The sequence below is a fragment of the Ipomoea triloba genome, chromosome 7 (genome assembly GCF_003576645.1).
Source record: "Ipomoea triloba cultivar NCNSP0323 chromosome 7, ASM357664v1".
Lineage (NCBI taxonomy): Eukaryota > Viridiplantae > Streptophyta > Magnoliopsida > Solanales > Convolvulaceae > Ipomoea > Ipomoea triloba.
In genome coordinates, this window is record NC_044922.1 from 8,866,269 (window position 1) to 8,938,357 (window position 72,089).

At 34.8% G+C, this 72,089-nt stretch overlaps 5 protein-coding genes across 7 annotated transcripts; 3 read left to right on the forward strand and 2 right to left on the reverse strand.

Annotated features, from left to right (window-relative positions):
• The first annotated feature begins 3,279 nt into the window (after window positions 1–3,279).
• On the forward strand, window positions 3,280–4,830 carry LOC116024072. The gene has a single exon (XM_031264975.1). It carries the CDS (start codon window positions 3,280–3,282, stop codon window positions 4,828–4,830), a length of 1,551 nt encoding a protein of 516 aa, XP_031120835.1.
• Window positions 4,831–24,808: 19,978 nt separating this feature from the next.
• Window positions 24,809–29,056, forward strand: LOC116025385 (ubiquitin-conjugating enzyme E2-17 kDa). Of its 3 annotated transcripts, none has more exons than XM_031266605.1 (5): window positions 24,809–24,831; window positions 26,774–26,890; window positions 27,442–27,569; window positions 28,112–28,216; window positions 28,647–29,056. In XM_031266605.1, the coding sequence occupies exons 2-5, from the start codon at window positions 26,821–26,823 to the stop codon at window positions 28,788–28,790; spliced, it is 447 nt and encodes a 148-aa protein (XP_031122465.1). In that variant the 5' UTR covers window positions 24,809–24,831; window positions 26,774–26,820; the 3' UTR covers window positions 28,791–29,056. The 3 variants fall into 3 exon arrangements, with proteins under 3 accessions (XP_031122465.1, XP_031122464.1, XP_031122463.1); XM_031266604.1 differs by lacking the exon at window positions 24,809–24,831 and adding an exon at window positions 26,211–26,441 and having other exon boundaries at window positions 26,724–26,890; XM_031266603.1 differs by lacking the exon at window positions 24,809–24,831 and adding an exon at window positions 26,213–26,441.
• A 112-nt stretch (window positions 29,057–29,168) lies between these two features.
• Window positions 29,169–30,802, reverse strand: LOC116025386. Its single transcript, XM_031266606.1, has 4 exons — window positions 30,606–30,802; window positions 30,169–30,245; window positions 29,843–30,068; window positions 29,169–29,340 (listed from the first exon to the last, which is right to left on the reverse strand). The coding sequence occupies exons 1-4, from the start codon at window positions 30,673–30,675 to the stop codon at window positions 29,300–29,302; spliced, it is 414 nt and encodes a 137-aa protein (XP_031122466.1). The 5' UTR covers window positions 30,676–30,802; the 3' UTR covers window positions 29,169–29,299.
• A 7,596-nt stretch (window positions 30,803–38,398) lies between these two features.
• On the forward strand, window positions 38,399–39,805 carry LOC116025384 (uncharacterized mitochondrial protein AtMg00810-like; the record flags this gene model as incomplete). Its single annotated transcript, XM_031266602.1, has 2 exons — window positions 38,399–38,603; window positions 38,874–39,805. Coding segments are annotated over exons 1-2 (1,137 nt in total), but the record flags the coding sequence as incomplete, so codon positions are not given.
• A 21,894-nt stretch (window positions 39,806–61,699) lies between these two features.
• Window positions 61,700–64,050, reverse strand: LOC116024073 (protein FAR1-RELATED SEQUENCE 5-like). The gene is made up of 4 exons (XM_031264977.1): window positions 64,047–64,050; window positions 63,424–63,958; window positions 63,141–63,332; window positions 61,700–62,723 (listed from the first exon to the last, which is right to left on the reverse strand). The coding sequence occupies exons 1-4, from the start codon at window positions 64,048–64,050 to the stop codon at window positions 61,700–61,702; spliced, it is 1,755 nt and encodes a 584-aa protein (XP_031120837.1).
• Between the last annotated feature and the right edge of the window lie 8,039 nt (window positions 64,051–72,089).

Genomic DNA, 72,089 nt, shown 5'->3' on the forward strand with positions numbered 1-72,089 from the left:
AAGCATAGGAGGAAAACGGTATGTTCATGTAACCGTTGATGATTTTTCACGATATACATGGGTAAACTTCCTCAGAGACAAATCAGAAACATTCAACGCATTCAAAATCCTCATCAATAAAATACAAAACAAAAAGGATCAAAAGGTAAGAAGAATCATCCGGTTAAGAAGTCATCATGGAAGAGAATTTGAAAACTCACAGTTCAAAACATATTGCAACGAGAATGGAATTCATCACGAATTCTCGGCTCCCAAAACACCGCAACAAAACGGGGTAGTTGAACGGAAAAATCGGACCATACAAGAAATGGCAAGGGTCCTACTGAATCACAAAAGAATATCACCAAAGTTCTGGGCAGAAGCTGTAAATACCGCATGTTACTTGATAAATCGAGTGTACATACGAAAGGAAACAAACATGACACCCTACCAAATTTGGAAAGGTAAGACACCAAATCTAAAACACACACATGTGTTTGGTAGCAACTGCTACATACTAAGAGATAGAGAATCCTTAGGAAAGTTCGACATCAAGAGTGACAAAGGAATCTTCATAGGATACTCATCAAACAGTCGGGCCTTTCGTGTGTTTAATCTCAGAACAAACAGTGTGATGGAATCCATAAATGTAACCATCAGTGATGAAAATTCAGAAGAAAAAACTGATAATGAAGAAGACTCATAAGTTGTTGAAACAACAGTTCTACCACCAATGAATGGCTCTGCAGAAAAAACAGAAACAGAGACCAAATCAGAAGACGAGGGTGAAGAAACAGAGACCAAATCAGAAGATGAGGGTGAAGAAACCAAAAAACAGCCTGTCATACCAAGATCAAGAACCCAGAAAAATCACCCCCTCGAAAATGTCCTTGGAGATCTAGAAGATGGAATAAGGACTAGAGGGAAAAAGAGAGACTACCTCAAGATGTCTGAAGGAGATTTTTGCTACACATCAAAAATCGAACCAAAGAACACAACCGAAGCATTGTTAGATGAATTTTGGATAGAAGCCATGCAGGAAGAATTGGAACAATTCAAAAGAAATGAGGTATGGGAATTAGTCTCCAAACCACAAGATGTAAATGTCATCGGAACAAAATGGATCTATAAAAACAAAACAGATGAACAAGGAAACATAATAAGGAACAAAGCCAGACTAGTAGCCCAAGGCTACACACAAGTCGAAGGAACAGACTTTGAAGAAACTTTTGCACCAGTAGCTAGAATTGAGTCTATACGGCTTCTAATAGCCGTAACATGCATCCTAAAAATGAAACTGTATCAAATGGATGTAAAAACCGCATTTCTGAATGGGTACCTAAAAGAAGAAGTCTATGTAGCCCAACCAAAAGGCTTTGAAGATCCATATCATCCTGAACATGTCTACAAGCTCAAAAAGGCACTATATGGTTTAAAGCAAGCTCCACGAGCTTGGTACGAGCGATTAACCCAATTCCTGCTGAATAAAGGTTACCAAAGGGGGAGTGTAGACAAGACACTATTTGTAAGAACTCATAAGAAAGATATCATGATTGCTCAGATCTATGTTGACGACATAGTTTTTGGATCAACACAAAACTGCTACAAGAACCAATTCATTACAGATATGGAAGGAGAATTTGAGATGAGTATGGTTGGTGAACTCAGCTACTTTCTGGGGCTACAGGTCAAGCAATTAGAAAATGGAATCTTTGTCTCACAAAGCAAATATGCAAGAAATCTTGTCAAAAGATTCGGGATGAATGAAAGCAAAGTTGTTAGAACACCTGTTCCAACAACAGAGAGGATCTCTAAAGATTCAGAAGGGAAAGAAGTGGAACAAACCCTGTATCGAAGCATGATAGGAGGCCTACTCTATTTAACAGCCAGCAGACCAGATTTAAGTTTTGGGGTAGGAATATGTGCCAGATATCAAGCCAATCCCATGGAAACACATCTAAACGCTGTAAAAAGAATTATCAAATATGTAAAGGGGACCATTGACCTAGGTATATGGTACTCTTTTGACACAAACCAACACCTATCTGCCTACTGCGATGCAGACTGGGCGGGAAATATGGATGATAGAAAAAGCACATCAGGAGGATGTTTTCTACTAGGAACAAATTTTGTGTCTTGGTTAAGTAAAAAACAGAGCTCTATATCCCTATCAACAGCAGAGGTCGAATATATCGCTGCTGGGAGTTGCTGTCCACAACTATTATGGATGAAACAGATGTTAGAAGACTATGGGATTCACCAATCAACAATGACCATATACTGTGACAACAAAAGTGCAATAGACATCTCCAAAAATCCTGTTCAGCATTCGCGAACCAAACACATCGACATCAGACACCACTTCATAAGGGAACTAGTTGAGGATGAAATTGTAACTCTCACACATATCAGTACCGATAAACAATTGGCAGATATCTTTACAAAAGCACTAGATGGAAACAGATTCACAAGTTGAGATCTGAAATTGGACTATGCCAAATATAGTCAAATAAAATTAAAAAAAAAAAAAAGGATGTCCGCATCACTCAAATTGGGCCACCTACGGCCCAAATATCCATCACTCCAATCGGGCCACCTACGGCCCAAACACCCATCTAAGCCCAGACAACAAAACCCTTGTGTCTTCTCTCCCACGACACCACTCCACCCACGACATCACAATCCTACCACCTCCATTGCACAAACTCCACATCTCTCAGAATGGTGAGAACCCGCTCAAACATCTCAGGAAAAACACAAGAAACACCAACCAAAGATATGAAAAGATCAAAGAAAGCTAAACCTCAAGCACCTCGGAGGGGAACTTCGCAAACCGAAAGGGTCGACAGTTCCTCTGTTCCAGAATACACCGGCGACCCAGCCACCATCGTCATGGACCCCGTCCCTATCTCCCAAGTGCCATTCCAAGAAATCCAAGAAAGCAGAGCATCACCGGACGAAGACCCGCCATCTCCAGGTAATTCGATTCCACCCTCAGTCGAAATTGAAGAAGTAACTAACCCTATGCCAATGGCGGATAATCTGGGGGAGAATGTGATTGCTAATCCGATTGATAAACCCTATCAATCTCCGTTGGCCCTCAATCGGGCGTGACAACTGTTAGATGAAGAATCGAAAGAAGAACGGGTGAATACCCAAAAGGGGATTTTCACACCCAAACCTAGGGTTCCAAATTCGTCCCCCTCGGACACTCTTGAGAAGGATCTATATGTTTTTCCGGAAGAAGAGAGAGGAACAGAGCCTCAGAATGAGGACACCGAGATAAATATCTACCCTAGTATGTTAAATACAGAACACCTCACGATTCACAGCGTTGAAACCCCTGTTCCAACACGTACAGAACACCTCCCGACTCAAAATGTTGAAACCCCTGTTCCAACACCATCAACAGACAAATCACAAAGAAAGAGGAAGAGAGTAGATCCATTTGAAGGGGCAGATCCGCGAGCTAAAAGACCTGAAGATTTCCCAATTTCAGCCAGACCCCCTAGAGGACGACCTAACATACCACCTCCAAGAAAACCAAAAACAAACAAGAAAAAGCAAAAGGAAACAGAAGAGGAGACCAGCTGGAATAGTGAGAAAGAAGCAAGTGAAACTGAAGAGATATCAGAAAATGTGGGGACAAGAACACGTGCAAGAAAGTCACTAAGGAAACACACTGCCAAAGAAAAGGGAAAAGGGGTGGCTGAAGAGGAAAGTGGTACACAAGCCAACACATCAAATCTGCCACAACCCTATAGTAAAAAAATTTTAACCAAACAGAATGCCACAAAATGGGAAAAAGTCACAACCAGAAAGATCATCAGTCAGAAACTCCTTGTGCTTGATAAAATGAAGGACAGTGAACAGATCTCAGAAATTCTCATTCACAGTCAAATGCTTGAAACAGTAACAAACATTGAACCATATGAAGAAAGTGTCATTCATGAATTTTACAACAATCTGGGAGCAGGAACACCAACCCCAAGTGATCCAATGTACGGAAAGATCTACCTAAGAGGTAAATTCTATGACTTTACACCCTCTCTGATTAATGACTACATGGGCACCTCAACCACAGAAAACTCTGCAAGCATCAATAGTGAACAAGTTGCCCAAGAACTGACAGCTGGTAATGTAAGCTTTGAGAAGAACAAAATCAAAGCAGCCTCTCTGACAAGCAAGTATGCCATACTCCAAAAGATTGCTCTAGTCAACTGGATGTCCTCACTCCATGAAAACACTATTAAGTGGAGTCTAGCAGAACTACTATACAAGATTGGTAAAAGAATCAAGATCAACTTTGGAGAGATTGTGCACAGCCAGATCATGAACTTAGTAGGAAATGGAACCCCCAAAGCTTCTCTAATATTCCCCAACCTGATTTACACACTGCTGGTCCAACAAGCACTCAAGCAACAGAAACCCACAATTCCAGTCAAAACACTCTCAATAACCATCAAACTAAGGAAGGGAACACACCAAAATGACTTGACAACTACCACTCCAAAGGAAGATCCAACAGATAAAACCATCCTCCTAAAATACTTCCAGAAAAGACTAAAAGAAATAGTGAAAGAAGAGAAAAGGATCACAAAGAGACATCTAGAACTCAAAGAGGAAAAAACAGAGGTACTACAGTGGCTGCAAGCACTAAAGAAAGACACAGAAGAAGAAATCAGTCAAGAAGAAAGACAAGAAGAAGAAGAAGAAGAAGAGACTCAAGGAGAAAACTCAGAAGAAGAATGTGATCAAGAAGAGAGTCAAGAAGAAAGTCAAGAAGAAGAAGAAGAAGAAGAGACTCAAGATGTTGAAAACTCTGTTTCAACACCTTCAGAAAATTTTTGAGCAAAAAAGGGGGAGAAGTTTTTGGTATTCTGGTATTCTGGGTATTCTGGCCTTACTGGCAAGTTTTTGGTATTCTGCCCTTACTGGCTTTTGGAGAAGTATTCTGGCTTTACTGTCTTTTTTTGCTGAACATGGTTTTTGTGATAATTATGTTGGTAGGTTAGACTATGCTGATATTAGTTACAGCATCTTTTGTTGCTGATGTACTGTCCCAAAAAGGAACAGTATGCTGCTGCTAGTTAATGCATTGTCCTTGATGTAGTGAAAATCAAGAAGGAGGAACAGTATGCTGCTGCTAGTTTTTTGCATTGTCTTTGGGTAGTATGACAACACTAATGTGTAGACTGCTAATGATGAAACTTCATTTTGACTATCAAATGATCCAGATCTTTTACAAATATTGACAAACAATTCCATGTTGCTATAATCAGCTCCTTTATACTCCCAAGACCACTATGAACTCAAGTCACAAACAGAAGATTCATAATTCAACAAGTCCTAAAAGAGAGGATCGACTAAGGGGGAGAAATCAAGGTTTTTGCCAAAAATTTGACAAAGGGGGAGAATGTTGAATTAAAAAGTTTGTCTTAATTGTTGGCAAAAAAGAATCCCAATTCAAGTCGAAAAGAAGATCACAAAGACTGAAGATCAAATCCCAAACAAACCAGGAATAATACTAGTACTGTTTTTGTTGGTCCCGATAGGGTGGGAAAAGTCTAGAGGGGGGGTGAATAGACTTTTCAACAAATTAAAAAATTATAACACTTTGGTAATTTCAACTCTAGGTAGCAAGCATAAAGCAAATAAACAACTTAGAGTTCGCAGCGGAATATCAGTACGTAAAGTGCTATAAAAGACTTGATCAGATATGAAGAAATATATCGCATGCAAAAGCAAACCCAGATGATAAATGAAGAATGAATAGTAAATGGGTTTGTATGAATTAGGAGGAATCCCTTACAAAGAAATGTGAATAGTGAGTGAATAGTAAGGAATAGTGTGTGAATAGTGCATGAATAGTAAATAAGCTCTAGGAAATTGAAATGCTCAATACATGCACTTTGAATATGAAGACTTACAATAAAATATGCAATGCATGCACACGTATGACTTTGCAAGACCCAGATAGATATATCAGTTAGTGGGTTAGTACGGGATATGCATGCAGGAATAAATATGATGCAAGTAAAGTAAAGAGACAGAGAGATTTATAGTGGTTCGGAGATGGTGTAATTCTCCTACTCCACTTCTTCCTTCACTCCAAGGAAGATTTCCACTATCTTCAATCGCCCAGATACAAATAGTGGATCAGTGCCCTTCTAGCATCTGCTACTCCGAATGCTCTTTGCCTACAGCAACACTCAAACCCGAACGTCTTGCACCCAGCTACGTTCACGAGCATCTTGCACCCAGCTACGCTCCACAACCAAGCGTTTTGCACCCAGCTACACTTAGTCTTCACGAGTGTTCTGCACAAAGCCGCACTCCTCCGAGTATCCCGCACAATGCTATACTCCCGAGCTTTTCTCCCGAGCGTCTCCCTACGCTCCCGAGCGTCTCGCACAAAGCCACGCTCCTTCCGAGTGCCTCGCACTCAACTCGGATTTCACAAGCCGCACCTGCTACTCTCCTTTCCTCTACTCACAGTAGATATGGTTTTACAAAGAAATATTTTTCTTTTTCTCTCTCAGACTTGAATTTTTCTATTCAGCTCAATACTTGCACTCTTCAATTTTTATTCTCTCTTTTTCGAAATAATAGCTCACTTTTAGCACACACTCAATTTTTCTTCTTTCAAATGATATCTCAGATACGTAAGCAGATGAGTGATTTAGAGAGGTGAGAGAGGTGCCTGTCTTCAAGTCTTGCATGGGTATTTATAGCTTGAAGAAGCTATCTACCCGTTGTAGATCTTTAAATCTTGATCGTCCATTTTGAATCTTGAAATAATTTGCCAACTTGTTCTGAAGCTCTCCATGGCCTTTGTCAGATGAATTTGAAATTTGGCCTATGTCATTACTCCTCTTGTAAGAAGCCCATTCGTCCAATTGCACTCTTCAGATCTTGGATTGAATTTCCTTATCAAGATGGTCTCCAATTTTGACTTTTCAAGTGTGAATCCTTGACTTTGCAATTTCTTCTTTTGATTGTCAAGTTGATCTCTCCAAAATATTTTCTCCGGTGACTCTTGCTTGAGCATAAATTATATCACCGAAAATTCACCGACACCTCCAAGTTGGTCTTCATCAGATTAATTCGAAATATGCCTCCAAAAATTAATTTTGGATTTCTGAATTATTATCCCAAAGTTAAATTTAATTTTGGCTCCAATCTCAGTCCAAAAATTTACTTTTGCATAGAATTTTTGTTACCAAAAATTAAATTTTCACTTAAGAATTTTATCTCCAAGATTCATTTGCATTTTCGCTCCCAGGGACGTGATCTTCACATTAGCTATTCCACTCTGACCATTGCTCCATATTAACTCACCATTGCTCCATATTAACTCATTGGTTAATATTCTTCTCAAATAATCTTTATTCTCAGAATGGCCTTAGTAGCATTTTCTCCTTCTTGCATAAATAAATTCTGGCCTTAGTAGCATTTTCTCCTTCTTGCATAAATAAATTCGAACCAGCTTCACTGTTCAATTTGTCATCCTGTCCTTCTTGCATAAATAAATTCGAACCAGCTTCACTGTTCAATTTGTCATCCTGAAAGTTGTCCTCCTTCTTCCCTTGTTGAGCCATCCTGAAAGTTGTCCTCCTTCCCTTGTTGAGCCATCCTCATATCCTCCTAATAAAATGTTGATCCTGGGTTTTGAACCAGAAACATTTGGCTTGTGCTATGCGCTCTTTGTCCAATCTTCCATTTCATCTTTTAATGACTTTCATAGCATATAATTAATAAATAACAATATGCTGATTAAGTCTAATTCTCCTCAATTTCGTATGACTTTGACTTTAGACTTGGACCTTTGGAGATTGTACACTAGACTCAAAATAAAATAAGGGGACTAATAAAAATTACAATTTGTATCATCAAAACTATTACATTTTATTCCTAACAGTTTTTATTCTGATTAGTTGGCTATTTAAAGAACTTCTCAACTAAACCCAAGACACGAATTCCCTAGCTAACATTGTGAGGTATAAGAGGTTTTCGAGAGGATTCTAAATTCCCCTAGAAAGTAGTACATGTGTTTAGGTTACAATAGATTAGATAGGAGAATATCAATCTATTGTGTGATCTCTGGTCCCAAAACTATGTACTTTGAATATTAAGCTTTTAGTGGATTTAGGCAAATTCTCAAGACTGAGAAGTGCCTCGCAGAATAGGGTTTTTCCCAAACTGCGTTATCAAGTCTCTTGTGTTACAACTATTGTTTTAACATCTCTGTGTGTTGCGCGTTACATTTTTCAGGCCAAAAGTATTTTGAGTAGACAAAAGATGCATAATCAGTAACAAAAGCACACCAAATGGTTGAAAATCTGAGTGGACATTTTGTTTGAAATTTTGACAGAAGAAGTTTGAAATTTTGTTTCCCTCCAACGTACAAATTTCAAAGACATTGAAGTGAGAGTGCAAAGAGCTTCAACGAATTATCAAGCTCAAGACATAGGCAACAAAACAAGAAGATTTAATGCTGAGTCATTTGTTGGAGAAACCTGAACAACCTTTCTGTTCAAACCAACATCTCTACTATGTTTAGTAGAAAGAGGCAGAGTAACAAATTATGTGAAAACCTAAACAGTTAATCGGCTTTGTGTTCAAGGTGTAAGTAGTTATTTATTGTACTAGTGGTGATAGTGCAATCCTCCTTGGAGTTTAAGGAGAAGAGTTGACGTAGGCTAGGTTTGGCTGAACCACTTCAAAAATCTCTCTCTCTCTCAATCTCTCTTATTTCCAGCATTTACATACTGCTTTTAATCAAACCAAACATAAAGTTTTAACAAGAACAAATACGTGCAAATGACTTTAAAAGGGGTAACAATTCATGTCTGTTGCGTTACTTTGAAAAGTTTTTGAAAAAGTATACAAGTCTATTCACCCCCCTAGACTTGTACCCCTACCATACAAGGACCAACATGATTTGCGAGGATTCTAGTTCCTTCCTTACCTGGAACATTACTAGATTCCTCATATTCAAAATGAGTCAGATTTTGTACAGGAGGGGTAGTATTACCTTTACCATAGACATATGAACATGTAGGAGGAGTTGACATCACTAGAGATGAAGGGATGTTGAGACGGATAACATCAAGTAGCTCAATTTTAAGGTTAGTTATTTGAGCTCAAAGTCTTTCAACTTCATCCCAAGTCTCTTATTTGTTGCTATCAATCTTACTTTTCAGGTCCAAAAACCAGTCCTAAAGCCGATTCACATGTTCCTCTAAGCTCAAGGGATTCACCAGGGAAGCTCTAGGCCCTTAGAGCTTTGATGCCAATTTGTAACAACTAACAACCTGAGAAAACAAATGAATAAGCTATGGAAAAGGGGAGGTGAGGAAATAACAAAAGAAGGGTATAGAGTTTCCAGAGTAAGAAAAGGGAGAACAAAAAAGAAAAAATAAAGGTGAAGAAAAGGGATGAATTTTCATTTCTTTTTTAGTGAAGAGGACACCACATCCACAACGATTATTTGATTTTTATAAATCTGGTTCCTCCCGCGTCAGCCTGAAGAAGTCGAATTATCTTGTCTAGAAAGTCCTCAAAGATTCTAGTCCCCCAATTCTCCATCTGCCCAAGATTAGCCAAGAAGTCCGCGCACTTGTTCCCTTCTCTCAGAACATGTGAGAAGACCACACAATGAAAACCCCTTCTAAGAAACTTATAATCCATGACGAGTGAGGGAAGATTGTCCCCCTGTGGAAAACTTTCATTCATCACCTCAACAATAGCTCCCGAATCCAACTCAACGAGAACCTTTTGAAAACCCCTCTCTCTACCGAGCCATAGATCCTCCTTTAAGCCCCACGTACAGTTCGGTAGAGTCACTATCGTTCCCTCCCACATTGACCGTGAAACCCATGATCCACCTCTCTAATTGATCCCGAAAAAGACCACTAGCACTAGCAAGCCCAATGGAAGTCTTTCTAGCCCCGTCAGTATTGAGTTTGATCCATCCCTCCAAAGGTGGCGACCAATCGACCCACAAAGACTTAACGCCTTTAATACCAAAAAACATTAATAGTTTATGATGATTCCAAAAAAAAATTCCACAATCCTTAAATACCCAATTGTAGAAAAAGACAAAATTTCATAACAAACTCCTCAGTACAAACTAACAGCTCACACAAGCAGACAAACAAAATGAAATTTCAAAATTTATTTAACAGCTAAGTTTTCTTCATTCCTAGGCATAGTTTCATCCTTCCCAGCATCAGTTGCCAACTTCTTGCTATTTGTATTTAAGTCATTCTTCTTACCAGCAATTGCAAGATCAGCCTAAATCGTAACACACAGCAGACCATTAATGAGGCATTTATATATGCATTAGTTTATAGGCTCTAGAATGAGTAATCGGTAGTTGTTGCAATCATTTTTTGCTTGATTATGGTATTTCAAGGGCAGGGTCGTTCCAATAAAAAATGGGATCCTGTGCAATATCTTAAATTGGGCCCCTTTTTCGATTAATTTATATATATATATAAATAATAGTTGTTTAAAAAGTTGTGTCAAAATTCAAAATATAAATATTCTATAAAAAAATACATCTAAAATTTCATTAAAAAAGTGTAATGTGTCGTGCACATTTAGACGCAAAATCATCTACCAAACTTTTGATATCAACTTCTTCCAAAATCTCATTTGCAATAGAGGCTAAAACTAATCTATTGAGTCTCTCTTTGCAACATACTTGATCGTAAGTAAGATTTCAACAAATTCAACTTTGAAAAACTCCTTTATGCAGAGGCAACAGTAATTGGGATAGTCAATAATATTCGATATATAATAGTAGCATTTAACAATTTTTCCTTCACAATAGTCAATAATAAAAATAGCAGTTAACAATTTTTCAAACCCAGATGAATATTTTCTAGAAAACATAATTATAAAACCCTAAACAAAAAATAAAAATTTATTTAAAAACTCTATGAACAAATAATTAATCAAGAAACAAATTCTTGAATATATTATTCTGAATCAGAATTATTAAGTCATGTAAATAAAATAATAAACAAGAATTGTGAAATATTTAGTAATTTTAATTACCTGTTAAGAGAATTGAAGAACTTAAAAATTTGTGACTTTGTACGATCAAGAAGAGTTCTTTGATCCTATCGAACTACGTCTGTCGTCTCATCTGTCTATCATCTGTCTGTAGTTTATTTGTGAGATTTGTGTAAATATATAAGAATTAAGCAACAATTTCGGTAATAACTAATTAATGCTTAATGTTAATGACTCAAGCTAATAACCTAATATTTATATATTGTACACATAAATAATGGCGTAGAAGGAAACTGGAAAAGGGTTGCCTAATACAAATTATATAAACTTTGCCTAATACAAATTATCTAAAAACATAATAAGTCCCAATCAAGGTTATATCCTTGATTTATGTCCCTCTTTTTGTATGCTAATAAATATATACATTTTGCTTTAAATGTTGTACACTTCAATGTTATTAGACAAAAATGTCCTTACTACATTATTGTTATACAAAACTACCCTTACACCGTTATAACACCGTTAATTTTAACCCCATCATTATTACCATACACCTATATCTATCATATCTTTTTCCTATTCTTTAATTATCATTTTATTAAAATCATTATATAATTAATTTAATGGTTGATTATATTTTAATTAAAATTCTATTAATGGTAAATCATATATGTGTGTATAAAATACATATATTATCTGTGTATATATAATTCGAATTATAAATTTTGATTATTTGTATTTATTAATGTTTTAATATTGGGCATTAATTTTCGCGCATCGCGCGTACAAAATACTAGTATACTTTATATATAAATACATAGAGTTGCGTGCACAGAAGGGAAAAAAAAGTTGCCTAATATTTGTGGGATAAGAAAAATAAGTTGCCTAATATAAATGGGATTTTGCTGCTTAGCTTGGCGAGGCGTCTTCGCACATAAATACTATACATATATATAATTGTTTTTTTTTGGAAAAAGTGTCAAATAGGCCATTGAACTTGTCGCTTTTGTGCAATTGGGCCATTGAACTTAAAAAGTGTGCAATTCAACCATCAAACAAACAAAATTTGTGCAATTAGACCATTTTTACAAAAATTTTCTAGTAAAATCCAATTATATTACTAACATATACGTACTAAGAGTGACATTTTCTTCTACCATACTAGTTGGAAGTCAATATTGAAATGTTTTTAACTCAAATTGAATTAAAAAATTTTGTAAAAATGGTCCAATTGCACAAATTTTGCTTGTTTGATGGTTGAATTACACACTTTTTAAGTTCAATGACCCAATTGCACAAAAGCTACAAATTTAGTGGCCTATTTGACACTTTTTCCTTTTTTTTTTTAAAGTAGGGGGCCCCGAATATTGTGCAAAGGCCTTGGGCAGACTTGCCCAGTGCCGGCCCTGTTCAAGGGCTTACGCGTTCCTACCAATTTTTAGTTTTTTTTTTTAATTTTAATAATAATTAAAATAAAATTTTGATATATAATTTGACACATCACTACCTCACCCATAATATCTATATAAGCATCAACATTTTAAAATCAATTATATTAAATGTTATCTCATTAATTTGATTTGTTTTACCAAAAACATGTAAAAAAATGCTAATTGCTCAATTTTTTGTGTTATTTCAATTGTACATTTTTTTTTAATCTATACTATATATAAAAACATTTTCCTCCTCCCAAATTTTCCCCCCAAAACTTAGGGGTATTTTGGTAAAACCATTTATTTTATTTATTTATTATTTTATTATTTTATTAATTATCCATCCTATAATATTATTATGGTAATATATGATAATGATAATATGGTANTGCAACATACTTGATCGTAAGTAAGATTTCAACAAATTCAACTTTGAAAAACTCCTTTATGCAGAGGCAACAGTAATTGGGATAGTCAATAATATTCGATATATAATAGTAGCATTTAACAATTTTTCCTTCACAATAGTCAATAATAAAAATAGCAGTTAACAATTTTTCAAACCCAGATGAATATTTTCTAGAAAACATAATTATAAAACCCTAAACAAAAAATAAAAATTTATTTAAAAACTCTATGAACAAATAATTAATCAAGAAACAAATTCTTGAATATATTATTCTGAATCAGAATTATTAAGTCATGTAAATAAAATAATAAACAAGAATTGTGAAATATTTAGTAATTTTAATTACCTGTTAAGAGAATTGAAGAACTTAAAAATTTGTGACTTTGTACGATCAAGAAGAGTTCTTTGATCCTATCGAACTACGTCTGTCGTCTCATCTGTCTATCATCTGTCTGTAGTTTATTTGTGAGATTTGTGTAAATATATAAGAATTAAGCAACAATTTCGGTAATAACTAATTAATGCTTAATGTTAATGACTCAAGCTAATAACCTAATATTTATATATTGTACACATAAATAATGGCGTAGAAGGAAACTGGAAAAGGGTTGCCTAATACAAATTATATAAACTTTGCCTAATACAAATTATCTAAAAACATAATAAGTCCCAATCAAGGTTATATCCTTGATTTATGTCCCTCTTTTTGTATGCTAATAAATATATACATTTTGCTTTAAATGTTGTACACTTCAATGTTATTAGACAAAAATGTCCTTACTACATTATTGTTATACAAAACTACCCTTACACCGTTATAACACCGTTAATTTTAACCCCATCATTATTACCATACACCTATATCTATCATATCTTTTTCCTATTCTTTAATTATCATTTTATTAAAATCATTATATAATTAATTTAATGGTTGATTATATTTTAATTAAAATTCTATTAATGGTAAATCATATATGTGTGTATAAAATACATATATTATCTGTGTATATATAATTCGAATTATAAATTTTGATTATTTGTATTTATTAATGTTTTAATATTGGGCATTAATTTTCGCGCATCGCGCGTACAAAATACTAGTATACTTTATATATAAATACATAGAGTTGCGTGCACAGAAGGGAAAAAAAAGTTGCCTAATATTTGTGGGATAAGAAAAATAAGTTGCCTAATATAAATGGGATTTTGCTGCTTAGCTTGGCGAGGCGTCGGAAAAAGTGTCAAATAGGCCATTGAACTTGTCGCTTTTGTGCAATTGGGCCATTGAACTTAAAAAGTGTGCAATTCAACCATCAAACAAACAAAATTTGTGCAATTAGACCATTTTTACAAAAATTTTCTAGTAAAATCCAATTATATTACTAACATATACGTACTAAGAGTGACATTTTCTTCTACCATACTAGTTGGAAGTCAATATTGAAATGTTTTTAACTCAAATTGAATTAAAAAATTTTGTAAAAATGGTCCAATTGCACAAATTTTGCTTGTTTGATGGTTGAATTACACACTTTTTAAGTTCAATGACCCAATTGCACAAAAGCTACAAATTTAGTGGCCTATTTGACACTTTTTCCTTTTTTTTTTTAAAGTAGGGGGCCCCGAATATTGTGCAAAGGCCTTGGGCAGACTTGCCCAGTGCCGGCCCTGTTCAAGGGCTTACGCGTTCCTACCAATTTTTAGTTTTTTTTTTTAATTTTAATAATAATTAAAATAAAATTTTGATATATAATTTGACACATCACTACCTCACCCATAATATCTATATAAGCATCAACATTTTAAAATCAATTATATTAAATGTTATCTCATTAATTTGATTTGTTTTACCAAAAACATGTAAAAAAATGCTAATTGCTCAATTTTTTGTGTTATTTCAATTGTACATTTTTTTTTAATCTATACTATATATAAAAACATTTTCCTCCTCCCAAATTTTCCCCCCAAAACTTAGGGGTATTTTGGTAAAACCATTTATTTTATTTATTTATTATTTTATTATTTTATTAATTATCCATCCTATAATATTATTATGGTAATATATGATAATGATAATATGGTAATATTGTTAATATTAATGGGTGATGGGTGATTGGTGATATATAATTGATAATTGATAATATGGTATATGGTATTATTCTTAATATTAATATATTAATATATAATATATTAATATATACTAATATTAATTAATTAATTGGTGATTATTTTAAAAAAAATAATTAATTGGTGATTGGTGATTAGTGATATGGTAATATTGTTATATATTAATATTAATATTAATTAATTAATATATATATATATATATATATATATATNCCAATCAAGGTTATATCCTTGATTTATGTCCCTCTTTTTGTATGCTAATAAATATATACATTTTGCTTTAAATGTTGTACACTTCAATGTTATTAGACAAAAATGTCCTTACTACATTATTGTTATACAAAACTACCCTTACACCGTTATAACACCGTTAATTTTAACCCCATCATTATTACCATACACCTATATCTATCATATCTTTTTCCTATTCTTTAATTATCATTTTATTAAAATCATTATATAATTAATTTAATGGTTGATTATATTTTAATTAAAATTCTATTAATGGTAAATCATATATGTGTGTATAAAATACATATATTATCTGTGTATATATAATTCGAATTATAAATTTTGATTATTTGTATTTATTAATGTTTTAATATTGGGCATTAATTTTCGCGCATCGCGCGTACAAAATACTAGTATACTTTATATATAAATACATAGAGTTGCGTGCACAGAAGGGAAAAAAAAGTTGCCTAATATTTGTGGGATAAGAAAAATAAGTTGCCTAATATAAATGGGATTTTGCTGCTTAGCTTGGCGAGGCGTCTTCGCACATAAATACTATACATATATATAATTGTTTTTTTTTGGAAAAAGTGTCAAATAGGCCATTGAACTTGTCGCTTTTGTGCAATTGGGCCATTGAACTTAAAAAGTGTGCAATTCAACCATCAAACAAACAAAATTTGTGCAATTAGACCATTTTTACAAAAATTTTCTAGTAAAATCCAATTATATTACTAACATATACGTACTAAGAGTGACATTTTCTTCTACCATACTAGTTGGAAGTCAATATTGAAATGTTTTTAACTCAAATTGAATTAAAAAATTTTGTAAAAATGGTCCAATTGCACAAATTTTGCTTGTTTGATGGTTGAATTACACACTTTTTAAGTTCAATGACCCAATTGCACAAAAGCTACAAATTTAGTGGCCTATTTGACACTTTTTCCTTTTTTTTTTTAAAGTAGGGGGCCCCGAATATTGTGCAAAGGCCTTGGGCAGACTTGCCCAGTGCCGGCCCTGTTCAAGGGCTTACGCGTTCCTACCAATTTTTAGTTTTTTTTTTTAATTTTAATAATAATTAAAATAAAATTTTGATATATAATTTGACACATCACTACCTCACCCATAATATCTATATAAGCATCAACATTTTAAAATCAATTATATTAAATGTTATCTCATTAATTTGATTTGTTTTACCAAAAACATGTAAAAAAATGCTAATTGCTCAATTTTTTGTGTTATTTCAATTGTACATTTTTTTTTAATCTATACTATATATAAAAACATTTTCCTCCTCCCAAATTTTCCCCCCAAAACTTAGGGGTATTTTGGTAAAACCATTTATTTTATTTATTTATTATTTTATTATTTTATTAATTATCCATCCTATAATATTATTATGGTAATATATGATAATGATAATATGGTAATATTGTTAATATTAATGGGTGATGGGTGATTGGTGATATATAATTGATAATTGATAATATGGTATATGGTATTATTCTTAATATTAATATATTAATATATAATATATTAATATATACTAATATTAATTAATTAATTGGTGATTATTTTAAAAAAAATAATTAATTGGTGATTGGTGATTAGTGATATGGTAATATTGTTATATATTAATATTAATATTAATTAATTAATATATATATATATATATATATATATATTAATATATAACAATATTACCATATCACTAATCACCAATCACCAATTAATTAATTAATTAATATATATATATATATATATATATATATTAATATATAACAATATTACCATATCACTAATCACCAATCACCAATTAATTAATTAATTAATATATATATATATATATATATATATATTAATATATAACAATATTACCATATCACTAATCACCAATCACCAATTAATTAATTAATTAATATATATATATATATATATATATATATATTAATATTAATTAATTAATTGGTGATTGGTGATTAGTGATATGGTAATATTGTTATATATTACTATTTATATTTATATAGATTGATATTGATATTAATTAATTAATTGGTGATTAGTGATATGATAATCTATATCTATATCTATATATCTATATATATTTATATAATTGACATGTAATTAACTATATTAGAATGAAAAAATTATATAATATTGTAGTAAAATTTTTACATGTCAATCATCTATATTTACATAAAATTAAAATTAATTATACTTTCCTTTTGAAAAATCTTCCATATTATGTTCCACTATATAATGATGAGAAATGACTCTTCTCTCACAACGTACCAATATCTGTGTTCTCACTATTAGTTAGAGATCTATAATCTGTAATTCTACGAAGTCGAAAATCGAACTTTAACACGCGTAGAATTGTTATGGTATGCGGTATGATTTAATTTTTAGTTGATTCATTCTGCATGTTGGAGATCCTTATGGTGTAGTCTGCATTCCATAGAGTATTTTGTAGTACTGTGATTTAGTNTATTAGTTAGAGATCTATAATCTGTAATTCTACGAAGTCGAAAATCGAACTTTAACACGCGTAGAATTGTTATGGTATGCGGTATGATTTAATTTTTAGTTGATTCATTCTGCATGTTGGAGATCCTTATGGTGTAGTCTGCATTCCATAGAGTATTTTGTAGTACTGTGATTTAGTTTGATTTTAATAGCTCAATATGCTTTAATTTTTGCTGATAAGGTTTCAAGTAGCTAGGCCAATTTTGCCATGGGCGTATCACGTATGTAAAATTACAATTTTCAGAGTGATTGTAGTGAACAATCAAATGTTTTCTATAATTATATATTTTAATCACATTACTTTGATTGGTAATTTCTAATGGAAAAACATTGTATTGTAACTTTGTATTACAAGATTTTGAATGATAATACCTTATTTAACTATCCATCTTTTTAGTTGTACTGTGCAAAATAACTAGCAATCNTTTAGTTTGATTTTAATAGCTCAATATGCTTTAATTTTTGCTAATAAGGTTTCAAGTAGCTAGGCCAATTTTGTCATGGGCGTATCACGTATGTAAAATTATAATTTTCAAAGTGATTGTAGTGAACAATCAAATGTTTTCTATAATTATATATTTTAATCACATTACTTTGATTGGTAATTTCTAATGGAAAAACATTGTATTGTAACTTTGTATTACAAGATTTTGAATGATAATACCTTATTTAACTATCCATCTTTTTAGTTGTACTGTGCAAAATAACTAGCAATCTACGGATGCTCATCTATATATTGTAGAATTTGCAATCTTGATCTTCCCCATTTATGGATGCTTATATAATTTGGTAAAAATGGTGGTTACTATACTTGAATAAATCCTCAATTATTCATTCCAATTGTTTGTTTTACCATTCCAATTCTTCATTTTATAAAAAATGGTGCATTGGAAGCTAAACATGGGTCATTGTATCATTGATTGTTGATTCCAATTATTAGTAATCTTTATCATTAATTGCACAATACTAATTCACACTTATTAGTTAAAAATGGTGATTACTATACTTGAATAAATGAAATAATAATATTAAATTTTGTAGCCTCGATTTAAAATCTATTATGTTAATATAATAATAATAATAATAATAATAATAACCGTAGTAATAATAATCTAAAATTCTTAATATAATTTTCCTAATAATAATAATAATATAATAATAATAATAATCCATAACTCTTAATATAAGTTTGTAGCTAAATTTTCCTATTAAATATGTTTATAAAGGTAATTATAAATATAGAATTGAGAAATTCCTATGATATTTTATTTAATTGATATTATTCCTAATATATTTTATCTAAAAGGCTTCCTTCCTTTTTTTATAACATTGTTCCATATGTTAATCCGTTTAATATGTTAATCTATATAGGTAATTACCATATACTATTTACCATCTAAATAATCCGTGGTACTTACACTATATTTAACATCTAAATTTATTATGGTCATTAAACATAGATATTTCATTCTTACGATAATTTTATATATTTTTACTTCAGATAATGTCAATTACCCGTGCATTTCATTTGATTACTTTTGAATAAAATCTTAAAAATTATGACAACTAATGAATTAATATTGTTGTTCGTAATTAATATAAATTTTATCAAATCAGTTAACGAAATTGATAATACACATATTACATCCATAATTAGAGGAGATTAACAAAATTATGATAATTATTTCAATTCACGTATTATTATGCTAATTCACATATTATTACGTCCATACAATTATGTAAATTATTTCAATTCACAGATTATTACACATATAAAATTATGCTAATGGTTACTTTGGAATAAAATCTTAATAATTATGGTCATTGAGAAATTAGTTCAAACATTATACTTTTATTAAACGGTTTTTTATACTTGCCGTAATTTTATCTAATCAATTAAAGAAATTAATGGTACACATATTACGGACATAATTAAAGAAAATTAAACATACACATATATATACGGATACAATTAAAGAAAATTAAACATACACATATTACGTCCATAATTAAACGAAATTAAAATATACACTATTTTTTAATTATAATATATACTCCTTAATTACCATACTTATTCATAATACATGGACGTCATAATTAGCATAATATTAATCTATACTATATATAAAAACATAAGAATAGTAAAGGCATATTTTAAATTTTAAACAATAGTAAAGGTAAATTAAAAATAGAATGAAAATATTTCAATAATAATATTCTACATCATTAATTAAAAATAGAACAGAAATTAGGTAAAAATACCAGTGAATCTATTATTCTAATTGACTAATTAACTGAAAATAAAAAAAAAATCGACTAAAAATGAATCTGATGTTACTAATTGATTGAATATATAAAAGGAAATGAATATTAATAATTGACTGTAAATAAAAAAAATATCCATAATTAACTAAAATGAAAAAGGAAATGGTCATATCATTGCAATTTAATTAAAAAAGGAAAACATTCTACATCATAAATAATAAAGGCATATTATAAACAATATTAAAGATAAATTAAAAAAGGAACGGAAATTAAAAATGAAACGGAAATATTTCAATAATAATATTCTACATCATCAATTAAAAATGGAACGAAAATTAGGTAAATATTACTACGTAATTCTTTTCATTTTTCCTAGATAAGGTTGCCTGATATTAATTTACACATAATAATCGGCACTAATAATTAAAAAAAAATTAAAAAAATAGAAGAACTGCCGGAGGCATCTGTTTTTTTTTAAATTTTATTATTATTATTATTATTTAATTGTCATAATTAAAATTATTTAAAAAGTTTATTTTAAAATTAGTAACCACCATGTCATCACAATTGTAGGTAAACAGGTCAATTTGGATTTTTTTTTTTTGAAAACATGTCAATTTGTACTTAATTGCATGAGTTTATATAGTTCAGGAATCCAATTGCATTCTTTTTGAGTTCAATGGCCTAATTGCAGTTTTGTGTGTAGTTCAGTGGTTTATTTGACCATTATTCCGAGAAAAATGATATTACTAATTGATTTAAAATATAAAAAGATCGTANATTATGTTAATATAATAATAATAATAATAATATAATACTCCGTAGTAATAATAATCTAAAATTCTTAATATAATTTTCCTAATAATAATAATAATATAATAATAATAATAATCCATAACTCTTAATATAAGTTTGTAGCTAAATTTTCCTATTAAATATGTTTATAAAGGTAATTATAAATATAGAATTGAGAAATTCCTATGATATTTTATTTAATTGATATTATTCCTAATATATTTTATCTAAAAGGCTTCCTTCCTTTTTTTATAACATTGTTCCATATGTTAATCCGTTTAATATGTTAATCTATATAGGTAATTACCATATACTATTTACCATCTAAATAATCCGTGGTACTTACACTATATTTAACATCTAAATTTATTATGGTCATTAAACATAGATATTTCATTCTTACGATAATTTTATATATTTTTACTTCAGATAATGTCAATTACCCGTGCATTTCATTTGATTACTTTTGAATAAAATCTTAAAAATTATGACAACTAATGAATTAATATTGTTGTTCGTAATTAATATAAATTTTATCAAATCAGTTAACGAAATTGATAATACACATATTACATCCATAATTAGAGGAGATTAACAAAATTATGATAATTATTTCAATTCACGTATTATTATGCTAATTCACATATTATTACGTCCATACAATTATGTAAATTATTTCAATTCACAGATTATTACACATATAAAATTATGCTAATGGTTACTTTGGAATAAAATCTTAATAATTATGGTCATTGAGAAATTAGTTCAAACATTATACTTTTATTAAACGGTTTTTTATACTTGCCGTAATTTTATCTAATCAATTAAAGAAATTAATGGTACACATATTACGGACATAATTAAAGAAAATTAAACATACACATATATATACGGATACAATTAAAGAAAATTAAACATACACATATTACGTCCATAATTAAACGAAATTAAAATATACACTATTTTTTAATTATAATATATACTCCTTAATTACCATACTTATTCATAATACATGGACGTCATAATTAGCATAATATTAATCTATACTATATATAAAAACATAAGAATAGTAAAGGCATATTTTAAATTTTAAACAATAGTAAAGGTAAATTAAAAATAGAATGAAAATATTTCAATAATAATATTCTACATCATTAATTAAAAATAGAACAGAAATTAGGTAAAAATACCAGTGAATCTATTATTCTAATTGACTAATTAACTGAAAATAAAAAAAAAATCGACTAAAAATGAATCTGATGTTACTAATTGATTGAATATATAAAAGGAAATGAATATTAATAATTGACTGTAAATAAAAAAAATATCCATAATTAACTAAAATGAAAAAGGAAATGGTCATATCATTGCAATTTAATTAAAAAAGGAAAACATTCTACATCATAAATAATAAAGGCATATTATAAACAATATTAAAGATAAATTAAAAAAGGAACGGAAATTAAAAATGAAACGGAAATATTTCAATAATAATATTCTACATCATCAATTAAAAATGGAACGAAAATTAGGTAAATATTACTACGTAATTCTTTTCATTTTTCCTAGATAAGGTTGCCTGATATTAATTTACACATAATAATCGGCACTAATAATTAAAAAAAAATTAAAAAAATAGAAGAACTGCCGGAGGCATCTGTTTTTTTTTAAATTTTATTATTATTATTATTATTTAATTGTCATAATTAAAATTATTTAAAAAGTTTATTTTAAAATTAGTAACCACCATGTCATCACAATTGTAGGTAAACAGGTCAATTTGGATTTTTTTTTTTTGAAAACATGTCAATTTGTACTTAATTGCATGAGTTTATATAGTTCAGGAATCCAATTGCATTCTTTTTGAGTTCAATGGCCTAATTGCAGTTTTGTGTGTAGTTCAGTGGTTTATTTGACCATTATTCCGAGAAAAATGATATTACTAATTGATTTAAAATATAAAAAGATCGTAATCTATATTCTATACTATATATAAAAGTAAAATCCTCCTATTTCATTCCCCGCCTAAACTTTTGTAGTCAATTAATGAAATATTTTATTGGTCAAATAATTAATAAAGCTTATTTGTTAAGAAAATGTAAAATAGAAATTAACTAATATCTATAAATTGATAATATGTATACTCACGTATCAACACTATTAATAAAAGTAAAATCATTTATCGGGAAAAGAAAATGATATTACTAATTGACTGAAAATTATTTAAAAACTTTAATAGTTAATTATACTTTCCTTTTGAAAACTCCAAGTTATTTAAACTTTAAAAAAATTAATTGAACATGGGTTGTTAGATTTTTATAATAATCAAAATTAATTCATTCAAATATGGAGGAGGAAGATAAAACTAAATGCAATATGGGGAAAATGAATATACTTAAAGTATAAAAGTATAATTACACATATATTAGTGTAATTGACTAATAATAATTGCCTAATAATTATTATGATAATTAAGTTAAGCATTGGTCGTTGAATTTATTTTTATGATAATTACAATTAATTTATTTCTCATTTTCTCATATTTATTTTAGTAATAATATAATTATATAAGTCATATTATAATTATATAAGTCATATTACTTATAGATCTTTTTAAGATAATTTTAGACAAACAAGTCATATATTATTCAATTAATTGAGTAATATTTTTGTACTAATCTTATAATCAAATAAATGTACACGTTCAATATTAGAATTTTTTATAATTTCATCTTTATTTTTATTATTTCAATATATAATAAAAAAAATTTATCCACGCCCGGGTAATTGGACAATTATTTGTTCTAACTCAAAGGAAAACATCAGAAAACATAATCGATCCAATCAATTTCATCAATTGCGCTATATAATATTCGATGTTATAATATATATAATTGTATATTGATCCAAATATTGTTTAAATATTATAACAAATCCATTCCGTGCAACGCGCGGGCGAAAATACTAGTGTAAATATATAAGAATTAAGCAACAATTTCGGTAATAACTAATTAATGCTTAATGTTAATGACTCAAGCTAATAACCTAATATTTATATATTGTACACATAAATAATGGCGTAGAAGGAAACTGGAAAAGGGTTGCCTAATACAAATTATATAAACTTTGCCTAATACAAATTATATACTTTATATATAAATACATAGAGTTGCGTGCACAGAAGGGAAAAAAAAGTTGCCTAATATTTGTGGGATAAGAAAAATAAGTTGCCTAATATAAATGGGATTTTGCTGCTTAGCTTGGCGAGGCGTCTTCGCACATAAATACTATACATATATATAATTGTTTTTTTTTAAAGTAGGGGGCCCCGAATATTGTGCAAAGGCCCTGGGCAGACTTGCCCAGTACCGGCCCTGTTCAAGGGCTTACGCGTTCCTACCAATTTTTAGTTTTTTTTTTTAATTTTAATAATAATTAAAATAAAATTTTGATATATAATTTGACACATCACTACCTCACCCATAATATCTATATAAGCATCAACATTTTAAAATCAATTATATTAAATGTTATCTCATTAATTTGATTTGTTTTACCAAAAACATGTAAAAAAATGCTAATTGCTCAATTTTTTGTGTTATTTCAATTGTACATTTTTTTTAATTTAATAATGTAATTACACAATGTATAAAAATTTAGTGCACTATTTAACATTTTTTCCCTAAAAAAAAACACATGAATTGTGTTGAGGAAAGAACGTTGCGCAATGGTTTTGGTATCGTATTCCACCCCAACGGCAGAAATGGGATTGGGAATGGAGTAACGGGTCCACGCGGGTGGGCAAGTGTGGAATCCTGAATCCGAACCCATGGGAATTTGCCGTTGATTGGACGCCAATTATGACCTCACACGATGATTCCAGAACACGTTTGTGGGTCCCATCCCCGGTTTAAAAACCAAATATCCTTTCGAATTTACCCCAATTTTCCCCCCTTCTTTCAGAGGATTGACCCGAAATCTATTTCCGGCCACCGCCCCAATTTCAATAGCTCCTCCCTATTCCGCCGTCAGGTATTCAACCATCCTACGTATTACGTATATCTGTTTATGCGCGAGTATTTTTTTTTTTTTTTCCATATGTGGTTGAATCTAGAAGTCAACGAGATTTTTTTAAAAAAAAAAAAAAAAAAATTNATTTTAGTAATAATATAATTATATAAGTCATAATATAATTATATAAGTCATATTACTTATAGATCTTTTTAAGATAATTTTAGACAAACAAGTCATATATTATTCAATTAATTGAGTAATATTTTTGTACTAATCTTATAATCAAATAAATGTACACGTTCAATATTAGAATTTTTTATAATTTCATCTTTATTTTTATTATTTCAATATATAATAAAAAAAATTTATCCACGCCCGGGTAATTGGACAATTATTTGTTCTAACTCAAAGGAAAACATCAGAAAACATAATCGATCCAATCAATTTCATCAATTGCGCTATATAATATTCGATGTTATAATATATATAATTGTATATTGATCCAAATATTGTTTAAATATTATAACAAATCCATTCCGTGCAACGCGCGGGCGAAAATACTAGTGTAAATATATAAGAATTAAGCAACAATTTCGGTAATAACTAATTAATGCTTAATGTTAATGACTCAAGCTAATAACCTAATATTTATATATTGTACACATAAATAATGGCGTAGAAGGAAACTGGAAAAGGGTTGCCTAATACAAATTATATAAACTTTGCCTAATACAAATTATATACTTTATATATAAATACATAGAGTTGCGTGCACAGAAGGGAAAAAAAAGTTGCCTAATATTTGTGGGATAAGAAAAATAAGTTGCCTAATATAAATGGGATTTTGCTGCTTAGCTTGGCGAGGCGTCTTCGCACATAAATACTATACATATATATAATTGTTTTTTTTTAAAGTAGGGGGCCCCGAATATTGTGCAAAGGCCCTGGGCAGACTTGCCCAGTACCGGCCCTGTTCAAGGGCTTACGCGTTCCTACCAATTTTTAGTTTTTTTTTTTAATTTTAATAATAATTAAAATAAAATTTTGATATATAATTTGACACATCACTACCTCACCCATAATATCTATATAAGCATCAACATTTTAAAATCAATTATATTAAATGTTATCTCATTAATTTGATTTGTTTTACCAAAAACATGTAAAAAAATGCTAATTGCTCAATTTTTTGTGTTATTTCAATTGTACATTTTTTTTAATTTAATAATGTAATTACACAATGTATAAAAATTTAGTGCACTATTTAACATTTTTTCCCTAAAAAAAAACACATGAATTGTGTTGAGGAAAGAACGTTGCGCAATGGTTTTGGTATCGTATTCCACCCCAACGGCAGAAATGGGATTGGGAATGGAGTAACGGGTCCACGCGGGTGGGCAAGTGTGGAATCCTGAATCCGAACCCATGGGAATTTGCCGTTGATTGGACGCCAATTATGACCTCACACGATGATTCCAGAACACGTTTGTGGGTCCCATCCCCGGTTTAAAAACCAAATATCCTTTCGAATTTACCCCAATTTTCCCCCCTTCTTTCAGAGGATTGACCCGAAATCTATTTCCGGCCACCGCCCCAATTTCAATAGCTCCTCCCTATTCCGCCGTCAGGTATTCAACCATCCTACGTATTACGTATATCTGTTTATGCGCGAGTATTTTTTTTTTTTTTTCCATATGTGGTTGAATCTAGAAGTCAACGAGATTTTTTTAAAAAAAAAAAAAAAAAAATTATTTTGTCGTTGCTCTGTGAATCTGCTGTGTTGGATAGATTTAGATCTTTAAATTCGTTTGGTTTTTTATGTTAGGGTTTGTATTTTGAGTATTGTTGACCAATAGGTTGGTCTATCTTTTTTTTAGATATTTATTTGTATTTTATTTTTATTTTAATAGTGTGGGTTGGAGATCTGCTGGTACTGAGCAAGGGTATTAACTCTGATTAGGTTATAGTTACCACAAAAGAGCTTTGAAGTTGTTCTCTGATTAACTTATGGCGTCGAAACGCATATTGAAGGAGCTCAAGGATCTGCAGAAAGATCCTCCAACATCATGCAGCGCTGGTATGGTTTTAATGCATTTAAAAAATAAAATCTTTTTAAATTTTGTTTTTTTGCATTATAGAATCTTGTATTTTGATATCTGTTTATGTTGTAGGAATTCTTAAGTTTGGTTTTTAATTAATGTTATATAGGGTCCTCCAAGTGTGGTGATTTTACACATTTAGTCTAAACTTTCAAATTGACCACTCATTGTTCTTTGACTTTTAAATTGTTATCGATCCCTAGTCCAAGTTAACCACTCATGCTCCCTCAACTTTCAAATGTGAAGGACCACGATGGGTTAAAATATGATAGTTGAAGGACTATTGATGGTTACCTTGGACCACTAATGGTAACAATTTGAAAGTCGAAGGACCGTGTGTTCAATTTAAATGTTTAGAACTAAACGTGTCAAAACCACTGTATTCAGAGAACCCCAGATTATATTAACTCTCTTGTCTTAATTTAACTTACTGTAGTTTTAGGCTTTCTGATTGTGCTTTGTAATATGTATCAATTGATTGGAATTGAGTGTTTACATTGAAATTTATTGCACATGCTATTTGTTGCAGGTCCTGTTGCAGAAGACATGTTCCATTGGCAAGCAACGATCATGGGGCCAACAGATAGCCCTTATGCGGGTGGTGTGTTCCTGGTTTCAATTCATTTCCCTCCCGATTACCCTTTTAAGCCCCCTAAGGTATGCCTGTGGTCTGGATTTCATTTTCTTTTCTCAGAGATCGTATTTAGGTTATTGAATGTGGAGCATATTGTCGCCCACCAATGGTGGATAACTGGATAAGTGTACTTTCAGTTAGAGATATCAGATATGATAATATTTTTATCCTCAAAGATGTGGCAATATAATTTTATGTAATTTCTGGGTGCATTCACTCTCTCATCTTGACATCCCAATAGTACAAAATTAAGCTTGGAGTTTGAGAATGTGTAAATATCGTTTGTGCCACTTGCATATTCAGAACTACTCTCCACCTATGCATATTACTCCAAATAAACGTTAATAGAAACAACTTTTGTCAGTTTGTGTATCCTTCACAATATTCCCTATGGTGTTCTAGAATATATTTGAAGTTTAACAAATCTCACTGTATACTGTTTATGGTATTCCTTATTCTAGAATGCTCTCTGTGTTTTAAAGTTACACACCAGACACCACAGAATTTACGATTTCATATGAGGTTAGTGGATTTAGATAATTAAATTGTCTTTTACCTTTTTCAGGTTGCCTTTAGAACCAAGGTCTTTCACCCAAACATCAACAGCAATGGAAGTATCTGCCTTGATATTCTTAAAGAGCAGTGGAGTCCGGCATTGACCATATCTAAGGTGTGCTCTACTTCCTCTTTTTTTATTTGGAATTTTTATTCTTCTTTAGTCCTATGCAGATAAGCTAGTGTCATCATTACTCTTGGACAAAAAGAAGACACCTTGGACAATTTTAAAAATTAAAACCAAATGATTTGGGGATTAGACTTGTTCCATGCACATCCCACTTCATGTGCTTGCAGAAACATGTTGACCCTAGAATAGTAGTATTTATTTATTGATATTTCTATGATGTTGCATAGCATTCCTCCCTCTTGTAGTTTTTTGTCTTGAAAAAGTATAAACATCTCAAAGGGTAAGGTGGGGTGTTTCTGATAAAAGTTACTCTGTATAACACGACTTTGGAAATCCATTCATTTTGGATTTTTATTGGAGTTTTCCTCTCATTTGAATGTGTAGCGTGATTGTGCTTTCATATTTATTTGATCAGGTCCTCTTGTCCATCTGTTCTCTATTGACTGATCCAAACCCGGATGATCCACTCGTACCAGAAATTGCTCACATGTATAAGACTGACAGGGCCAAATATGAGGCCACTGCTCGGAGCTGGACGCAAAAGTACGCAATGGGATAAAGGCGAAATGCTACCGGGGATGTCCTCCAAATATGTGTAACTTAAGTGTTTTAAATTTTTCATTATTCTTGATTCAATAAGTTGTTGTTCGCAAGGAACGTAGTATTGTAGTAGTTTGTGCTTGTCCAGTGGTTAACTGGTTATGAATCTTTTAATTTGTAAATATATTAATATTAATTAGTAATTAGACAGATTGATGTAAGGGGAAACTGTATTGTAATGTCTACTTTGGTTTCAAGCTGTTTTTCTGTTAAGTTTACAGAGCATCATTTCTATGTTTTTTGCATGTTATGTTCTGTTTGTCAGTTATCATGAATTTGAGAAGGTATGGTGATCTCCTCTCTCTCTCTCTGTATTCATGTGGGAAGTACAGATCAGTTACAGAGAAACATTATGTATGCATTTATGGTTTTTGTATAAACATGTTACTAATGTCCTCATTTACGTACAATAGTGAAAGACTATCTGTCATCTTGTGTCGGAGCAAACCAAAGAAGCGTCCGTCAAGTTTAATTCATGGATGATGGGTACAAACTCACTCCTGTAAAGCCTGCAGTTGATGAGCACAAATACAAACAAGAATCCATTAACAACCTAGAAATTGAAAAAAATTATGGTTTACTAACACAAATTTATCTCCCTTTTATGTGTCTGGTTCGGTTAACAAGACTTGATTGAAGTTATTTTTAATTCAATTTTTCATAATATTAAGTTTAATATTAATATAAAAATTTTATATATTAAGAAACTACACTAAAAGTACTATTAAACACAAAAATTAAATTTAAAAATAAATAAATAATACTAAAGAAAATAAATAAATAAGAAAGAATCTGTTTGACGAATGTATGGTAAGTAAGACATATAAAATAGGACGTAATTTATATATATATATATATATATATATATATATATATATATTGTGTACGTTGAGTCGACTTTAAAATTTTAGAGCTTAATCAAGTTTGATTTTTAATTTTTTAAATCGACCTAAACTTTGAACAATTGTTATACTATGGACCAGTGTTTTGAGTTAACAATTTGTGTCTTACCCTGATTTGTGTGGCAGCCTTGGTGGATGGTTTGGCGGAGGTGTTGGACGGTGGCCTTATTGGCGAACCAAAAGTCGCGTTCGGTGTCGCGGATGCAGTCCAACACGGAGCTGGTTTGGTTGGCGCAGGGGCTACAACAGAACTCTCTTCCGTCTTCTTTGGTTACGTTCAGCCACCCGGACAAGTCCAGCTCGTACTTTTTGGGGCAAGAATTTGTGTTCTTGAACTGAAATTTTTTTTTTTTTTTTACACAATTAAGTAAATTGAAATCGCGTATAAAATATTCCAGAGATTAGAAAACAAAAGAATTGGATAACATAGATTACATGAATCAAGCAGAAGAAAGCACTTCTCCACTCCTCGAATGGGCCCAAATTTGGTTTCTCGGTGGGATTCTTAAAATCTGCACAAATTTATTTTTTTTAATTAATTAGCTTTTCAATCAATTTTAATTTATTTGACTACTATTAATTGATAATTTGGTTAAAAGTTAAATAAGTATTTAATTAATTAGCTTTTTATAACTTCACAATGCTAAAATTTAAAAAGTTATTCAAAACAACTTCTTCAATCAGTTTTGTTTAAAAAAAAACATTATACCAAAGACTTATCAACTAACAATTAGTTACCAAATACATTTCTACAATCAACTAATATTATTAATTAGTTATATCCTCTTACCAAATCAACTAACAACTATAAATAAACGGCAATTTACCAAATAGAGCCATAATGTTTATATATCCAAATTCAAATACCTTACCTTGTGCAGTGGCACCACAGCTGCAAAGCAAAAGCAAGAAGCCGAAGAAGCAAAGCAGGGTGTTCATCATTACAATACCCTGAGAGTCTAATTCTCAGGATGTGAAGTATGTTGTTAGGTATATCACTATGAAATGAAATCCATTATATACTGTGAAAAGATCAGAGCATCAGAAGAAGCAGAAGGGACAGGGCTGGCTGGCTGCCAGCATCTCCAAAAACTAGGTAACGCTTTGTCGCCACATCATTTTTTTTTTTTTTTTTTTTGCTTAGGAATTCACTCACAACTCACAAACACCAACAACCCTAACCATGTCATGCATGATCCAATGTAGTTTGGCTCTGTTATGTCGGGTGTGATGGACAAAATTTTCAGTTTAGTTTGTATAAATCCAGCCCAAACCAGGGTTTCAACTTGATCTTTTTTTTTTGGGTGTAATTTAGAGTTTAGCCGTCGTAGCTAATCTTTTTGTTGAACTGTAGGGCTCTCTAAGGGAGGGATAGTAGACTTAGAGATTTAAAGTTGCTCCATACCTAAAGTCAAAGATTGATCCCTTGATATTTAGTTATGGATGACAGTGTAATTAATTTTCTTGCTGAATTTTAAGCATGCATTTCTAAGGGTGGGATTGTTGGCTTAGAGATTTAAGGTTGCTCCATATCTGAAGCTGAAGATTGATCTCTTGATGTTTAGTTAAAGAATGATAGTGTAACTAATCTTCTTGCTGAATTAAAGGCATGTCTAAGGGTGGAACAACTAGCTTAGAGATTTAGAGTTGCTTCATAGCCAAAAATCAATCTAGTGATGTTTAGTTAAGGACGAATGAGCCATTTCCACTCAAGCACACCCCAAGGTTAAGATTTTAACTTAATTGATGTAATTTAATTTTTTGGATAGTGGTTGCGCAATTTACCGTAAATCAAATGATCTTATTCATGCAAGCATAAGTAGTATATGGCCCAACTCTTTTTTTTTTTTTTTATTAAAACTTACACGATATTCTTATCATTATGAAAATAATCCAAATTCTGTTTACCCTACGCTCATAAACTAACTATTACTTAGAGGGGTACTCAAAAAAAAAAAAAAAAACTATTACTTAGAGGGGTACTCAAAAAAAAAAAAAAAAACTATTACTTAGAGGGAAAGACTATTAACACAATCATTATGACAAATTAGGCTATGGACACGGGTCTGACCCAGGTCCATGTTTACAATATAAAAACTCTATGTTTACAATTTTAAAACTCTATGTTCACAATTTTAAAATTCAATTTACAAAATTTTATTACTCAATATTCACAATTTTTAAAGTCTATATTCACAAATTTGTTATATAGATTCAAAAATTGTGTTATACTATATATTGAATATAAAGTTATGAAATTGTGAACGTAGAGTTCAAAAATTGTGAACATAGAGTACTAAAATTATGAGCATGGACCTGAGTCTACCTTGCAAGGTGGACCCGGGTCCATGGCATAACAACCGAATCATTATACCATGGGTCATGGTCTACATTGCAAGGTGGACTACTAATATACATTTCCACATTTAATATATTGAATGCTCATTTTAGTGAACTAAATATTCATTTTTTTAAAGATTCAATTTTTTTTGTATATTGCAAGTGCCTTTGTAATATATTACCTAAAAATATACATTCAATACATTAAAAATTAACATTTAATATATTAAAAATGAATATTTATCAGTAGTTCACTTTACAGCAGTGACGGATCCAGAAAATTTTCTCAGTGGGGGCGAAAGATAAACTAACGAGATATTCTTTTTAAAAAAATGAAACACTTAGAGATCGAGTCATAAATATTGTTAACTAGAGATGAAAAGTCGAAATACATCAAGATAAAAATATTTAAAATAAAATATAAAACATACTCCGTAATTAATTAGATAAAATAGTTTGACTGGATAACACATTATAAATCACTCATCTCACTATTAATATTAAAAAAGAAAAAAAAAGTCACAATGTTACAAATAAAAAATTCAATTAAAATTCTCACTATTAATATTAAAAAAAATGCTAAAAACAAAATTTCACTCATCTCACTATTAATATTAAGAAATGAAAAAAACCACAATATTACAAATAAAAAATTCAATTAAAATTCTCACTATTGATATTAAGAAATGGAAAAAAAGCCATTAAAAAGTTTGAAAGAAATTCTTCAGAGCCTACGGGGTGGTTTGAACTCTAAATCATTCCATTAATGCAGACTTACCATTTAATCCATGCTAACATTTGATTACATATTGGTATATTTTATATATCTACTATACTAATAAGAGCCAAAGAGAGTTAGGCCTAAAATGGATAGAAAAAATGGCGGTCAAATTATTTAATCAAATGGATGGTTTAGATGAATTATTTAATCAAATAGATGGTTAAGATAATTCAGATTAATATTATTAATAGAGATTACCTAATTTAACCTTACTTTTATGATTATCCGTTAAGTTTTCCGTTAAATATTCTCTTCTCCGTTAATATTCCGTTAACTTTTAACTTACCCATTAATTTCTATAAGAAAGGTTTTAGGTTCGAACCTCATCTCAATCAAATTTGACATTATGTATTTCTTTAATACTATGAAAAAAATAAAAAAGAATAATTTGAAACCAATCATATTAATTATTTGGGCGATTTGTTGACAATGAAAGTACTCAAATAACCCATTACCCAGCAAATTGAAGCGATAAACTACCTTTTAATATCTTTGGAATACATAATATTTTAAAATTTCAAATTTTTATTAATTTATTTAATCTTTTTTCTTAAACTAGGGATTTCTTTATCCACAATAACTCATTCAACAATAATGGTTGAACCAAATGAACCCCAAGCAGAACACATAAAGGAAAGTCCATAGCTCCTATATCATAATCTCATTGCATGACGTTGTCATCTATGCTACCAACAATATCCGAATTTCAAATAACACACTACCAACAAAATGGAAGAGAACAAATAGTAAAGATTAAAACAATGACAATGTTACTGAAAAGAGAATTAAGAACCACTTAGAAAAATTCAAATTAAAAATAGTACTTATTTAGACTATCATTTTTAGACAAAATATTTTGACTATCGATTTTACAAGGTTGCAAACATTTATTTTAGTAATAATTATAATGAATTTTCTATATTATCTTGGATTCATATACTTTGAGTTAGATATTTAAATGAGCAAATTGCCATTTTGGTCTACTGGCTATAGGGGTCCTATTAATTTTCATCCACGACTTTCAAACGTGTTAATTGCATACCACGACTTTTCAATTTGTATCAATTTTGGTCACTCCGGCCAAATTACCGGCGAAATTTCGCCGGAAAATCATAAACCCTAAAATAATGAGGGTATTTTAGACATTTCACATCTACTTTCTTCTTCTCCGGCGAACCCTTCTTCTCCGGTGAATTCGAAGCAGAGTCGAACGAGGCCGCGAATTCCGGCATAGCCAGCAGAGACTCCAGGATCATAAAATCAAAGAATTAAGCCTAATAATGTGATTATCACTACCTCCAGTTACCAGCATTGATCAGTTTCCCAATTTCGGTGACTGTTAACACTAGAAAATTCGGCCGGCGACCTGCTCTGACCTGGACGGAACAAAGTCCGGTTGTAATTTGCTCGCTTTTGTGGATCGGTGAGAGTGGCGTACGCGGCATGCACTCTGATGAAGTATTCGTCTGACGATTCCCGACGAAAGCTAGACGCGATATCCGGATGCAAAACCCTAGCCAGTCTCCTGTACGCAGCCATGATTTCCTAACCAGTTGCATCCGTATGAATCCTGAGAACTTCGTAGAGCAAAGTGTGCGTGGCGGCGACGGTGAGTAAATGGATAGAATATGATTGGCCTCGCTCGCAGCTCACGCCGTAGTGATAACATCGTCGCCGGAAACGCCATTTTTGATCGCCGGAGAAGAAAAAGAACAGATGAATTCGCCGGAGAAAAAAATAGATGTGAAATGTCTAAAATACCCTAATTATTTTAGGGTTTATGATTTTCGGCGAAATTTCGCAAGTAATTTGGCCGGAGTAACCAAAATTGATACAAATCAAAAAGTCGTGGTATGCAATTAACACTTTTGAAAGTCGTGGATGGAAATTAATAGGACCCCTATAGTCAGTAGACCAAATTGGCAATTTGCTCTATTTAAATAAAAAAATTCGACATTCAATTGCCATGTATAAACTTCTCCTATATAATATTGCATTGATATACTTTCAAATATTTATTTAAATTAAACATTGGGCATTAACCCATTCGCGAAATGCGCGTATAAAACTAGTATACTATATATATGTGGTGGGGCAGTGGGGGCGCTATGCTAGATCCGCCACTGTTTACAGTGTAGTACATTATAATTTGTTTGTTTCACATGGGCACCCATTTCATTAGCAGTCAATTTACCAACCATCTCAAATTAATTTGTTAATAACTTAGTTCTTTTGGGTATTACATTTGGTTGGCATTACCATCTTTGATGGATTAAAGAAAAAAAAACATAATACCAATTTTGTTTTCCTAATAGAATAACAATGTCAACATGTGTGGACATTTTTATTGGTATACATATCATTTTCCTTTTTACTCATCATCTAAAAATGGAATGTTGTTTAATTACTTTGCATTGGTTGAAGCAGTGTAGTTTAAATTCATCCATATATATCACCAAACATGTCCTCACTCAATGCATGTTCCTTGCATATTGTACTGATTTTAGCTTTAAATAGTGAAAAAGAATAGCCTAACAATGATAAGTCAATCCATGTTAAACAGTTTTTGTCAAATCCTTTTTTAGTTGAATCCAGATCAGTCTCATAGAAATACACAAAAAGTAATTTTAAAAAAAAAAGTGGTAAAGCTTTCAAAAGAAATTAATGGTAAAACTTTTATTACGTACGTGTATTAGTTTTATTTATATAAGAAATAAAAATTATGATTCACCTTTTTTTAGATCATTCATACTATTAGGACTCTACATAATAGAGTCATACTATAAGTCTCAGTCCTAGTTTACTTATGATTCTCAGTCCTAGTTTACTTATGATTCTCTTGTATATATACTCTTGTATTCCTACAGTCATATTTAGTGAACTCTAATACAAACATAATTGTTCTCATCTGGTATCAGTCGCTAGGGTTTCGTTCTTGTTCCCATGGCTACGAATGACGGCTCTGCCTCTGAGCGGACCGTTTCAGATGTTGCTGTGAGTTCTGCGGCGCCGGCTCCCGTGTCGTCGCTCTCTTCTGCTCATCACTACATTAGCATCAAACTCAACCACCGCAATTTTTTGTTTTGGCGTACTCAGGTTCTCCCGTTTCTACGTGGCCATGATCTCATTGATCTTGTTGATGGATCGTGTCCTTGCCCGGAGGAGTTCCTCCCTGCCGTGTCTGCTGCTACCTCGTCCGCTGCTGCTGCCCGCGTTCGGAATCCGGCGTTTGTTGCGTGGTCTCGCCGTGATCAAGGGTTGCTGTCTCTCCTTGTTTCTTCGCTGTCCGAGGAGGTGCTCTCCATCGCCGTCGGCTGTCGGACATCGAAGGAGTTGTGGGATGCCATTGAGCAGTCCCTCGCTTCCGCCTCTCAATCCCGCCAACTTCACTTGCTTAGCCAACTCCATGGTCTCCGGCAAGGAGATTCGTCGACGGCAGAGTATCTCGGGCGAGCTCGGCTTATTGTTGAAGATTTAGCTCTCGCCGGCCGAAAGGTAACGCTGGAAGAACAGAACCTGTACGTGTTCCGCGGCCTTCGACCGGAGTTCAAGGGTGTCACCTCTTCGCTGGCGGTTCGAGGACATCCGGTGACGCTCCTTGAGCTTGCTGACTTGCTGGGCGCGCAAGACTTCATCGCCGGTGATGATTACGCATTGCCTGGAGGTGCTGCACCGGCGGCTTTCGCTGCTCAGGGAGGTCGCCAGTCGCGTGGTCGTGGAGGAGGCCGTTCGGCTGGCGGAGCACCGTTCGGTCGTGCTGGTTCTAGTTCTGCTCGCGGTCGCGGAGGTTCTGCATGGCGCGGCGGCGGCGGTTCTGGTCGGCAGTTACGTGGCGGTGGGAGAGGCCGTGGCAGAGGCTCTTCCATCCAGTGTCAAATTTGCGGTTCATTTGGTCACTCGGCTTTGTCTTGTTACAAGTTGCCTTATGTTGTTTCTCCGCAAGCGAATTTTATTCATCAGGGTGATTCGGCGAATAACGTGACTGCTCATACCTGGTTGCCTGACACTGGTGCAACTCATCATGCCACACCTGATATAGCTGCCCTCTCTACTTCTGAAGACTATGGTGGTAACGACACTTTACGTGTTGGTGACGGTACGCCTTTACTTATTAGCAACGTGGGTCATGCTTCTATTTCTACGCCTTCTAGGTCTCTTAAGTTGTCTCATATTTTACATGTTCCCCGTCTTTCTGCCTCTTTATTATCCGTTCAGCGCTTTGCGTCGGATAATCAGGTATTTTTTGAGTTTCACCCTTCCTTCTTTGTTGTGAAGGATATTCGGACCAAGGAAATTCTTTTACGGGGCAATAGTTCCGGTGGGCTCTATACCTTGCCGGTTCCTTCTGGTTCACCTTCCGCGTTTATTTCTGCTCGTGCTTCGGCGTCTACGTGGCATGATCGTTTGGGTCATCCACATCAGCGTGTTTTACATCGAGTCTTAGAGTCTTGTTCTGTTAGTGAGTCGAATAAAACTTCTCATCCTGTGTGTTCTGCGTGTCAAATGGGTAAATCTGCACGTTTCCCACTGCCACGTGTTGTCTCTGTTAGTTCGAATGTGCTAGATTTAGTTTATACGGACATTTGGGGCCCTGCTCCTGTACTCTCTTCTGAGGGTTATCGTTATTTTGTTTTATTTGTGGATGACTTTTCTCGTTATACTTGGTATTTTCCTAGGAAAGGAAAGTCAGATATATATTCTGTTTTGGAGCGTGGGCGAGGTTTAGTTGAACGTGCCTTCAATCGTAAAATCAAAGCTGTTCAATCGGATTTAGGGGCTGAGTATAAAAAGTTACATTCTGTTTTTGTTCAGCTTGGTATTAGTCACAGGCAATCTTGTGCGTACACACACGAATAGAATGGTCGTGTGGAACGGAAGCACAGGCATGTGGTTGAAACCGGGCTAGCACTTATGGCTCGTGCCTCTGTGCCGTCTCGGTTCTGACATTTTGCTTTTGAGGCTGCTGTTTTCCTTATTAACAAAATGCCCTCGCATCCTCTCCATAACTCTAGTCCTCATGTCTTGGTGCACAGATCTCAGCCATCATATTCCTTTCTTCGTGTCTTTGGCTGTCTGTGCTATCCGCACTTACGGCCATATAATCGTCATAAACTGTCTTACAGGTCTTCTCCATGTGTCTTTCTGGGCTATCCTGATTCGTTTCGGGGTTATAGGTGCATGGACCTGCGTACTAATAAAGTTTTTGTGTGCCGTCATGTGCGGTTTGATGAAGCTGTGTTTCCTTTTGGTGCTAAGTTTGTTTTGCAGGCTCCATCAGAATCTATTGCACGACCTTGGGCTGAATCTGTTTTTCATCCTGTGGCTGATCCATCTGTGGTAGCTCCCTCGCCTCCTGCTGATGTGGCTCAGAAGAAGCCTCGTGGTCGGCCACGTGGTCGTACTGTGCGTCCCACGGAGAGGTCTCACTCCATGGCCACTAGGAGTCGGTCTGTGGCTCCGGTTGCGGGTTTGACTGTGCAGGTTTCCTCTGTTGATCCTACTTGTTATACTCAGGCAGTCAAACACTCTGAATGGAGGGAGGCAATGGATCAGGAGTTCAATGCCTTGTTGCAGAATCAGACATGGTGCTTGGTTCCTCCCACTGCGTCTATGAATATTATTGGCTGCAAGTGGGTGTTTCGCACGAAAAGGAAGGCTGATGGATCTGTTGAGCGCTACAAGGCCAGGCTCGTGGCTAAAGGGTTTAAACAGGTCCCAGGTCAAGATTTCTTTGACACTTTCAGCCCGGTGGTTAAACCTACTACAGTCAGGTTGTTGCTCTCTCTTGCTCTTTCTTCTGGTTGGCTAGTCAGGCAATTGGATGTGCATAATGCATTCCTTAATGGTAATCTTACAGAAACTGTTTACATGCGTCAGCCTCCGGGGTATGTTGATTCTCAGCACCCTGATCATGTTTGCTTGTTGAAACGCTCCCTGTATGGTTTGAAGCAGGCTCCCCGGGCTTGGTTCACTCGTTTGCACACTTTTCTGTTATCTGCTGGTTTTAATGCCTCTAAAACTGATGTTTCGTTATTTTATTATTCTCGTGGATCGGCTACTGTTTACCTGCTTGTTTATGTGGATGATATTCTTGTTATGAGCAATGAGCATGGTGCATTGGAGGCTTTGCTCTCCAAGCTCTCTAGTACTTTCAAGATTAGAGATCTTGGTGAGCCTGGGTTTTTCCTTGGGATTGAAACAGTCAAGTGTGCAGATGGAGTGTTGCTTTCTCAGCGCAGGTATATGACTGACATACTTAAACGAGCTGGTATGACAGACTGCAAACCTGTGTCTACACCTACTACGACTTCAAAGACAATATCTACCTGTATAGATCCATATGATGATCCCACACAATACCGGAGCATTGCAGGTGCACTACAGTACCTAACTATCACGAGACCAGATTTATCCTTTGCAGTTAATCTGCTTTGTCAGCACATGCATGCTCCAACCACTGCACACTGGGAACAACTGAAACGTGTGTTAAGGTATGTTAAAGGTACTATGTCTTTGGGTCTGCGATTGCGAAAGTCAAGTTCAGGTGAGCTTCATGCATTCTCGGATTCTGACTGGGCTGGTTGTCCTACGGATAGAAAGTCTACTAGTGGGCATGCTGTGTTTCTTGGAACCAATCTAGTGTCCTGGGTATGCAAGAAACAAAGGACTGTTGCTCGATCTTCTACTGAAGCAGAGTACAAGGCTCTTGCAGATGTATGTGCTGAAGTTCTGTGGATCCTCTCTTTGCTGCGAGAAATAGGAATTTCACCTCTTCCAGTGCCCAAACTTTGGTGTGACAATCTTGGAGCTACTTATATGTGTGCTAATCCTATTTTTCATGCTCGCACAAAGCATGTCGAAATTGATTATCACTTTGTGAGAGACAGAGTGGCTGCAGGAGACATTCAGGTGCACTTTATTTCTACTAAGGATCAGCTAGCTGATATTTTCACCAAGTTACTCGCAGGTCCCCGGTTCTGCTTCTTACGTGACAAGCTACAGGTTACTTCCGTACCATCCGCTTGAGGGGGAGTATTAGGACTCTACATAATAGAGTCATACTATAAGTCTCAGTCCTAGTTTACTTATGATTCTCAGTCCTAGTTTACTTATGATTCTCTTGTATATATACTCTTGTATTCCTACAGTCATATTTAGTGAACTCTAATACAAACATAATTGTTCTCATCCATACCATATTACTTTAATTTATTTTTTTAAAAAAAAAAGAATAAGAAGTGCTTGAATTTAAATTCCTTTAAAAGGAATTGACGTATATTTTTAAAGGGTAAATCAACGTTTTAGCCCCTCAAATGTGGCCAAACTGTCAATGTTGCCCTTTAACTCGGTATTCATCGATTTAGTCCCTGAAAATAACTGTTTTTGGTCACATAACTCCATCCGGCCAATTTCCGGCGAAGGCTCCGATTTGGCAGGGGTAAGTTAGTCTTTTCCTCTCTTCAGTTCTCCCTCCCTCTTCATTTTGCTCCGAAATAGAGCTCCTATTGGCAAGAGCTCCTCCATTGGAGCTACCCAGCTTGTGATAAGAGAACTCAACGACCGAGCAATTCGCTTCTCTAATAAACAGAAGGGACACTCGCTTTTCTTCTCCGGGGTTGCATCACCTAGAGGCATAAAATTATACAAAAATCAAACTCCCGACGCAAAATTTAGGGCAAAAAATAGGAAACAAACAAAACAGACGGAGAACTTACAGGAGGAGGAATGAAGGGATTTGAGACAAAAATTTGCGAGAGGAGGGGTGTAGGTGAGGCACTGGAGGACGGAATTGAGATAGCAGGTGTTGCCGAGGTTTCTGAGCCCTACAGAATTGAGATAGCAGGTGTTGCCGAGGTTTCTGAGCCCTACAAGAGGACTGGATTTGCGTTTGTGGCTGAGGAGACTCGGCTGCCAAGTCATTTGCAGAACGGCCATCAACGACGTGATTTCGCCGCCGCCGCCTCATTGGATGGAGCGCCCCGCCGTGGCCGCTGCAGCCCCCACCAGCAGAGTCTCATAGCCTACCCTCCGCTTCCTATACAACACAAACCTTATACGTATAAACTTCTATTCCTCTTTCAACCGCAGATTCGGAGGTTTAATTGTGGTTTATAATCACAGTATATTTTGGATATATCTGTATTTTTTGAGGTTTTTGTTTGTGTGCGCGAGAGAGCGAGCGAGGGAGCGAGATTTGTAAAGGGAAGAAAAGAAAAGAGGGAAAACGAGGGAGTGAACTGAAGAAGAGAAGTAGAGGAGGAAAGCGAAAGCCCCCACCCAACCCCCAAAGAGGCGTGTCGTTATTTTTGTCCAAATCACTTTTCGGAAATCACCATCCTCTGCTCGTTGCAGCCCCTGTACTCGCCGGAAATCGCCATCCACCGCCGCCCATACGCGTCATCGCCGGAGTAAAACTCAACCACTACCATCGAGCTCTGTCGATCTGCTGCTGTTCGCCGTCGCTAATCTGTCTCTCGTGCTGCCGCCGACGCCATCAGCTCGCCGAAGGAGATGAAGACACCACTGGAGCTGCCACCTCCTGTTCGCCGCCGCCGGACTGCCTCGCCATTGCCGCCTGGTTCGTCGTCCGCCAGCCAACAAAACGCGAAGAGAGAGGGAGAGAGCCGCTGGAACAGAATTAATGAACTGATTTCTTGATGAGTTTTCCCTTCTTTGCAATGCTGCACGAAACCCTTGAGTTGACCACAAAATGAAGAGGAGGGAGGACTGAAGAAAGGAAAAGACCAACTTACCCCTGCTAAATCGGAGCATTCGCCGGAAATTGGCCCGATGGAGTTATGTGACCAAAAACAGTTATTTTCAGGGACTAAATTGATGAATACCGAGTTAAAGGGCAACATTGACAGTTTGGCCACATTTGAGGGACTAAAACGTTGATTTACCCATTTTTAAATTTTGTTGTTTAGTTAGAGAAAAAGTATTATTAGAAATAATTAGTATATATAAATATTCAAACACCCCTACATAATAAATGTATCTAATTGTAATATTGTTCATCCATTAAGATCACTTTTTTCTTCCCAAATGATGATGGATATAGAGTACCAAGGATACCAATGAAATTCTAATTCTATATACATATATATATATATATATATATATATATATATATATATATATATAGGATCCCGTTCAAATGCGTGCTGGCCGCCCAGGAGAGAAATGCGGACGAATCACAGCGCGCCACGTGTCCGGAATGTAGTTGCACGTCATGTTATAACTAGGTGCACGTCATGTTATAACTAGGTGCACGTCATGTTATAACTAGGTGCACATAGGTGCACCCAGGTGCATAAATGTTAACAAGGTAAATTACTTGCACCTACAAGTGAAAATAGGTGCACACGTGCAAGTAAAATGTGTTACAAGTGCAAGTAAATTGTACAATGAGCATCAATACTAAGTGCACCTAATGTTATAACTAGGTGCACCTAATGCTATAACTAGGTGCACATAGGTTGCAACTAGGTGCATAAATGTTAACAAAGTAAATTACTTGCACAAGTGCAAGTAAAATGTATTGCAGATGCAAGTAAAATGTATTACAGGTGCAAGTGAATTGTACAATGAGCATCAATACTAAGTGCACCTAATGTTATAACTAGGTGCACCTAATGTTATAACTAGGTGCAACCTATGTTATAACTAGGTGCAACTAGGTTGCACCCAGGTGCATGAATATTAACAAGGTAAATTACTTGCATTTGTAAGTAAAAGTATTTGCGAAAATATGTACATGAATATTAATAAGGTAAATTACTTGCACTTGTCAGTAAAATAGGTGCGAAAATAGGTGCACTTGTAAGTGAAACTAGGTGCACCAAAGTTACAGGTATTTACGAAAATGCCACCGTGTCATTTTTTTTTAAAATTGCATCTGATTCGTTGATCTGTACACGTGGACGGCTGTGGAGCGTTCTCATTTCTTACCTGGGCGGCAGTTCGCATGGGAATGCATCCCTATATATATAGTTGCACTCTCGTGCGAACTCTCGCCCAGGTAGAAAATGAGAACGCTCCACAGCCGTCCACGTGTCCGGATCAAAAAATCAGATGCAATTTAAAAAAAATGACGCGGTGGCATTTTCATAAATAACTAGAACTTTGGTGCACCTAGTTTCACTTAAAAGTGCACCTAGTTTCACTTACAAGTGCACCTATTTTCGCACCTATTTTCACTTACAAATGCGAGTAATTTACCTTGTTAATATTCATGCATCTATTTTCGCAAATACTTTCACTTACAAATGCAAGTAATTTACCTTGTTAATATTCATGCACCTGGTGCAACCTAGGTGCACCTAGTTATAACATTAGGTGCACCTAGTTATAACATTAGGTGCACTTAGTATTGATGCTTAGTGTACAATTCACTTGCATCTGTAATACATTTATTTGCATCTGCAATACATTTTATTTGCACTTGTGCAAGTAATTCACTTTGTTAACATTCATACACCTAGGTGCAACCTATGTGCACCTAGTTATAACATTAAGTGCACCTAGTTATAACATTAGGTGCACTTAGTATTGATGCTTATTGTACAATTTACTTGCACCTGTAATATATTTTACTTGCACGTGTGCACCTATTTTCACTTACAGGTGCAAGTAATTTACCTTGTTAACATTTATGCACCTGGGTGCACCTATGTGCACCTAGTTATAACATTACGTGCACTTAGTTATAACGTTATGTGCAACTACATTCCGGACACGTGACGCGCTGTGATTCGTCCGCATTTCTCTCATGGGCGGCCAGTACGCACCTGAACGCGATCCTATATATATATATATATATATATATATATATATATATATATATATATATATAAGTTACATTAACTATGTAAAATCAAATCATATTATACAAATTTTGGTAAAAAATTTAGTTTATATAGGAATATTTTCAAGATTTTTGTTGGTTTTATAACTCTCGATTGGTTGCCAGCTGGTCAACACAATCATTCGATTGAATATGTTTGTGACTAAGAACAAGTAATAAGAATGCAAAGTGAGATTAGACTAATAAATTTTGTGTAATTGCTTTAAGCTTTTGGAATTTTTAGGTCCTTTTTACACCCTCGAAAGAGTATTTATACATAAATACTCCACCTGCAATATAAAAGAAGATTCCTTACAAATTCAGCCCATCCCACCTTTCTAAATTATAGAATAACATGTCTAAAATACAATAAGAAAGTAGCATAGATTAAGTAACACATCTCTAAAAACAATTTAGGTAAGGACTTCAAACTCTCACCAAATCAATTTCCTTTTATGCCCAATCCTTGAGGCACTCCAACAATGACAACCTCAAGTCCAAGTGGGGGGCTAGTGGTCTAAGCAGTCTCTTATAGCCCGACTTGATCGACCACCTTAGGGGTGACTGCCCGAGTGCTAATACCCCCTCCCCTCGCCCACCAAACATCTAGTTTCTCACTTTCTTGTGGCTCGAAGAGCCCACGACACAAGAATGTAGTGAGAAAAATGATGTTCAACCACTTCCTCGCGCCTTAGAGGTAACCCCATGCTCAGCGCTCTGCCACTTTGGCTGACCAAGTAAGTCCCCTTCCTTTTTAAGTAGTCAATCTGTTTTGCCAGGTTACTGAGTGGTTAGCCTATCTAGTCTGGCCACAAACTCCTTGACGGTTTCTTGTTCTGACTGTCCAGCTACACACCTCTTCAATTTATGTTGCATTAAATGAACCATTAATGCGCCAACATGACTTTTTGTAACGTCAAATCGCGCCCACTTGTGCTACCAGCCGTTAGATGTTCCCTCATGTCATCATCTAATGTCTGGTCCTCGCCTATAAATACCAACATGCTTATTCCATTTCAACTTTTTAGCATTCAAGCATTTCAAAGCACTCCTAAGTAAGTACATGGTCAGACCATCCAAAAATCAACTGCTCTCTCCACCTTAGCACTCCACCCCATCTTTGTACTCCTAAGTGAGCCTTAATGTTTTCTTCTTTCACCGCCACTGGTTTAGCCGACTCCTCTTACACTTCTTCCTCCTCCAACTCTANCTCCTCCAACTCTAATGGCTCTCCTCGCACATCTCAAACCGATCAGCTTGGTATTACTAACCACCAGTGGCTTCTTGATCATACCTATTTTTTACTATATTTTCCCCATACTTTTGCTTATTTTGTGCATAAAATGCTGTGTTTAATAGGGAAATTGAACTAACTAATGTGCCTTTATATATAGTTTCTCTGAATTTCACAATAATGGGAAGAAGAAGCAACTTGGAGAAAAAGTGACCAATTTAGAGGTAAAAAGTGCATGGAAAGGAAGCTAAGGTCACTTGGAGGTCATACGGGAAGAGAACAAACGAAAATGATCAGAATAATATCGTGGCACGGTTTTGCTCTTTTGGTCAAGAAATTGCTTTACCTTTTTTCAAAAGGGATAAATTCTCTTATTTTTGCATATTTGATTCATAATGTGATTGTGGATTTCTTCTATTTTGCATAGGTAAGTGTATATTGTCTTGTTTTATATTATTGCTTTATGATGTCTTTCTTTAATGCTATTGCTTTATTGTCTGAGATGATGCGTGAGTAATCCTATTTAGGACTTGGGATTAAAGTTAACATGAGATTCTAATGCCTATTTGGTGTTTATTGCATAAAAAGGGTAAAACCCAATCTAGGGTTCTAAATATTGTGGGAGATCCTTTATATTCTTGTGTTAAGGTGTGGTGTAGAGCAACTTTGACTCTAATCTTGTTGGGTTGACATTTCCAAAGCCCCATCTCACAACCTATCTTTTTCCTCTACAAAAACTAGGGAATTTTAGTGACTAAATTGCCCCCAGGCCGCCTAAACGCTCTGTTACTAAATAACTTTTGGTCGATGTTTTTTTAGACTTTTCTTATCGGCCGGCCACCTCCACCCATAATCCTAACCATCCCTATCTACTATGGTATTCGACTCTCATGTCAAGACACTAACTTGGGTTGTGAGCCGCACAGACCCCACGCTGGCCGGGTAGCGTAGTACACCAACTCCTTTGCTAACCTATCTTGCCAAGAATACAAAATCATTGAGTTGACCTTCATTTTTTTTTTGAAAACGAGTTGATGATAAGCACCAAGAATAGCACTTATAAGGGGTCTTTATTAGATTAAAATCGCATCGTTTTGGCATCCAATTACAACAATTGCATGCATTTCAGCTCAAATGCGATCAGTTTCCTCTAACAACATTTCTAGAAAGAGTTTTGAAGCATTTTACAGGTTGGAGAGGGATTTGAAGCTAAAATGGAGCAAAAAGATGAACAAGCCAACATGCAGTAACGCCCCACGCCGCCTCACACGCGTGTGGCTGGGCGTGGAATCATTCCAGAGAGCCTCCACGCCACTCACACGCGTGTGAACAAGCGTGGTCGGGCCAAGGGTTATTTTGGGAAACTTTTCCTTTTCTTTGTCACCTATATAAATCCCTTTTGTCCAAAACCTAAAGGAGAGAACTTAGATCAGAAAATTGATAGAATAGGATAGTTAGATCTAGAGGGTTTTCTCCCCTCTTGGGGGAAAATTCCTTTCATTCATAGATAGANCTCCTCCAACTCTAATGGCTCTCCTCGCACATCTCAAACCGATCAGCTTGGTATTACTAACCACCAGTGGCTTCTTGATCATACCTATTTTTTACTATATTTTCCCCATACTTTTGCTTATTTTGTGCATAAAATGCTGTGTTTAATAGGGAAATTGAACTAACTAATGTGCCTTTATATATAGTTTCTCTGAATTTCACAATAATGGGAAGAAGAAGCAACTTGGAGAAAAAGTGACCAATTTAGAGGTAAAAAGTGCATGGAAAGGAAGCTAAGGTCACTTGGAGGTCATACGGGAAGAGAACAAACGAAAATGATCAGAATAATATCGTGGCACGGTTTTGCTCTTTTGGTCAAGAAATTGCTTTACCTTTTTTCAAAAGGGATAAATTCTCTTATTTTTGCATATTTGATTCATAATGTGATTGTGGATTTCTTCTATTTTGCATAGGTAAGTGTATATTGTCTTGTTTTATATTATTGCTTTATGATGTCTTTCTTTAATGCTATTGCTTTATTGTCTGAGATGATGCGTGAGTAATCCTATTTAGGACTTGGGATTAAAGTTAACATGAGATTCTAATGCCTATTTGGTGTTTATTGCATAAAAAGGGTAAAACCCAATCTAGGGTTCTAAATATTGTGGGAGATCCTTTATATTCTTGTGTTAAGGTGTGGTGTAGAGCAACTTTGACTCTAATCTTGTTGGGTTGACATTTCCAAAGCCCCATCTCACAACCTATCTTTTTCCTCTACAAAAACTAGGGAATTTTAGTGACTAAATTGCCCCCAGGCCGCCTAAACGCTCTGTTACTAAATAACTTTTGGTCGATGTTTTTTTAGACTTTTCTTATCGGCCGGCCACCTCCACCCATAATCCTAACCATCCCTATCTACTATGGTATTCGACTCTCATGTCAAGACACTAACTTGGGTTGTGAGCCGCACAGACCCCACGCTGGCCGGGTAGCGTAGTACACCAACTCCTTTGCTAACCTATCTTGCCAAGAATACAAAATCATTGAGTTGACCTTCATTTTTTTTTTGAAAACGAGTTGATGATAAGCACCAAGAATAGCACTTATAAGGGGTCTTTATTAGATTAAAATCGCATCGTTTTGGCATCCAATTACAACAATTGCATGCATTTCAGCTCAAATGCGATCAGTTTCCTCTAACAACATTTCTAGAAAGAGTTTTGAAGCATTTTACAGGTTGGAGAGGGATTTGAAGCTAAAATGGAGCAAAAAGATGAACAAGCCAACATGCAGTAACGCCCCACGCCGCCTCACACGCGTGTGGCTGGGCGTGGAATCATTCCAGAGAGCCTCCACGCCACTCACACGCGTGTGAACAAGCGTGGTCGGGCCAAGGGTTATTTTGGGAAACTTTTCCTTTTCTTTGTCACCTATATAAATCCCTTTTGTCCAAAACCTAAAGGAGAGAACTTAGATCAGAAAATTGATAGAATAGGATAGTTAGATCTAGAGGGTTTTCTCCCCTCTTGGGGGAAAATTCCTTTCATTCATAGATAGAATAGATTAAGGGCAAGAAGGAAGATTGAGATTCAAGATCAAGGTTGTAAGGCCCCCTTTTCCAAGGGGTGGTAACCATTCTCTTTAATTTCTAATTCAATACTTGTTTCTTTGAATTCCCTTTCCCTTTTCTTGTTTCTTAATATGCTAGAGTAGATTAGAAAGGGGATTGGTGGCCCCATGGTAGATCTATGTGGATGTTTAATATTATTGCTATAATTTGTGAATTGCTTGCTTGTTGGATGTTGAACTTGTGTGGATGATGTTCTTTAAGCTTTGTGCCTTTTGTGGCCACATTAGGTAGCAAACCCAAAGGAAGTGAGTGTGCGCGCGATAGCGGCCACCCACGAGTCTCACTCACCCACATCTCCGCTCTTAGTTCGAAAGAACAAGATCCGAGAGGAGTGGTAGACAAAGTGTTCGATGAAATGCCCCAACCGAATGAGGATGTGAGAGTCCAAAGTGTGACGCCACTTGGTAGTGTGCCATGAACTCCCTAGTCTATTCCACAACTTGCATTCACAAAACCAACCAAAGATAAACCACATGGAAAAACCTAAAGCCCCAATCTCCACTTTACTTTTCTTTACTATACTCAACCTTTTATTAACCTTCCCCTCATACCAATGAATCCAACTCCTAGCCATTCCCGTAACTCTTTTCCTTCAACTTCTTAGATGCCATCACACCCATTCGATTCCCATTCGTCATCCTTGAGAGACACGACACTCGGGGAGTCTTGACTCTTCGTTTTACCACATACACATTCACACCTTCACCTCCCACTAAATTACATCCTGTCAGTTGACCTTGATAGTGAGTTGGGTCTAAATGTCTAATGAATTAAATCTACAAATATAATAAGAGTAAATAAAGTTAGTCCCCTAACGGGAATTTAAAAAAAAAAAGTTGGTGTAATTGTTTGATGAAATGAATGGTTCATATTATTTTGATTTTAATATTTTTTTAAATAATTTTCCTTCTTACCATCTATTATATTATTTTCTTCCCTTAAATAACCCCACATTCCGTTTGTATAAACTTTATTAGTAATTGAATATTCCATTAATTATTTATTATTCTTAACTTACTCATTAATTTTTATAATAAAGGTTTTAAGTTCGAACTCCATCCCAATCAGAGTTGACATAATATATAAAATTTAACATAAACTTTAGTCAAATAATTAGCCCGACTAAATACATAGCATTCAAAGTTGAGCATCAAAGATTATAAATCAGGTTAAGTTCAAAAAGAAAAAAAAACAAGTTTAGTTTAAGTTTTTCTTTTCTTTTCGTGTAATTAATCTTTTTTTGATTATTTAGAACGAGACTAAATATTTCAATTATATTTTTGTATTATTGGAATAATTTCGGTCATTATGATATTAATATTTTTTTGTATGTATTTCTATAATGGTACACTTGTACATTTTTTTTGTGAAGAGGAGGGATCCAAAGGTCCCGGTAATTGGCGTCTTCTACTAGTAGCCACACTATGAGAGTCTTGAACCAGGAGCTCTCTTACAACTTCCGGGGGGTCATCGAGCATAGTAGTTCCCCAGGTTGTCTCTTGACCCAAATTCGCCAGGAGATATGCACATTGGTTGCCTTCCCGGAAGACATGAGTGACCTCTATGTATTGGAAATGATCCATGAGGTACAAACAATTGGCAATCAATGTATTTGCCATGGAGAAAGATTCTGAACGTGATTCCAAAGCTTGCTTTAGTGATTCCGAATCAGTTTATGCTATGATTTTGTCGAAGCCCCGATATTTCGCGACCTTAAGCCCTTCTCTAAAACCCCAAAGTTCCGCAATGAAACAGTTGGTTGTGCCAATGTTGGAAATAAAGCCCACGATCCACTGCCTTGTGTGGGGACGCCCGCACTCGCCAATCCTGAGCTTGTTCTTTTCGCGCCATCTGTGTTAATTTTCAATAGCCCAAGTGGTGGAGGAGACCATGAAACCCAACGCTGTATTGCCGTACCAGGTCCTTTGTGATTAAGAAGCAACCTTTTTGCCTCTTTCGCTCCAATAAATGCACGTCGCAATATTTCTGAAGGTGGAGTCCAAGTGCCATTGAAGGAGATATCATTTCTTGCTAGCCAAATATTCCACAATAGGTATGGGAAAAGGATCTTCCAACTGCAACCAGTGATCGTCTTCCCATTGTTGGAGCATGCATGCTTAACCCAACTTCCCACGAGAGATGATTTGTGAGGTTGAAGTCATTACGCACCAACGCTAGGACCCAGCAATCCGCTGCGAGGTCACACTGTCTGAAGAGGTGATCCATCGTCTCGTCGTTCACGCCACAGCACGGGCAGGTGGCGGTGTTTGAGAGACCTCTTCTTTGTCGTTCGGCATTCGTCATCAATCCGTTCCTTAAGATTTTCCAAAGGAAGATCTTAATTTTCTCTGTATAGTTGATCCGCCACAACCATTAGAAATCTTCCTGTTCTTCTTCAGACCCTACAATGAAGAAGTAAGCAGAAGAAACAGAGACCATACATGTGTTTGAGTGTGGCCAACCGACTGCGTCCTCTCTTGAGTCCGTGACTGGAATCGGAATTGCCCATATTTTATCCACCGTTGAAGCCGGGAGGTATTGATTTAGCGCCGCGACATTCCAGGTTCGGTTGGCGGAGATGAAGTCTTGGACCTAGATGTTGTTACTGTTCGCCGGAATGGTAGAATCGGTAATGTTGTGAAGTGGGCCACCCTCTGTCCACCGGTCATGCAAGAATCTGATGGTGTCTCCTTTGCCAACTTGCCAACGGATTCCTTCTGCCAGAATATTCCTTCCCTTCAAAATACTTCTCCAACCCCACGAGCTAGTATTACTTGCTTGCACCTGGAGGAAGTCCTTTTCTTTGACATATTTATCTCGAATAACTGTCACCCAGAGTTTGTTTTGGTTAGAGAAGACTTGCCAGGCCAGCTTTGTGAGGAAAGCAAGGTTGAAATCTCTTGCTTTTCTGAGTCCTAAACCTCCCAAGGATCGGGGTCTACAAATTTCGGACCAGTTCACCGAGTGAAGCTTCCTTACATTGTCATCGTGGCCCCACAGAAAGTTCCTGCAACCTTATCAATGTCGTTACAGGTGGTAACCAGTAAAGCCATGGCTTGCATGGTGTAGGTTGGGACAGTGGCCAGCGAGGATTGAACTAGCACCCTTCTTCCCGCCATACTGAGCGAATTAGCTTTCCAGGTTGCTAATTTCCTCCTCATTTTATCAATGACGGATGTGAAGGTGTGTTTTGAGACCCACTTCTGTAGCAAAGGGATTCCCAGGTATGACCCCAAGTTGTCAGAAATAGGCATATTCAGCCTATCGCCAATACTTCTTTTGGTACCTGCATTAAGGTTAGGTGCACAAAAAATAAGAGATTTAGAGAGATTGACTTTAAGACCGGAAGTTTTACTAAAATTCTTCAAGCAGTCCATCATGATTCCAGCTTGTCTCTCCGTTCCTTCACCAAAGAACATAAGGTCGTCTGCGAAGAAGAGGTGTGAGATGCCAATGCCTCATCTGGAGATACGAATTGGTTTCCAATGACCTGTATTAACCTTGCTTTGAATCTCATATGCTAGTCTTTCCATAACCAGATTGAAGAGGTACGGTGCCAATGGGTCTTCTTGGCGGAGCCCACGTCCCGGCCTGAAGGACGGGAGACACCCCCCATTCCAAAGCGTTGAGATTTCGCTTTCCCGTAAGGAGTAGAGGATCAAGTCGATGAATCTAGTAGGGAACCCAAACTCACTTAAGGTGGTTTCAAGAAAAGACCACAAAACACTATCGTAGGCTTTCTGAAGATCCACTTTCACGATCATCCCACCTTTCTTTCCCTTCTTTTTGTTCATATGGTGGACCACCTCTTGGGTCAAAATTACATTGTCATTGGTCGAGCGCCCCGGAAGGAAACTGTTTTGATGGGGTCCAATAAGTTTGCACATTGTAGGCCTTAATCTATTAGCCAGTACTTTAGAAACCACTTTGAACGCGACATTCAGGAGCGTGATCGGCTTGAAATCGGCTGCCGTTTCCGGAACGTCCTTCTTCGGCATAAGAGTCATATGAGCCTAGAGGAGGGACCTGTTTACCGAAATGTTACTCAATGCCCCATTAGCCATGCTCGTTAGTGCAGGACCTGTGCTGTCCCAACACTGCTGGTTGAAGACTGTTGGGATCCCATCCGCACCAGGACTTCCGAATTTCTTCATTCCAAAGTCCACGCTTTTCACTTCCTCGAGAGTGGTTCTACGGGTCAAATTATCTGCTTGATTCCTGGTGATTTTGAGGGAGGGATCGATGTGCACCAGGTTAGAGTCCATGTTCTCATTGTTCCTGTAAAAAAGGGAAGAGAAGTAGTCAGTGATATGGTTAGACAAGACGGATAGATCATCTGTCCAGGTACCCTGAATTTTAAGGAACCTAATACGGTTTTTGTTCCGTCTGATAAGAGCTGAGTTATGGTCAAACCGGGAGTTTCTGTCACCCTCTCTAATCCAGTCCATCCTTGATTTTTGGAACCAGAACGTTTCTTCTTGGTCTAGGACGTCATTGAGTTCTGATGTCAAATGCCTCTTAAGTGTCTGGAGTTCCCTAGAGTAACAGTAATTGTTGGCACGCTGGATCCCATGAATCCGGTCCTCAAGCCGTTTCTTTCTCTTAAAAATATTACCAAACACATTTCTGTTCCACTCTAAACTTTTCTGAGTGACTCTTGTGATGATTTCCTCAAAAGACCCACAATATTGGTCGTAGCATCTTCCCAGATGCGTTTATAATCGTCTCTAGATAGCCAAGCCGCCTCAAAATGAACCGGTCGAATGTTTCTGTCCGGCGGACTGCCCGCTTCGTCAATGAACAGGACTGGATTGTGATCAGAATACAAACGCGGCAGGACTACCGCTTTCGCTTCTAGGAAAGTCAGTTGAGCTTGAATATTCCACAAAACACGATCAAGTATACTCAATTGGCGCACTCTGTTCCCTGCAAACCTGCACCAAGTAAATTTTGATCCCGAGGCTCCCGGATCAATAAGCCCACATTCACTATAGGCGTCCACAAATTTTTGACAATGGTGAATGTTCACTGACGAACTACCCCATTGTTCATCCTCAGTAGCGATGCATTAAAGTTCCCCAGGATAATGCAAGGACCCTGAATTAATCTCGAGAACTCTTTACAGTTATCCCAAAACCTGCACTTAGCCAGAATGTTAGGACGAATATAACCAAAAGTTATAAAACAATCCTCAAGCCTATACTTCACTTTCGTGTGGATGGCTTGGGAGTTGTGATTAAGGACTTGCATTAGAGTCGGAAGAATGGCGGTTCCCATATGGTTTCTCTGTCCGTTTGGGCAGAAGAGGGGGGCGGGAGGTCTGGGACGGCGAGGGAAGGGCAGAAGACTTACCTTTACCGCTTTCTCCAGAGTCTTTGTTTTTCTTCCCTCTCGGTTTCGATTTCCGAGTAGGCTCCGCATTTTCAATTTCTCCCTCCAGTACACCGCATTGATTGTTGTTTCTTTGAGACGTTGGTTCTTTCCGGCGTGGTTGACGTTGATTCTTATAGGGGTCAACCACTTTGTTTTTTCTAGTCACCAACATCCAGGAACCATACCTTAGGCTGTTGGTGTTTGGCACTGGGGGAGGTGGCGGAGGAGTCTGCTGTGGTTCTTCATTCTGTTCTGGAGCAGGTGGATGATCGGGAGATATATTCTGGTCCATAGTGTCTTTTTCTGCCGAACCTTCTTTGGTTTGAGGACACTCTTGTTCCCAATGTCCTACCACGCCGCATTCGAAATAGACCACATGGAGTCCCTCATATTCGACAACTCGGAGTTTGTTCATCACCCATATCTCAGATACAAGGGGTTTGTTGAGGTCAACTTCGACAGCAGCACGAGCGAATTTTCCTCTTACTCTAGCCATTGTCGTGCGATCTAACTTGAGGGGTTTTCCTACATTTTATAGAATGCTTTTTACCGCCTCATCTCTGAAATACTCGACCGGTAGGTCCGGTATTCTAACCCGCACGGCCATCTTCGTGATTTTCGCCGTTTTGGCCTAAACTTTGGTTCCCACCTTTGGGTAGCAAGGTTGTTGTCGAAAATCTTCCACGGTCCATCTAGCAGAACGTGGAGATAGTCTTGTTCGTTCTCAGATCGAGCAACAAAGTAGTTGTGCCCAATATCCATCAGGTTTAGTTGCCCTTGTATTCCCCATAATGAAGGAAGGCGGTGATTAAGGACGTTAAAGCTGATGTGTTTGCCCAGGTATTTTACGATGATCGCAAGACGCCATTCCCGACACCATTCTCGTCAGAGGGCTTTAGGGAACGTGACTCTTGGTCGTCCATCGGAAGGCTCCTGGAGATCCATTTTGGTATCTGAGTCCAGTTCCGGTTCTTCGAACGCCCACGCATGAGTCTCAGTTTGTTGTTTCCCCAGACCATTAAAGGTTGGTTGTGCAGCTACCGTATCCGCAAAACTGCGTTTGGTTGCCCGGAACTTCTTCACTAAGCGGTGGCTTGGATCTCCCTCGACCATGTGGTCGTCCACCGGAGAAGCTTGGGCTGCCGTTGGTGGCGGCATCTCCATCCCTAGCCACCAGCCGCCGTAAACGGCTAGGGTAGGATGGGAACTTACTTAAAATAGCGCGGTTTAACGGTAAGCAATCGCCCTATTCGTAGAGAGAATATTTTACCGCAATCTCTTCGTTTCCTGAGATCTTTAATATTTTTGTAAGCACAAATATATGGTTTCGGTACACTTGTACATTACTTTACAAATATTGTACTATTATTTTTTTGAAGGACAAAATTGGTCTTACATCATTGTCAGGCCTACGCGACCTAACTACAAAGTTATTGATCATAAATACAAGTACACCTGGACTCTAAACGATAAAACCATTATTCACAGAATTGACAATGTTGACATCCACTAGCTCCAATTGAACAAGTTTACATATCATTCTTAGAATTTTATCAAGAAAACATCTAAAGAAATTTGTTAGTTAATATAATNAGAATTTTATCAAGAAAACATCTAAAGAAATTTGTTAGTTAATATAATTTTTACTATATCTATTAAAATCATATATTTCGAATTATTTATTATCATTCTCTATTAACAGCAATTGTGGCAATTGTACGTATCATGACACACTTGAAACTACCAAAAGAAAAGAAGAGGACAAGTACTGGACATAAAGACAATGACAATGCTATACAAAAGAGAATTAAGAAGACTTAGAGAAATTCAAACCAAAAGTAGTATTTATTTTTGTTATTGTTTTTAGACTAAGTATTTAAGCAAGCGATATTGTAAAGTTGCAAACATTTATTTTAATGACAATTAGGGGGCGTTTGGTTCAGGTCATTTGAAATTACCAAGGTAATCTGAGTCTGATAATGCTATATTACCTTGTTTGGTTCAAATTATGAGATTACCTGGTAATGTTATACTACCTCAAAGCTGATGTGGCGGTAATATTTCAAGTTAATGTGATTAACCTCATTTTCTTAGGTAATCTTATATTACCTTGAATTGTTCCAACTTTGTCCTTGTTAAATAATCTTTATCCTTATAATAATAATAATAATAATAATAATAATAATAATAATAATAAAATAAATATATGTTGATATATTCAAATATACATGTCTATATATTTATATATTTATCTTTTTAATATTTACTATATATATATATATATATATATATATATATATATATATATATATATATATATAGGATTTGGATCCATTGAGATCATCCTATTTAGACGAGATCATGAGATTACATCTCGACCATTCATTGTTTTTGTTTCTCGGTCAGATTTGGGATCAGGGAGGGCTTGATGGTAATTTTAATTCTTATTTGCATAATTACGTTTTGTGAATCCCATTTTTTACTCGATTTTTTTCCTTTTGCGATTGCGTCTCCCGCGATTTTGCGCCGGTTTCCATCCCACGATTTGGCGCCGGTGATATCCTCCCACGTTTTGGTGATATCCAATTTCTGTAGGTGTTATCCTCTCACGATTTGGCGCCGGTCTCCATCCCTTGTGGTCGCGTCTTCTTCACTCTCGCTTGTCGACATAGGCATAAGCTCGAAGTTCATTGGCGGGTTCTTCTATTCGGAGGTCGAAGCGTCTGAGGAGGAATGATTCTAATGGTGTTGAAGATATTCCGTGTTCACTTTTTTGGTGCTTATTTCTTTATCTGCTTTTTGTTTTTTTGGTTAGGGTTAGCATTGGGGCGGTGGTTTGGTATTCCAGGTTACTATGTTTTGGGGCGGTGAGTGGTGTTCATATTTCGTAATTGTTTTATACAAATCAAATTGGGGGGGGGGGGAGATGATATTTCATATTTCATGAGTTTGAATACAGTGGTATGTGCGTGGTAATTTTACCCAGTATAGTAATTGGGTCTGTGCAGTCGCTGTTCTAGGTCTGTGCAGTTGCTTAGGGAGGTTTTAGGAATGAGTTCGTATAATTAATGAGCTTGAATTTCAGTTGATGAGTTCAAATGATGGTTTTGTTAAATTTTTTATGGTAGTATTTGGATATTTAACACTAGGATTAGTTTATCTGGCCTAATAGGTTTAAACTTTGGCTATAATAGATTTCAACAAGGTGCTCTTGTTTTAGTATTTTGGTATAGATTAACATCCTCATAAAGAAGCTGGCTATGAATCAATTTCCCAGCCTTTGAGCAGTGTGATGTGTATTTCAAAAGAAGCATATCCAGTTTGGAGGTGGATGATGTGTATTTCAAAAGAAGCATATCCAGTTTGGAGGTGGATGACTTTCCTTTCTATGGAAGCATATCCAGTTTGGAGGTGGATGACTTTCCTTTCTATGCCAATTATGATTCATGGATGCTGAAACAGGCCCTCCCTGCGCATCTAATTGCAACATGAAAGTATGAAATGAGTAGGCAAGCACCTCCTCTATTTTTTTCTGTCCACATAAATATGCACCACGACGCAGGATTCAGTAGTTAGACCAGAAGATGGATGACTAGTCCTGCCTAGAGTTTGCGATTAGTTTATCCTAAGGTTGTGAGATAAAAGGGGATTTTGATTTTCCCCACCCCAACCCCACTATCTTGTGCTCATCGAGACACTGGATGATAAACTGAATCCTTTCATAACCCATGCTATGTGTTTTGCAATCAAACTTTGCCTTTTTCTCTTTATACAGTGTAGGACTTTATGTGTCTTTTATTAGTTGGTTTAAGGTTCTCCAACAACTTTATGTGTCTTTTATTAGTTGGTTTAAGGTTCTCCAACATCTTTCCACCTTTTCTGTTAGTTGGTTTAAGGTTCTCCAACATCTTTCCACCTTTTCTGCTCGTTGGTTTAAGGTTCTCCAACATCTTTCCACCTTTTCTGCTCCTTGGTTTAAGGTTCTCCAACATCTTTCCACCTTTTCTGCTCCTATTTATTTTTAACTCTATGAGCCCTGTTATTCTGTTAATTCTGTTTTGTTTCTAAATTCATAATTAATTAGTTTAGTGTGCTTGCCGTTGTAGTACTTACTTAATTGAATCATGCTATCTTACTTAATTACATAGTATTAATACGTAGCTTAATGCATTGATGAACATAACTTGAATCAAGTAACGCACTTCTTTGATTGATTTGCCTATTATGGATGGTTTTGGATTTATAAAAGTGTGTACCGTGTTGGGTAAGCTTGTTGTTTGTGCGTATTTTGGCCTGTGTGCATGCTATTTTATGTCATTATCATTTTCAATTGCTATTCTTTTAGTTTTACGAATTCTCAGTTGCTTTTTAAATTGAATCAAATTACATAGTATTATTACATTATGGTTGGGGTTGGGTTTAGAAATCTGTTTACCATGTTCTATAAGCTTGGGGGGTTTGTGTACTTATGCCTGTGTTGTGTTTAGGGTATAAGTGTGTGCGCTCGTGTGAGTTTGAGTCCATGTGGCATGTTCTTTCCGTTATTTGTTTCGGACTACATGGAATAATTTAATCCATCAAAAATATAAAAGGGAACTGGTTTTTTTTTTCTTAATTTTAAAAAAACAGAACAAACGTTGTTAAAGTGTCGTTATCACTTGGCCCGATTTAACTCTTTACGTTTGTTTCGTAATAAAATTAAATTTATGACATTTATACACTTTTTGAGATTGCAGTCAGATTATACAAGAGGCAAAAGTTGGATTGAATTTTGAGAAATTGAGAAGAATAAATCTAGGGTGTGTGTGGTTATGAGTGTGTGTGTGCTTATTAGTGTGTGTGAGCTTATGAGTGCGGTACTTAGGCTTTGTGCTGTGTTAGGGTATAAGTGTGTACGTGCTCTTTACGGTATACCTGTGTGCGTCCCAACGTACCTGTTGTTCAATTACCTACAGTTTTGTTTTTTCATAAATGTGTGTGTGCTTTAAATTAAAAGTGTGCCACTTCACAGGGGACACTGATGAAGGTATTCAAACTGATATGTTGGATAATCCGCCCTCGGACAATTTTGAATATTCCCCTGTTGTTTTGCCCACTCACGCCCAACAAGACCCGATGCAAGATGATTCTGATAATGGGCTTGGTGGTGAGGATGTGCAGTTGTTCCCTGAACTGAAGATCCGTGGCAGCCCAAAGCATTTAGCCTCGCCAATTAAACACTTTAATGCTTGTCAAAAGAACGTCGTGCGTGCGATTGGACTTGGAGATATATTGGACTTTCAGGTTGAAGGTATTCCAAAGTCTATGTGTAGGTGGCTGATTAGTAATTTTGACCCGACTAACATGTGTTTGAGCCTGGAGAACGGATTGGATGTCCCTGTTACAGAGGAGGATGTTCATTATACATTGGGTCACTCCATATGCTCCATATCTTCCGATTTATATATTTACCAACAATGTTGTACCTTTCATATACATCTACATCACTTGTTCTGTATATCACACCCACTTCCCATCATTAATTTAAATTATGAGCATTACATTTCTCACCCAGCGAAATGCACACACCTACACCCTACAACGCATTCATTCTTACTATATGTCCACTCCCAAGTAAAGTAAACAGCTATAACGCACAAACAGCATCACTAACACGCACCAACTTGGGAAACAGTCAGTTCTGTGAAAAAAGACGCAACAACTAATTACATTATTCAATTGTGTAAAACGGTTACGCACAAACCAGTACATTGTATTGCACATAGAGGCATATATGTAGTCCACTCCATATGCTCCATATCACAACACATTTGGGTGTATGGCAAAAAAAAAAAAAAGTAACGTATGGAAAAAAACCAACACTGATAATGACCCATAGTTTGCCATTCTTTAGGGTACTTAGGTTTGTGCTCTTTAGGGTGTAACTGTGTGCGTTCTTATGAATTGGACTCCATCGTGCATGCTTTTTTGATTTATTTCTCACTTTCAAATACTATTCTTTAAGGAGTTGGACTCCAATGTGCACGCTCTGTCATTTCATTATCATTTCCAAATGCTATTCTTTTAGTTTTACCAATTCTTAGTTGCTTTTTAAGTTAAATCGAATTACATTGTATTATTACATTATGGTTGGGTTTGGTTTTAGAATTTTGTTTACCATGTTGTATAAGCATGGTGGGTTTGTGTAGTTATGCCTGTGCTGTTTAAGGTATAAGTGTGTGCGCCCATGTGAGTTTGATACCAGGGTGCGTACTCTTTCTAAATTACTAAAGTTTCTTTCTCCGTTATTTATGTTGGCCTTCCAGGATTAATTTAATCCATCAATAACATTAAAGGGCACTTGTTTTTTTGTAAAAATTTTTAAAAACAACTCAAAACTTATTACATTATTCAATTGTGTAACAAGTCATTTACGTGAAAAAAGACAAATTACATTGTATTATTAAATTATGGTTGGGTTTGGTTTTAGAATTTTGTTTAACATGTTGTATAAGCATGGTGGGTTTGTGTAGTTATGTCTGTGCTGTTTAAGGCATAAGTGTGTGTGCCCGTGTGAGTTTGATTCCACGGTGCATACTCTTTCTAAATTACTAAAGTTTCTTTCTCTGTTATTTGTGTTGGCCTTCCAAGATTAATTTAATCCATCAATAACATTAAAGGGCACTTGTTTTTTTGTAAAAGTTTTTAAAAACAAATCAAAACTTATTACATTATTCAATTGTGTAACAAGTCAGTTATGTGAAAAAAGACGCAACAAATAATTACATTATTCAATTCTTTAAAATGGTTACGCACAAACCAGTACATTGTATTGCACATAGAGGCATATATGTAGTCCACTCCATATGCTCCATATCACAACACATCTGGGTGTATGGCAAAAAAAAAAAAAGTAACGTATGGACAAAAACCAACACAGATAATGACTCATAGTTTGCCATTGTTTAGTGTACTTAAGATTGTGCTCTTTAGGTTGTAACTGTGTGCGTTCTTATGAATTGGACTCCACCGTGCATGCTTTTTGATTTATTTCTCACTTTCAAATACTATTCTTTAAGGAGTTGGACTCCAATGTGCACGCTCTGTCATTTCATTAGCATTTCCAAATGCTATTCTTTTAGTTTTACCAGTTCTTAGTTGCTTTTTAAGTTAAATCGAATTACATTGTATTATTACATTATGGTTGGGTTTGGTTTTAGAATTATGTTTACCATGTTGTATAAGCATGGTGGGTTTGTGTAGTTATGCCTGTGCTGTTTAAGGTATAAGTGTGTGCGCCCGTGTGAGTTTGATTTCATGGTGCGTACTCTTTCTAAATTACTAAAGTTTCTTTCTCCGTTATTTGTGTTGTACTTCCATGATTAATTTAATCCATCAATAACATTAAAGGGCACTTGTTTTTTTTTGTAAAAATTTTTATAAACAAATCAAAACTTATTAAGTGTCGTTACGCCTGTGGAATGCACAAACCGATGCAATGCACACACCATTACAATGGAGCGCACACAACAGCGAAATGCACACAACTGCAAACCACTGGAACGCACACACTGGAGCGCACACACCAGTTGAATAAACAGACCAATGCAAAGCACACACCTGCATACGGTTGCTCATACACTAGTAATATGCACACACCTTAAAAAATCAGTGAAATGCACAAACCAATACAACGCACACACCTGCAGGCTGGATCACACACTTTCGTTTATATGCATACACCGATTGAGGTTAAACCAAAATATATAAACGATTCCAGTCACGCACAAACGTTTAACAAAAACTATAACGGTTCAGCTACGATGAAAACAGTATAAAGAAAAATCTTAAATTCAAAAATACGAAGTTCACTACCAAATCTCCAAAACAATTATACGCTCTTGGCCTGTGAACGAGCAAATCCCAAAATCCGTTTCTACCTTTTCAGGCAAGTTCGGCTATTATGTCCGTTTGCCAGTCCACATTTTGCACATGTATGCCCTTTCTTTCTCATTCCCTTGATCGCAATCTCCTTCATCGATTTTATTCGCTTGCCAGAACCTTTTTTCTTCGATACTTGTGGCGGGTGCACTACGATTGTTTCCGAGGCTGGGATCCCACAGTATGTTTCCATTGTTGCGCGTTTTCCAAGATTCGCCTCCCCACTATCTTTGTCCCCGGATATTGAGGTTTCAATTGTTGCTGCAATTTTTCAACCCTCCCGTTAGCTAATCCCAAACACTTGTAGAAAGTATTTATTACCTGGGTTTCCTACATACTCTTAGCTGCATTTCATAAATCTTCCGCTTGCGTGCACGCATACAGATCACGTCTTGTTTTTGGAACAGCATCCCGTGTCCAACGTGGAGTGATGTGCTGTGGTGGAATATGATCAAACCGCTCATCTTTCAGTATTACTAAAGCATGCCTACAAAGCAGCCCGATCCTTCTGTACATTCGGCATGTGCAACTGATGTTGTTGCTCCCATTTTCAACTACCACTGTGTATGACTTCCCTTTATCGTCTTCAATCACGTATGTCCGGGTAGGTTCGCTAACTGCAAATGATCGCACTCGGCAGGAGAAACATGCACCTATTATTTCTCCCTGCAACTGGTAAAAAATTGCCAATGTGTATATTGACGCTGCTTCTCGCTCTACACTCAACGGTGTCTTTAGGGCAGGAAGGTGGCCATTGCAAGCGGCATCTAGTTCAGCTTGTTTACTTCGTTGCCTATTGATTGTGCGCTCAAACTGATAGAAAAATTCCACAAGACACAGATGTTTACTAGTATTACTTCGGAAAACACTGTTCTCGGATTCTGAACGAGAAGTTATTCGCAACAACCCTCCCATAAACATATCTTGGAAATATGCAGGTATCCATGATTCACGTTGTTCATACATAAGCTTCAACCATCCATTCTCATGTAGCCCATATTTATGCACAACACCATTCCAACCATTCTCAAACTCTTCAGGCATACAATTTTCATTCCACACAACACTGTTTAGCGCGCGACGAAACTCAGTATTCTTTGCCATTTCGACTTCTACTTTGTCCCCAACTTTAGTCATTATATGCCACATGCAGAAACGATAACGGGTCTCGAGGAACTCCATAACAATGGCAACTTTTATGGCTGGGTCTTGATCGGTGATTGTTATTGGTGGTGTTTTGCCCATTGCTTTTTTGAAGTTGATTAAAAGCCAACGGTAAGAGTCCTCATCTTCCCTAGCAATCAAACCCGCCGCAAATGTAACACATCTCTTATGGTGGTCTACGCCGGTAAATGGAACAAACACTAGCTTGTACCTTCACATAAGAAAACACCATACTTTTTTAGAAAACTATGCATGAGTGCACCAAAGTGAAGCACACACTAGTAAACGTGCACACAGATTAACATATTTCCTAAAAGGCTGCCCAGCATAATGCACAGACCAGAACTCTACCATTCACAAACCAATGCCCAGTAAAATGTACATACCGGAACTCTAACATGCACACCAGAGTACACTAACATTCACACACCGACAAACACACCCATAACTCCTTGGACAACCAAATCTACACACACGCACATATACTGATTGTGGCATACAATAAACACAGCGCACACGTTGATTTACATATACACGCACATACATCAACAACCACACATGTTTCATAGAATGTACTAAATTACTTCATATCAGAATGGATTTTGGTCAATGCACTTTAGGGACTTACTTGTTCGTTTGGTATGTCGCGTCAAACGCCATGGCTTCTCCGAATACGCTAAACTGTTTTCTTGCAACACCATCAGCCCAAAACACACGACTCAACTGATCCTTTTCATTCACCTCATATTCAAAGTAGAAATCATCACAGTCTGACTTCTTTTCAATGTAGTTGGATAGAACCATCTGTGAATCCCCCCCCCTTCATATATGCCAAAATTTCTCTCTTGTAATTTTTGAAATCTTGTTGCGTAGCACCCACTTTGTTGGTTCCTCCCACCATTTCTGCATACAGGTTGAAAGTCTTACTTGGCCAAATGTTAGCTTTAGCACAGTTTGCTATGAAGTGCTGATGCCCAATGTCTAGTTTCCGATTCACTTTCATGAACGGTTTGTAACTGTCCCCGCATAAATCGTGTGTGTGCCTTTCTTCGAATGACACCACTTCGTACACCTCCCCATTTAGTCTGAAAATTATCTTAGCAATGCATCCCACTCTGTTAGAAGTAAGTCGACGTTTGGGGTGTGTTGGTGCTCCACTTTCCATTAGATCTGTATCTTTAGCCTCCTTATATCCTTCCCGGGAACAAACCAAATACTTTTTCATGGAAACACCATATTTGTTCTTTATTTCTGTACTGCGGCGCACATCAAAACCAGCTGCTGAAGCATACTTTATATAAAATTTAATTCCACTTTCTAAACTTTCAAATCTCTGTCCTACAACTAGCTTAAGAGAGGGGTCACATGTTGTCATCCAGTAATTGAGAACGTCTGCAGATTCCTCCATATCACATGTTTGCATCTCCACGGTGTGATCACTGGGTCCTACATATGTTGGGAAAAAAATTAAATTTTCAGTGAAATGGATCAAACTACAAATACAAGTGTTTAAAAAGAATAGTTCTTCACATACCCATACTCCAGAGTTATGCACACGCTATAACTAAAACACGCACACACCACGTCTACCTGAATTTATGACTACAATGCTGTACATTAGGTTCCCTACAGCCACTAAAACACTAACGCAAACCATAACCAAACAAATCCCAAAATCAATCATGGAAATAACCATAACGAGACATAAAAATGGCATAATGTAATTAGTGTAAAATAAAATCGAGGACAAGCACAAACCGGCCAGTCGTGTGCACACACCATCAAACTACAGCGCACACAGCAACTCATCAAACCACATCGCAAACGCACAAACTCCCAAATCCATACACATTAGTGTGTACTCCTAAATTCAAGTATTTATTACAATTACACAGTAATGCACGCACGGTAATTCGGTTTAAACATACACTATTAGCTCTCCCCAAAATAAAAAATAAATTTTATATTACAAAAGCCGAGGTTACGCACACGCTACCACTCACACACGCACACACCAGCACAGCATGAATAATATAATACAACGCTGTAAATTGGCGTCCCTCCACCCGCTAAAACATTAACGCAAACCCTTACCAAACTAATACCGAAATCAATCATGCAAAAATTCATAACGTATATGAAAATTGGCATAATGTAATTCGCATAAAATAATCTCAAAACCAAGCAAAAACTATCTGTCCTATGCACACACCAAAAAATAATCATAAACCCTTACCAACCAAACACCAAAATAAAACATTAAAATATTAATATGGAGACAGAAAAAATGGCGTAATGTACTTCACATTAAATATCCTCATAAAGAACCATAAACTACCTAGTAGTATGAACACACTCATCTACCTACCACGCACACACCAACTCAACCTATGTTACATATTCCACTGTTGCCACCAACTATCAATACCCAACGACGCACACACCACTACACAGTGCCGGCCCAATCACCAACTATGAATACCCATGCACACACCATGACCCTACGACGCACACACCACTACCCATCGGAAAACTCTACGCATCCATGATTTTAGATACATACCCGTATTGCTGTTTGACATGGTGTTTCCTGCTTCCCTATGAGAAATTTAATACCTTTTCTTTCGACTTCTGTGTTATATTCAGACAAAAAGATCACACAATAATTTTTACTGGGTTACCATCATTAGGAGTCCTTAATATATTCCAACTACTATGTTAAATTAATTTCCTTTATTACAGATTATGATGAAAGTTACAACTATATCCTTTTATTTTTATTCTGGCCTATTTTAAATATTATTGTAATATTAATCATAACCATCCATTTTTAATTTATTGATGGCTAAGATGGGATCTCATGATCTCATCTTATTGGGTGATATATATATATATATATATATATATATATATATATATATATATATATATATATAGTAAATTGATCCATATAACCTAAAATATAACTCTTAACCAAACAAGGTAATATTATATTTCACAATCCAAACCAAACACATAATAAGGTAATCTTACATTCTCAAAATATCACATTATCTTCCTGTAGGTAATCCTATTACATGGGGTAGTCCAAGATTCCGTGAACCAAACGTCCCTTATAATCAATCTCTCCAATATTATCTTGCATTCATATACTTTGAATTACTGATTTAAATAAACAAATTCAACATTCAATTACCTATGCATAAACATATCCTATATAATTTTGCATTGATATACATTGAAAGACCTTAGTTCAGATGCGGTCGTGCCTTAACGTGCGGTTAGTGCGGCCTCACCAATAGTTATGCAAATATGCACCAATAGTGTCAGGAAACACACAACAAAAAAATGCACAAATACACCAAAAAAATCGCACCATTAGGTACGCATCACAAAAAACACAACATTATGTATGCATAAATGCACTACACAATGTTCGGAAATGCACAATTAAGTGTGGGGATGTATGATGCATTTTCTGAGTGTGTTGTGCATTTTGTGGTGTATTTGTACATTTCATTGTTGTACATTTTCTTAACACTATTGGTACCTTTTTTTAAGCAATCGCACCGACCACACGTTAAGACGCGGTCGCATTTGAGCTGAAGTCTACTTTAAAATACTTATTTAAAAATAATCATTAAATATTATCTCATTCGTGCAATGTGTGTGAAAAACTAATTCTTATTTATAATTTCACACCTCACAACATAACTATTTAATTAAGGTTTGAACAATCTATCGAATCACAACAAAACTAACGAATGTGAAACATTAAAATTAGTCAATGTATGTATTTTACTAAAAATCTTAAGAAGAGCTTGTTGGGTTCGCAGGAGTGTCAACTGTCATGTGAGGCGTTACATATGCTTAAGTCAATTGCAAATTATATCGTGTACCGCGGTCCACAATGAATTGTGGACCACGAATCAAAACGACGCCGTTTTGATTAATGAAAATAGACAGATGAAACGACCTCCATTCCGCGTCATTCACTTTCAGTTCATATACACTGCAGTTACATTTCAACATAACTGTAATTACATTTTAACACAACTGCATTTACATTTCAACACAACTACAGTTACATTTCGATATAACTACAGTTTCATTCGATAATATAAAAATACAAATGCGAAAATGTTATTCAGTATCAGTTCATATACACTGTAGTTACATTTCAACACAACTACAGTTACATTTCGATATAACTACGGTTTCATTCGATAATATAAAAACAAATGTTAAACGGTTATTCAGTATCAGTTCATATACACTGTAATTACATTTGAACATAACTACAATTACATTTCGATATAACTACAGTTTCATTCGATAATATAAAAACAAATGTAAGGCAGTATCTTTTGCGATGAACTGTAGTATCAATGACCACGGTCCACAATGCATTGTGGACCGTGGTCTACGATGGTTTAGTATATGATATTTAAAAGAATATTTATATTTAAAATTTAACAATGTGAAAATTATATTTAAGGTGAACAAATTTATTATGTGCATGAACAATTTAATGATGTCTTTTGAACAATTAAATTATCATGATTTATATTATTTATGTGGGATTGGGATTTGAGAACTCTTAAAATTAGGGATTCAATCTTATGAGTTATGATGAAGAGTCACGTGAGGTACTTCTGCAACTCGTCCACATGCATGCCTGTCACGCTGCTACCATTGTGCCACGTCTTCACTACCTTCAAAATATAATTATATTTGTCGGCATGGCGCTAGGTAATTATTTATTGTTTTCGTGATTGCCATATGCTCTATTTCCTATCATTCATTAACCTTCAAATCTACTTGTCATAAATAATTCCATCATTTTATGGGATTTGTATTGTGTGATGTGACTCATTGCAAATATTTTTTTTTTATATTGTAAATTGACTGACTCGTTTGATAGATGAAATTGAAATACATTAATTTCACCGGTATGCACTGAATAATTTTATTCTTGTATAATATCTTAAAAATTATACTGAAAATATCTTATATGATGGACTAAATCAAAAGAATTTTAACAAGAATCAAATTTTTAATCTTCAAATACAAGAATAATTCTTCATTTACTTGTCCATCCTTTTTGGCACAATAATCCTTATAAACGACTCACAAATCAAATTTGTTGAATAAGAAGAAAACTTCATGATTAAGTATTATAGCACATAATGAATAAATAATAATAATAATAATGATAATGCAGTTAAACTATTAATTTAGTATTTTAGTTAAAAGGAGCTCATATTTTAATTTAGTATCACCGTAAGTATTTTCGTGTTGCCTAGTGCATAAAAAATAATAGTAATTCGTCTGTGCATGTGAAGAATCACACTGGGTATATAGTATATAGTACGTAAATAATAAATATGGGGCTCAATTGTGAGTTTAAACTTTTAATGAAAACCTAATACATCTTTCAATTGTGATACTTACGGGAAACACATATTTTGCAAATTGCTTGTACTGTACAAAAGAAAAGAAAAAGTCAATTATGCTTAACCTTTTTTTTTAAGTACTACTAACTGTATTACAATATACTATCTATTCATATATACTTTTTCAACTTATTGAAGTGTAAAGAGTCAATATCCTCACTGGAGTTTAAACATGTGATCGCCCATTTGGGAGAGCCACATATGTCATTATGTTACAAACTACCTAAATTGATTTACTTACTCGTAACCCTTTGCCAATTAAGATCAATGAAATATTGATCTAATACACGCTATTAGATGGTGCGTATGAATTTTTCTTGTCACTTAAAAAGGAAGAAAAAAAAAAGTCAAAAGTGATTAAAGGAAAAATAAAACTAATAGAGCAGGAGAGAGAAGAGGAAGGAGTCATCTGCCCACCAACTACGCCCATCTACCAAACGTCAAAATGGGTTGCAACCTAACACCAAAAGCTTAGTCGCTTACGTTTGATTGCAACCTAACACACCAACGTACACATAAATGTTGTCTTCTTTCATATTTCAATTCATACCCATCTATTTCCTCATCTAACCACAAATTACCTTCATTCTAATTTTTGACAAATTATTCCCTGAACTACAATTCACATTGTAAAATAAATCACTGATAAATATTAATTTTTAGTATGCAATAAATTCATTTTTAAATAATATATTAAAAATAAACCTTTATGGAGTGTTTGGTTGAGATGATTTTGAGTGTAAAGGAATTGCAATTCAATGAATTGCCGAATTACACCATTGGTTGGAGAGGGGGGACAATTTTGTTGGTATGAAGAAAATTTTGCCCCTCCTCCCATACCCTTTTTTTTTAAAATAATTTTTGAAAGAATTATTATTATTATTATTATTATTATTATTTTGAAAATATTATTATTATTATTGTTGTTGTTGTTGTTGAAATAATAATAACATTATAATTATTATTACTATTATTATTACTACTACAACATAAGAGCATTTTAGTTATTCTCCTATTCTTGCATATCAAATACTGTAATTTCAATTCCTACTTTATTCATTGAATTACAATTCTACCGAATTACAATTCTTTTTCCTCTAATTCCCACCTCTAACCAAAACCCTGTTAAAGATATACATATCTAATCATCACATCAATGGGCTTCCAATGAATATGCATAAGAGATACTAAAAATGTGATTAATATGGAAATGAATCCCATTACGGCATTACCTAAATTAACTGTATTGGAGCAGTGAATTAAGGAAAATACTATTTCTACCTTCAAATTCTACTCTCAATTTTTACTCATTCTCACAAAATTTTGAGTAATTTATATCGTGGACCAAGGTCCACATAACATTTTGGACCTTGACCAAAACATCGTCGTTTTGATATTTAAGCTTTAACAGATTCTGTAGTTTTTCATTTCTCAGGTTTCAACAAAAATTTTAATTTATTCATTCTAGATACAGAATCAATACTCTTAACATATAGAATTGCAGAACACGAGACACAAAAATTCACAACACAAGACACATACATATGTTATATATTACTTATTCTCAAATCTAATTTATGTAGATAATATGTCATATAGGTACATAATTTCATAATACAATACATAAATTCGTAGAATAAGACACACAATATGTTGTGTGTTACACAACTACTAACCTATTTCAGGTACAAAATCCATATGTTTAAGGTACATAATTGCATAACATGAAACACAAAAACGCATAACACAAAACACATATTCAGGTACAAAATCAATATTCTTAAGGTATAGAATCGTATAACATAGGACACAAAAACGTATAACACAAGACACAAAAGCGCATATATTTACTTTATTTCAGATACAAAATTCATACGTTTAAGATACAGAATTACATAACATGAGATACAAAAAAGCATAACACAAGTACACAACATACATACACATGCTTTACAGAAATAAAAAATCTGTAACGTGAATTGAACAACAAATTGTCGCCGTCAAAATTAAAATTCGAAATTACGTCATTTAGGACCAAGATCCACGATATAACAATTGAAAATTTTGATATTGAAAATTTTTGGAACCCATAGAATAAAGATAACTAATAATCAATTGTCACATTATAGAATAAAATGATCAGGGTCCACCATATAACAATTGAAAATTTTGATATTGAAAAATTTTGTAAGACCCATAGATAAAGATAACTAACAATCAATTGTCACATCTACTATACTAATAAGAGCCAAAGAGAGTTAGGTCTAAAATGGGTAGAAAAAAATGGCGGTCAAATTATTTAATCAAATGGATGGTTCAGATGAATTATTTAATCAAATAGATGGTTAAGATAATTCAGATTAATATTATTAATAGAGATTACCTAATTTAACCTTACTTTTATGATTATCCGTTAAGTTTTCCGTTAAATATTCTCTTCTCCGTTAACATTCCGTTAACTTTTAACTTAGCCATTAATTTCTATAAGAAAGGTCTTAGGTTCGAACCTCATCTCAATCAAATTTGACATAATTAAGTTTCTCACTCTATTTTACTTTTATTAAATTAAATAAATTAGTAGCTACAACAAAAAATGATACATATGTATTTCTTTAATTTAGAATTATATGTCTACAATACCTTTATTTGAAAAAATTATTCATTATCAAAAATTAAATTAAATAAGAGAAATAATTTCATTAGTTATATTGTCTTTATTTTCTCTCATGCAAAGATTCTTTACATTCAAATTTATCAATTGATATTCATTACATTGTCTATTATCTTATTTTTACAATATCTTGTAATTAAATATCAAAGTTATAATACAAAATAATGTTATATATTTATTTACCAAGTATTTTATTAATACTATGAAAAAAAATTTAAAATAATTTGAAGCTAATTATATTAACTACTTGGGGATTGATTGACAAAGAGTGTACTCAAATAATAACCCAACAAATTGAAGCGGAATCACTCTATTTTACTCTTATTGAATTAAATAAAATAGTAGTTACACCAAAAAAAATGATACATATGTATTTCTTCAATACCATGAAAAAAAATAAAAAAGAATAGTTTGAAACTAATCATATTAACTACTTGGGGGATTTGTTGACAATGAAAGTAAAATAACCCATTACCCAGCAAATTGAAGCGAGAAACTACCTTTTAATATCTTTGGAATACATAATATTTTAAATTTTCAAAATTTTATTAATTTATTTAATCTTTTTTCTTAAACTAGGGATTTCTTTATCCACAATAACTCATTCAACAATAATGGTTGAACCAAATGAACCCCAAGCAGAACACCTAAAGGAAAGTCCATAGCTCTTATATCATAATCTCATTGCATGACGTTGTCATTTATGCTACCAACAATAACCGAATTGCAAATAACACACTACCAACAAAAAGGAAGAGAACAAATAGTAAAGATGAAGACAATGACAATGTTACTCAAAAGAGAATTAAGAACACTTAGAAAAATTCAAATTAAAAGTAGTATTTATTTAGACTATCATTTTTAGACCAAATATTTAGACTATCAATTTTACAAGGTTGCAAACATTTATTTTAGTAATAATTATATTGAATTTTCTATAGTATCTTGGATTCATATACTTTGAGTTAGATATTTAAATAAAAAAATTCGACATTCAATTACCCATGTATAAACTTCTCCTATATAATTTTGCATTGATATACTTTCAAATATTTATTTAAATATAAACATTGGGCATTAACCCATTCGCGCAATGCGCGTATAAAACTAATTATGAAATAAAAGTGAAAGAGTAAAAATAGAAATTGTGGCCCGGTTGCACTCCTATATGGAAGTGGTGGGTTCGAGACTCAGTGGAGGCAATATTGACTTTTTATGCTTCAATAAGTTGAGAAAATAGTTATGAACAGATACTACATCATAATACTTAAAAGGAGAAATGAGATGTAATGAACTCGTGAATTAAATCCTGTCTGAGGTGGTTTGGCATTGACAACGACCACAAACGACTGAGTATAAAGAGGGGAGGGGAGGGGAAATTAATAATAATAATAATAATTAGTCGTTCACCAGAACACAACATGCCACCACCGCCGCAGGTTCAATTCTG

What these genes read in the sequence shown, in the direction of transcription:
- LOC116025385 (XM_031266605.1), top strand. Translation starts at nt 26,821, where the DNA reads ATGGCGTCGAAACGCATATTGAAGGAGCTCAAGGATCTGCAGAAAGAT. An exon ending in TCCAACATCATGCAGCGCTG is followed by an intron (nt 26,891 to 27,441) that starts GTATGGTTTTAA and finishes TATTTGTTGCAG; the next exon opens with GTCCTGTTGCAGAAGACATG. An exon ending in ACCCTTTTAAGCCCCCTAAG is followed by an intron (nt 27,570 to 28,111) that starts GTATGCCTGTGG and finishes TACCTTTTTCAG; the next exon opens with GTTGCCTTTAGAACCAAGGT.
- LOC116024072 (XM_031264975.1), top strand. Translation starts at nt 3,280, where the DNA reads ATGTTAAATACAGAACACCTCACGATTCACAGCGTTGAAACCCCTGTT.
- LOC116024073 (XM_031264977.1), bottom strand. An exon ending in CCAAGTAAGACTTTCAACCT is followed by an intron (nt 63,333 to 63,423) that starts GTATGCAGAAAT and finishes GCATATATGAAG; the next exon opens with GGGGGGGGATTCACAGATGG. An exon ending in GCGACATACCAAACGAACAA is followed by an intron (nt 62,724 to 63,140) that starts GTAAGTCCCTAA and finishes TCTTATGTGAAG; the next exon opens with GTACAAGCTAGTGTTTGTTC.
- LOC116025386 (XM_031266606.1), bottom strand. Translation starts at nt 30,675, where the DNA reads ATGATGAACACCCTGCTTTGCTTCTTCGGCTTCTTGCTTTTGCTTTGC. An exon ending in CTGTGGTGCCACTGCACAAG is followed by an intron (nt 30,246 to 30,605) that starts GTAAGGTATTTG and finishes AAATTTGTGCAG; the next exon opens with ATTTTAAGAATCCCACCGAG. An exon ending in AGGCTGCCACACAAATCAGG is followed by an intron (nt 29,341 to 29,842) that starts GTAAGACACAAA and finishes CATCAACTGCAG; the next exon opens with GCTTTACAGGAGTGAGTTTG.